Source organism: Pleurodeles waltl, chromosome 4_1 (assembly GCF_031143425.1).
Source record: "Pleurodeles waltl isolate 20211129_DDA chromosome 4_1, aPleWal1.hap1.20221129, whole genome shotgun sequence".
Classification (NCBI taxonomy): Eukaryota; Metazoa; Chordata; class Amphibia; order Caudata; family Salamandridae; genus Pleurodeles; species Pleurodeles waltl.
Window position 1 is genome coordinate 313158802 of NC_090442.1, and position 72089 is coordinate 313230890.

Consider the following 72089-nt stretch of genomic DNA (forward strand, 5'->3'; position numbering starts at 1 on the left):
TTTCAGGATAACTGGTCTCTATGTAGAGTATTTCTATTTAATTTAATTATAAGTGAATGTAACTTATGTGGTTGCGATGACAAACTGACAATGAGCTGGTCCTAGGGAACCTATGTTGGACCCGCCCCACTGCTCTATGAGGGGAACACTGATAGTGTTTGGAGAATTAATTGAAATTACTGTAAAGTACCTGTCGAAGTGTACCTGTTGCAGAGAGCATATCTCACAAGTCAGTCAATGCAAACACAGTTAATGTTCTCATCTTGGCCCTAGTTGCACGAATCCACTTAATGATAAATCTCCTATCACTTCATCCTGTACGGCTTCCAATACCTTGGGTTATTTCTTTTGGAGTTGCTGCCAACTTTTAAAACAACTGGGTTGTTTTGGGCTTTGCATCAAAGGCATCAGTTTATTTTCCATAGAAATTTAGTTTTCATGGAGCAAAAATTTGCAAACACGCGTTGGCAAATCCAATAGTTCTGGTTTTAATGGGTTCATGTGTTCAAACTGCATTGTGCACAATTGTGTCTCCATGCATTACCACATTAAAGCCAGGCCTATTTGCCAACATTTGTTTTGCTCTAAGATGCTAGTCTGGACTCCCCTATTCTTGTGTGAACAGATAGGTGTACATATATATGTAACTCACTTAAGATTCCTGGCTGAAACAGTAGAACAGCCAGAGTGAAAAGGATTGTTTTCTACATACAATACACTAATGAGATAAATAATTTAATGTGTGATGATTTACCGCACGTCTGAGATGTAAAATAGTCATTGATGCATTGCAATGTTAGCAATCCATAGGAGGCGATTGATACATCAAAGGAGGTGAATAATTGGCCCAGAACAGGCTGAATTCATGGGTGATCTGCCTATTCCTCCCCCTCCACCCACACAGGGCTAAGAGACCATCTCTTCTATCAAAAGAACCATAAGGCTTTTCATCCATGCATATAATCTGACAAAAAAATCTTGTTGAGACTACAAAATGGTGGTATGCAGCACCTTACAAACCACAAGCTAAAACAAGCATTTGCAATGCAACGGGTCTCGCGTTTGCTCGTGTTAGAGCTGATAGCGTTGTAAACTCCTAACCCGACTTTTCACTGGTAATGAAACCTATCGGCAAAATTGCATTTATGTACTAACCGGAAAAAGTGCAATTAACTGTGAAACAGGGTCGATATTATGTAAAGCGCTTGACTTCTGCCAAGCAAGATCGCGCTGGGAAAAGAAAGAAAAAGTAGTCCACGAGCTGGACAGAAAACAGCGAGCCTCGCATGTTTTCTGTACTTGGTCGATGCGCTCGAGGAGGGCTAGCCACCGGAAAAGGCATGACGTATGCATGCCTTCCATTAATGAAATCAAGCAGATTCTAACAGGCAAGCCCGCCAGCCAAACACAAACACTGACGTGACGGGGACAGGGCTCCGAGCCCTTTTTAATTACAAAAGCGTCTCGCTTAGTAGGCTCGACCCTAAAAATAGAGGGAGCACAAGTCAGTGGGGGAGAACGAGGTGGTTCAACCCTACCTACCACTGGTGCTTTACAGCATCTACAGCTGACGTGTCCTGAACGTGCATGAGCTGACTTGGGGCCAAGAACGGGCCCATCTGTGCCTGTCAGAGCCCCAAAGAGGCTGGGCTGGACCACCAATTTGACTTAGGTACAGCTAATTCTTTTTATATATGAACACGCCCTCTCATCACTTGTTTTAGCCTTTTATTGATTTTATAGCAACTTGGAATATTATGTTCTTGATTGTTATCAAATAACTCCAAATATATTGACAACTGGGGGAGAAAAAAGCTTAGACATTGGCTTAAGAGGCTGTACTTAAAACAAACCTACATCTGATGATGTTCAACTAAGCAGAGAGACCTCATTATTTGAGGAGGTTGATTCTCTCCTCGAGCCTACTACTCGTGGTGATTCATCAAACAGCCAATAGCATAAGATGAGAGGCAAAGCCCACTCTACAAATATGTAAAATAATTGGCAACGTGCAGCCAGCAGAGCTGTCAAGCCAGCCCTAAAAAGCAAAGTACTGCTTCACCCTGGGGATATTTCCTCATACAGGGAGATACAGAATTCCACCCATCGAAACTGACAAACCTTAAAACTCAAAAGCAATAGGCCATCTTTAAATATTTAACTACGACCTGAGATGCTTCATCATAGAGAAATAGGAGGATATTCAAAATTGTGGCTCATGTAGTGATGCCAACCGCTTTCAGCTCTCTTGTGATAGGTTAGTAATTGAGTGCTCAGCTTTTTTTTATCAAAAGAAGAAGGCAATGGAACTTTTTCCCAAGCATAAGCCTCCTTGTTGCGGCCAACTATCATCGAGTACCTATAATACTTCTGGACACTGTATTATGTACATCTTCTATTGTGGAACTGAATCAACATAAGTGGCAACTTAATTTTATTTTCCCAGACAGTAATCTATAACTCCTGAACTATCAAGCACCATCCGTGCATATATTAGCCACCTAGCCTTAGTATTCTATTTCTATGATTATACAGAAAGAGGGAGATGGCCCAGGTCCGGAACACCTGGACATTTCGGGACCTGGAATGCTGTTAATTAGAAGCTGTAAAAGGTACCTGCCTGCTTCTGTACACACTATCTAATTCTTTGCGCTTATATCTCCTTCTATTTTCCCTCTTCAAGCAAGCAGCACATGCTGCCATCGAAATCACCAATAAATAAATAATTACAAGCGGTCCCGATAGTCTCTCAAAGGGGAGACTTGCAGGATCCTTGGATCGTACGCCCTTCGCCTACAAAGGCTCCATCCCATGTTTGCAAGTCCACCAAGGACCTTTTTAGGTGATTGTAGAGGCAACAGTATGTGGAAAAGACTTCATTTGCAAGCAGCGCCTCTTGATGCAAATTAGGTCTTGCAAATTGTATTTTTATATTTATTACTTTTGGTTGGTATCTATTTTCACCCAAATATGTATTGCTTTAGAACCATTAAAGTTCTACGGCCAAAACAAATTGATACCCATTTGCATCCTAGGCATATGGAAATGTCTATGCTCAAATTTCCACCAGTTTCCTGTTACCTTCTCAATATTGTTTGCATTTTGCATAGTGTCATGGTTTAAGTGCAGTTCCTACAGCTTGGTGATGTTCATTTGAGAATATATCATAGTTTTCTGGGGTCCTATTAGTCCCAATAATGGGTCGCAGCAGCAACCAAGAGAAGACCAACGAAAGGCAGGTCTTGCCTGTTACACTGCCTACCCTACTTACTCTGGACGTTGAATCCATGTGATGATTATATTGCTGGAGATGGAGTGGAGACCACATTTGCATGAGGCATCCTTCATGCAAATGATGTCCAAGGGTATCAGAAATTAGCTGGAAACTGTCAGGAGACAGGGAATGCTGACCTCCTCCGCCACCCATTCCTTATTTGGCAATCAGCATCCTACAGATAAATGAATGCTAATTAGGTAATGAGGCGCACCGAGCTTGGTATATTCAGATCTTCAACAATGAATTTGCTTTTTGCTGCTGACTGCATATCCTTTTGTCTATCTCCCTGGCTTGCTTTTGGAATTGCTACCCCAAAGCATCATGTTTTGCACACCTTGATACGTGTTGCATTCACTACCTTGGGCATCCTAACGACACCTGTCTGCCTTTTTAGTCCATTCTCAGGTTTGCATTTCATACTCTCAAATGTCTTCCTTTTCCGATTACTTACCTCTACTTAAGGGGCTTCATTCTAATTTACAATTCTAATCTACCATTCTCAGCATTCTGTTTTTTTGTTCACTCAACCATCTTCCTCTCTGTAAGCTAGCTTCTTGCTATCACTTTCTTCGGAACATAACGTGTTTGCCCACAGCTCCTTCCTACTCCCTTATGCTCCTTCTCAGCTTTGGTGTTGTTCATTAATGCTCCTGAGCTGTGTAGGCCACTCCAGTGTCATCCTTCTTTAACAGTATTCAGATTACTCCAAGGGGCTCATGGGCCAGGCCTGGAAGTTCCATACTGAGTATTTATAATATGGCAGTTTTATTAGATCCTGCAGGCGCCATTCATAAAGCGACTGGCTTAGTGGTGTCAATTCAACAAGTATAATTTAGGTGCGTGATTTAGCATAGTTTATGGCTTTTTGGGTATTTTTACACAATTTCTTGTTAATGGATGGCTTATTCCTCCATCCCTAACCATACTTGATTTAATGCATGCACTGCAAGTATTGTGAAGAAGTTTAATTAGCCTGGTTAAATTGCTTTGCCAGTAATATTTTACATAAAGTAGTCAGGTTCAGCAGCATAATACTTCAATCTATAATGTATTTGTAGCACACTTACATTTTAAATGAGTTACAAGTAAGGGTGCCTTATTTTACACATTATCAAAAGAAACATTCATGTGAAACTCATTTTTATCAATTTGTTATATTGTAGCAGAAATATCTTACTACTGGTTCAATCCCACAGTTCTTAAATAAAGATGAAAATCATCTGTTATAGATATCTGAAGTTGGTCCACTCGATCCAGTACCAGAACATGTGTAACAACAGAAATTTATGAATGCAGGAAAAAACATAAAATGGAGAAGGAAACAGTGAAAAAAATGTGCTCCTCAAGAGAAAAAGAGACACCACGATGAAGGGCAATAAAAGAATCGCTAATAGTTCTGTGATTCTAAATGCGTCTCAGCATGGACAGCCTCTTATAAAATTGTAAAATACATCTGTCAATACAAAGATTTATTAATCATGATACAGCACAACAAAGGAGGTCAGATAATCTGGACTTTCAATGACGTTTCAACCCTTGCACAGGATACCAGGGCCTCATCAGGACAAAAATGACTTGGGGAATGGTAGTTGCTACAAAGTAGATGATTACAGGACCTCAATTTGGTGAAGGTTAAGGGTATCCTGTTCCAGCCCAGTACGGTGCAAAATGTCACCTTCATGTATAGCCAGGGCAGACTGGGAGCACTTCCCCCGGTAATTCACTTCGTCCAACGCTCATTATTATTTGTATTTTCTTCTCTGAAGAAGTTCTTGTTCCTTAGGTCAAATTAAGAAAGCTATGCATGTGATTCCTCTGAAATACAGGTGCTAGATTGTTTTGACAGTGTGGGAGGTCAGCCACAGCTCATTTCAAGACTGAGGCCTAATCCACTTAGAGTCTAAAAATACTGTACCCCTGTAGCAAACAAATGCTTAAATCAGGTTGGGAGGAGGTGCACATCATATTGTCTTCAGCCTTTGAATTTATGCTACAATATACTAGACTCATCAACATGTACTCTACATAAATAAATTAAATTTTTGACACATTTATTCCGGTTTATATTGGTGAGAGTCCCTTAAAGGATCCTGCAGTGAGGCACAATCCACCAGTCCAAGGATGGGGTCGGTAGATCTGTGGGGAAAGGTCACCTGCCATCGGGCACCTGGTGTCAAGAGAAAGGAAGCACTGAATAGTATTTAGATGAGGTTCTCTGACAAATTTAATGGAAACTGAAATGGGGCCATGAACTCTATTCTTGAGGTCTGAACAGAGGCCCTCATTCTGACCTTGGCGGGCGGCGGAGGCCGCCCGCCAAAGTCCCGCCGTCAGATTACCGTTCCGCGGTCGAAAGACCGCGGCGGTAATTCTGACTTTCCCGCTGGGCTGGCGGGCGGTCGCCTTCAGACCGCCCGCCAGCCCAGCGGGAAAGAGGCTTCCACGATGAAGCCGGCTCGGAATCGAGCCGGCGGAGTGGAAGCTGTGCGACGGGTGCAGTTGCACCCGTCGCGTATTTCACTGTCTGCACAGCAGACAGTGAAATACATGTAGGGGCCCTCTTACGGGGGCCCCTGCAATGCCCATGCCAGTGGCATGGGCACTGCAGGGGCCCCCAGGGGCCCCGCGACCCCCCCTACCGCAGCAAGCTGCGCCGCCGTGGAGGATTCAATGGGGCGGCGGTACACTGGCGGGAGCCCGCCAGTGGTGCCGGTCCGACCGCGGCTTTACCGCCGCGGTCGGAATCCCCATTGGAGCACCGCCGGCCTGTCGGCGGTGCTCCCGCGGTCCTCCGCCCTGGCGGTCAAAGACCGCCAGGGTCAGAATGACCGCCAGAGTCTCATCGAATACCCCAAATCTAGTAAAAGAGATGTATACCAACTTTTAGATTAGAAGTGGGCTGAAAAAAAGAATTTTTCGGAATAAAGTTACCTTTTCATGCCGCAAAGCTTAACCAATATTGGCAGAGAAAAGGAGGAAGCTCATAGGTGATTCAAGAATCTACATGGTAGCTAAAAAATGGAAGTAATTGATCGATGCACTATTTGCCTGTAAAATAAATCCTGGATATGGCCAAAGTTCAAGCAAAATTGTGCAATTACAACAACACATATTTACTTCAATACTCCAGCTGAACACTTTGGAGATAATAGTAAATCTGGCAAGATTCATGAGCCTGAGGGCCTGATTCTAACTTTGGAGGATGGTGTTAAACCGTCCCAAAAGTGGCGGATATACCACCTACCGTATTACGAGTCCATTATATCCTATGGAACTCGTAATACGGTAGGTGGTATATCCGCCACTTTTGGGACGGTTTAACACCGTCCTCCAGAGTTAGAATCAGGCCCTGAGTGTCAAGTCAGAAATACAACAAGTGAATATACTGAAAACTGCCGTAGATGATTTTTTAAAATTGAGGCAGCAAACTCCAAAAACAAGAGGTCCTATGCATTTGTAAAACTTAATATTTATCTACCAAGTAGGTGGAAGGTTTGGGAACTGTGCAAAAGGTCTTAGGGGAAGTGGCCACTGCAGATATGACAAAGTTAGAAAGTGTCTCTCAATACTTTAGCAAACAGACTTTAAAGGGATGTAGGGCCAGATGTATAGAAGCATTTAGCGGTCATAAAGCCAGCAATTCACTAAATCACAGGTTTGTGGCTGGTAAATGGCTTTTTAGTATTAACTAAACCCATTTTGCCATTTGGTACGCTATTATCGAATCACAAAATAATTTAGAAACGCACAGCCAAAAGCAAATTAGAAGGTGCATTCCCAGGGCGGTCCCTTCCAAATTATGATTCAGAATGCTATATATCAATGGTTGGCAATTGCATTTTCGTTCACAAACCATTAGTGGGTTAACAAATCCTCAAGGGAGGTGGTAACCCATTCACAAAGGGGAAAGAGGTCCCACCAAAATCCCTTCCCCTCTTCCCCTTTGTGACAACAACAAAAAATGTTTGGGAGCGGGCAGTCGCCCAGAGGATAAACATTTAAAAAAAAGTATTTTTGAATGCAGCCACATTTCCTTTAAGGGAAATGGGCTGCATTTTAAATACACAGGGGCAGATTTATGGAAAGTGGTGCTGCGCCGAGTGCAGCCCCAGTTTCCCTGCACCCCTTAGTGCCCCCCTACTACTACCATGTGTGCGCCGTATTTAAAATACAGCGCACCATGATGCGGGGTAGGGGGCAATAGCGTCATTCTATGTGACACTAGTGAAGTACTCTGCAGGAGTAGCGCCAAAATGTTGGTGCAACTCCTGCAGAGTACATAGGGTCCCATTCTACATAATGAAAGCCCCCTTTTAACGCCTGCTCTGAGCAGGCATTAAAAGTGCCGAAAAAAATGGTGTAAGGAAATCTCATAGATTTGCTTGCGCCATTTTTTTTGCCTCTCCCCCCCCAACGGGGGAACGCCCCCTTTGCATACATTATGCCGGGCACAAGCATAATGGAGCACAAAGGGTTACAAAGTGGTGCAATGCATGCATTAGCTCACTCTGTAAATATGGTGCTGGGATTTGGGCCTCGTTGTGCCACACTGGCATAAAAAATAATGAAGTTAAAGTGGCGCAAAGTGGCACTAGGGGATCATAAATATGCCCTATATTATTTAAATGTAGTGACAGGCACGACCAATTTGAGTGATTCACAATTTGCGACCTACCTCATCAATAGTAGTGAGGTAGATTGAACGGTGACCCACCCTGAATGGTGATTTTGCAAACCAACCTAATAGTCCATAGGTGATTCACAAATACAGAATCAGTTTGCAAAAGTTGGTGCACAGTTTGCAACAATGTTTTACAGACTGAGGCCCTCAGTATGAGTTTGGCGGGTGGCTTCTGCCGCCCGCCAAACTCCTTTGCACAGAAGACCGCCATGCCGGTCTTCCACCCGCCAGCCCTATTAAGAGATCCCCGCTGGGATGGCAGGCAGAAACAGCGTTTCCACCCGCCAGCCCACGGGAACAGGGCCTTAACATTGATGCCGGCTCATAATTGAGCCAGCGGCAATGTGTCAGTGTGTCTGGTGCAACAGTGTCCGTCACGCTTTTCACTGCCCATAATTCAGGAAGTAAAAAGCGCAATTGGGCTGTCCATGGGGGCCCCTGTACCCCCTTTCCTCATCCTTTGTATGGCGGGCTGCCACTATTCAAAGGCTGGCAGAAAGGAGACTTGTAATCCCCAGGGCAGCGCTGCCCTGACCGATTGAGACAGCCGGCACAGCCAGGGTGTCGGCTGACGGCAACCAGGATTGCTGCCCACAGTAATCCAGTATGTGAAAGGGGGCTGGTTCTACACTGAGGTATGATCAGGATAACTCGACTGGAAGTGAGAACAAGACCTCATCCCCGTCCATTTCATCAACATGGCTTGTGTCTAAGAAACACGTTTGAAAATTATCCGTCACAAATGCAGGCAACCACATAGCTCTCTATGATGCTTGATGTTTGTGTACAAAAATATAATGTAAATATTTTGAGATAAATATGAGTCAGTGAAATGAGGAACTTCAATAATAATAGTGCAGCAGCTAAAGTCTATTCCTTTCTCACCGGGTGCCAATTACAGAGTCTGTAATTAAAATTACCTGACCGAGTTGCTTCTTGTTACATCTGTAGTTTCGACATGGATGACTCTACTGCAGCTCTATGGTCAAACCTATATAAAACACCAAGCACACTGCAAACCATCCAGTATACAGTGTTGCAGAAAGTACCTATATTTCATGATTCCCTGCCTGCAACACTGTACCACACCCAATGCAGGTCTTTGCCCTATCCAGACAGTACCACCCAGGTTTAAGACACAAGCTAACACTGTGAGTAATCAAGCTCTGTATCAGCAAGCAATAACATGTTTTAAACTCAAAGATTAGGATTCTTCGGATTTCTTAACCTTTCTCAATGAGACCAAATGGCACAACCTCTGATTCTATCTTAATTCTGTTTCTGAACTGCAGGAGTCGGCATTGCATGTATATTTTCTGTGTTTGGAATAAAAATCGAAACAGTTTTTGTTCGGTTTTCTATGACAGTTCTGCTTCTGCACGCCAGTAAGAGTTGACTATTCACTAATTTTACCATGTTTGCACTTTACTGATAATTTTGGAACTCTTAATATATTTTAAACCCTGAAATCGCGAAAATAGGAACGTTGCCTTTCACTCATAGTAGGAAGGAGAAGAGATTTGAAAACTAACACGTACACTTTATTCTTGAAAAAGGTAAGTAATGAGAGATTACAAACACAAAACACGAGTGTTGGAGGGCACAGCCTCATAATGACTAGGAAATTAGATCTAATTTGGCACCCGTTTTCAAATGCTATCACAGTATTAGGGCTATACGATGGATATGGATTCACCATAAAATCAGGGGTAGTGGAAGTGACATCATGCAGCTTTTGATGCTAGATGACATCACCAGGTTGGAATCTTGCCTCTCTCTTACTCCTTTACCTGCCTCCTATTGGCTGTTGAAGTGCTACGTAAACTAGAAGACATGCAAACTATGGAAGGTGTCCCTCTGTTCCTACCACTGCCTTCAGATCCTCTGAGATCAGAGGCAGGATAGACAGCGCCAGGAGGACAACGGACAAGCAGAGGAAAATAGCTACTACCCCGGCCCCCCTAATTGTCTTCTTTGGATCCAAGGCTACTTGGAAATGTCTTGGCATTGTTTCTAGAAAAGTACTGAATATCCTCAAAAATATTCAAAGTTTCTCTGACAAGTGCATGGTTTTCTTACCTCTACTTCACTGAGCATCAAAACCATACATACTTCTCAAAGACCTGCAAGAAAATAAGAGGATTTCGTGTTCTGAAAGGTTATGTTGGCAAAGCTCGTCCTTTAACAAATCCCACCTCTCCTGGAACATAACTTAAGAATCTGATTCTATAATATAACCTTTCATAATATTTTCTTCAGGACATATTACCAAATCATAGACAGGGCAAAAAGCAACATCACTTTTAAATAAAAAACAGAAAACTCCATAGCAATGAGCGGATTTTGTGCCAACCTTTTCAACCTAAAATGTAACATACAATAATTTTTAAAGGGGATATTTGAAATACTGCACCAGTCGAAATAAATTTTCTTCTTAGTTTAAATGGTTTTACTACATTAAATTTAGCAATAAGAACAGCGCATTAGAAGTTACCACTTTGTGCCTGCTTATTTACTTTCAGAGAGGTGTTAAAATGTCTCCAGAACCACAAAAGCTCAGTTAAGGTCAAAATAAACATGAGTACGCTTCATGTATTTCAATAATACACAAAGGACATGTGTTTCATTTTTCACAGTAATGAGTTTTCTTGGTGGTATTATAGTTGTGTTACTTGTTGGTAAGCCATGAAGGACTTATTTAGTTACAAATAATGATATTTTGTTCGTTGTTTGCTGTTTTGCTTTGTTTGTTCCTCAGCGCCCCATGTAAAGGAAGGTAGGTGAGTGAGTGGGGATGATCAAGTCAATGTCTGTCAGCTTCAGGGAGCAAAGGACCTCAGTAAGTCAGGACGTAAGCCCAGCATTTGTGGATCTTATTTTTTGTTTACAAATTATTTAGATGGCTGCTGGGGTTCTCATGCACAGAAATAGCAACTTGTCAGTTTGAATATTTTGTGTACGAGTTTCCAGTGGGGAATTTTCTTTTTTGAAAGTTGTCTTTAGTTGGTTTATTGGGAATTCCATACCTGTCACAAGTAAGTTGAAATATGAGCCTCTAGTATGTCCTGGCTACTGTAGAAACCAGTAGAGAAGTTAAGCACTGAAATATGTAGATATAGTATATCTGCTGATATTGCTGATATGCCTTTCAATGCATAATTTCAGACTTGCTGCATAATTGGGTGCTGCAGAAAAGTCACTGCATTCTTCACAGTAATTTACGGCTACAAGTGTTCTCCTTCAGCATGAAGGATTTTTCAATAGTGGCCTAAAGTAGATAAGAGGTATCCAGAGAATATATAGACCTCTTGGAAAACAAATACTCAGAACACAACCAGATTAGGTCAGAGATTGAAGCCATCATCTCTCCCAAGGAAGAAGTCGGCGTGTCGCACACAGAGAACTGACTATCCGAGCAAAAGTGTTCTGTAATGTTAATGCTACATGAGAAATCGTGGTGCCTTATTGTTTACAAGCTTAACCATGACCAGCCAAACTCAGGATGGAGTGAATGCCTATACTTGGCTAAATAAAAATACACATACCTAGTAACTTAATAAAAGTATTTTAGCAAACTGTACAGACCCAAGTAAAAACCTGCATCGTGTACAGAGATGTTGCATAGTAAGTTTTCAAACCACCTTTCTGCCTCTTCGGAGGATCACGGAGGATCATCAGCCGATCATCTAAAAGTGCAATATATGGTTTTGCTATCTATGCTGAAGGAGCAGATGCTCTTCATAGTTGGTGCCTGGTGAGGATTCACAAAAACATATATCTTGGTGTCCTGAACAACCTTATGGCAAACCTTTTTGGGGTCAGAAGCATCACCTGCTTAATATACACCGTCCTAACACTGGAACACACATTTACACTGTCTAAATCCCATACCCCACTCTCAGGAATGTTCTTGCAAGACGACTAAAAGCAAAATCGTGCTTCTATTTTGTAGGATTTCAATCTCTCCGATTCCTCAGATAATCCCTGTTTTTACTGTCTCTCAGCAGTTGACAATTGAAAGAGCAACAACTTCCTGAAAATACAAGAGAAGTAATTCTTCTAGGGATGGCACCCGTTCTCTGGTCCTTTCACCGGTAACCAGCAGCACTGAGCCAATCCCCACCCAGTAAATGATGTTGGAAACCTGGGTGTCTGGTTGGATCAAAGCATTACCTTATCCACTCAAGTCAATAAACTTTCTGCCAGTTGTCACCAGCTTCGTTTGCTTAAAAAAACCATGTCCATTCCTACCTTTAACAGCCAAACGCTTCAATGTCCAATCCTGATTTTATCAAGTTTTGACTACTGAAACACACTTAACTGGGTCGCCCTCACAAATCATTGCCCTACATTCAACAAATTTAAAACTCTGCAATTCACCTCGTCAATCTACCTCATACATTTTTGCATTTCCACTTTCAGGATTTCTTTTCACTGGCTATCCATCCCAACCTGCATTCTTTTCAAAATCCTTTACATTGCGCATTGTCCAGTTCATGGACCTGTGATTTTCTATCTTCACAATAAGTTGACTCTCTATAGATCCCCGAGGCTTCCCACTCTTCAGCTCTAAGTTCCTTGGATACTCTGTCAAACTGTCACAATCTGTGTAACCTGATTTCATCAATATCAGCATGGTTTACCTAAAACAATATAAAGTGGTTTAAAAATAAAGAGCAATTGGCGTTGTGCCTTCTCCTAACACCCAAACACTAGAGTTCGGTACCTACATCTATTCGGTTAATCTCTCTCTCATGAAAAGCCATCAAGACCTGGCTTTTCTCACACGATCTCTAATACCCCATCTTCTCTTCTTCTGCATACAACTTAAGCATCTCTTTAGCAGAAGGGCACCATTAAAGGTACCCACTCGCACTCTATAAATGCCTTTAGATTAGATTAGGTTTTTTTCACACAAGCCCTTTTTGTATCCTGTCACTCATAGTTAGCTATGAAGGTAAACATATATTTGTTCAGCTCATACTTTTTCTTTTGAATTCTTGCATTTAGCGTTCCTTGTTTCTGTGCTGTTTGGGCTGCAAGAGACTTTTGATACATAAATAAGTAGGTGCACGCAGACCTAAATTGTCTGCAGGCTCAGTTGGTGAGTGCATCTACTCATGGGATCCGTGTCTAACCCCATTGTCAAATGTTCAAATCCGAGTAGAGGCACTCAGCAGTTCACCCTTCCTAGGTCGACAAAATGTGTAACATTGAGTTAGATGATAATAAATATCTGTTATTTCAGCACCAAGAGGCCCTTTAGCACCAAGAGACCCTTCAGAGTGAACGTGCGTGTCACAAATACACTTGTTATGTTTATGTTATAATGTTAAATTTCAATGAGGTTGAGAGGATACACATTTTGTTTTTGGCTATACCTCAAACAAATTCTGCCTCATGCATTAGGGATATGAATGTAATATTACTGTGTCTCCTGGAACATATACTGTTCACATCAATGTTGCTGAAAATAAATATGCCTTGATAAATTATCTTGTTGATGTAATATATTCTACTACATCTGATGAGTTCCGTATTTTATCATTTAGCCAATAAAGCATAACATGTTTCTACCAAAAGACAATATAACATTACATTTATATCGTAGATGTGGGAGTGGAGGCACAGATTCAATGTCACAACAGTCATGATCCATGGATCTCTCCTTGACATTGAAACAGAAGTGATTTTGCAGTGTCCAGTAGTACGTACATATATTACATTTAAATACATGTAAATACATTAATGTGCATGTGTGTGCACTTATATGCACATGAATGCACACACTTGCACAACAGAGCAATACATGGCAATGGTAATAAACTATTGCACGTTTAAATGTGTGAGATGCTTTCGGAATATGACAGGGGCCACGTCACTACACCACCCTTAGCAGGCAGCAATATAGCGTCAAGTTGTGTTCCTTAGGTTACAAAAAGTAGCAATATAGCATTCATTTGTGTACCTTACATTACACAAGCAGCAATATAGTACATAAGTCGTCAATCTACTATAAATACTTCAATTCCAATATACATATATCTACAATAGTATAAATACTTTACCTGGGAGATTATTCACATGTGCAAAATAAAATATACATAATGCAGCATTGTGCGCTACTCATTTTCATATTCTTGGCAGGAAGTGAGTTACTGTCATGGCCGGGGAGATCTTGATTCCTTTTTTCACTCTGCCATATTTGCTCAATCCTACATAGGCTCCTCGGTATGTGGTGGATTCATATGCATTATAGTTGTTTGACAGTAAAATCTCGTTAAATTTGCATTCATCTTGAAAATATTCCTGAAAAAGAAATAGATTGATTTTTATGCTGGAAAAAGGGGTAGAAATGAATAACCATAAAATGTCTGTTTTTGCACCAAAAAGAGAGACATGATAAACAGAAGGTCAAATCTATGAGGATAGTGGGTCACAATCGGATTCTAATTCTACTGTGAATTAATTCATGAATCCACATACTGCAGCCTGCACTTTTGACAAATTACTCATCATGCAAAACTAGTGCAAATATCCCTTTGAACAAACCCACCACACTCAATTTGTCTTCTTTTTTTGTCAAATTTCTTTACCTCAGTTATGGAATCTCTCCTCTTTAGAATAGATGTCCAGGTGTCCAGAGTTTTATGTAGCAGATCCGTAGGTAAGTAATGTTCTAATGTCTCTGGTGGCAGAGGTGACAGTCCACCTTTAAAGTATTAGCATGCCACTAGTTTCCTTCGCAAGACTGTAGTCATGTAAATTCCCTTGATTGTTATGTGGGACCAGAGCTGTCTTTGGATGGTGGAGATTGTGTATGAGCAGGACAGGGATAGAATATGAAGTAAAAGAAAATTTAATGTGTCCTTGTTCGGCCTTTGTTGGGCCAGACTTCCACTTCTCTCTCCCATCCTAGATTCAAGGCTGATTTAGATTCTTGTAGGATTGAGTTTGAGTGTGTCGCTTCTTGGGCACTGCTGCCAGAAGCCATTCTAATCTCTAGTTTCCTGGTTTCCTTTTGCATTGAGGGTACACATTTTGGAGGGTTCTGATTTAGACGAGTACTTGCTGGGCAACCTTACACAAAATAAGTCCAACACCTAAACTTCCACAGGTTGGGTAAGATATATGTCTTATAAATGCTTCTATGAGCTTATAGAATGGATTAACCACAACTTGGTAATTCCCTAAAAGATGTCGGCCATCTTATAACTATTTCAGAATTATTTACCATAGCTCAAGCTGACTTGTACCAGATCTGTGCCAGTGAGTTGTGCAGAAACTATCCAGTATTTTCACAGACCGTCTTTCTTGAAATCTGAATACTAATGAAGATATGATCACAGATCTTGGAAGCAGACACAGAGTTGTGGTAGAATCAAACTTTCGAAGAGGGATGGACGTTCTTATCATTTTCCTGAGTAGTAGGACATCTCCAGGTTCCTCATTTCTTCCCTTTCAAAGTATCTACTAGCATAAAAATCAATATAAAATTCTGTCGTTCGTTTGCTTAAGACACTTCTAATACCAGGTTTTGCATAAGCTAAAACTATTTAGGCTATAGACAATATGGCCCATATTTATACTTTTTGACGCAAAACTGCGCCAACGCAGTTTTGCGTCAAAAAAATTAGCGCCGGCTAACGCCATTCTGAAGCGCCATGCGGGCGCCGTATTTATTGAATGACGTTAGCCGGCGTTAGCCGCCGGCGCTGTCTGGTGTGCGTTAAAAAAAACGACGTACACCAGGCAGCGCCAGCGTAGGGGGAAAATGGCATATGGGCGTCCACAAATGGTGCAAGTCAGGCTGAGGCAAAAAAATCGCCACAACCCGATTTGCGCCATTTTTTTACGACGCCCATCCCCCATTGAAATGACTCCTGTCTTAGCAAAGACAGGAGTCATGCCCCCTTGCCCAATGGCCATGCCCAGGGGACTTCTGTCCCCTGGGCATGGTCATTGAGCATAGTGGCATGTAGGGGGGCACAAATCAGGCCCCCCTATGCCACAAAAAAAAATAAAAAAAATACTTACCTGGACTTACCTTAATGTCCCTGGGGTGGGTCCCTCCATCCTTGGGTGTCCTCCTGGGGTGGGCAAGGGTGGCAGGGGGTGTCCCTGGGGGCAGGGGAGGGCACCTCTGGGCTCATTCTGAGCCCACAGGTCCCTTAACGCCTGCCCTGACCCAGGCGCTAAAATCCGGCGCAAATGCGGGTTTTTTAGTACCGCCCAATCCCGGGCGTCATTTTTGCCCGGGAGTATAAATACGACGCATATGCATCGCAGTCATTTTTTAAGACGGGAACGCCTACCTTGCATATCATTAACGCAAGGAAGGTGTTCAAGCAAAAAATTGACGCTAACTCCATGAACTTTGGCGCTAGACGCGTCTAACGCCAAAGTATAAATATGGAGTTAGTTTTGCGTCGAATTTGCGTCGAAAAAATCGACGCAAATTCGGCGCAAACGGAGTATAAATATGCCCCTATATACCTCATAGTCTAAACTAACGCTTTACATTTCTCCGAACAAAGATGGAGAATACAGGGACCCTGGACCTTGCACCAGTCATATAAAACAAAGATCAACCCTACACATTTATTCTCACTTAAATCTTGCTTTCCATAAAAATAAACTACATTGACATTCACAATTTTTCTCATAAAATTACATTCATCGATATTTAAAGTTTCAATTCATTCCATTCACACATCATCCTTACCCTATGCTCCCTAATTGTTTAACATCTATCATAATACTGTTTGTTCAATCCAGTTAATGGTGCACTTGTGAGGTGTTGTTTAAAAACATCAGCACTGCGTTTCAGTGGATTCATATTGTTTACATCCACATTTAATTAGCACACACAAAATGTACTCTTCTCCTTACGGTTATGATAAAATGAATATACTGGGGAGGGGAGAGCCAATGCATTTAGAGTCTCGAGGTACACGTTTTAATTTTATTGTTATAATCTTTTTTTTAGTAATCATTTTTTTGCTTCCTCTACCGATTCATATATTCATACTTACCACATTCACTTTCACTATTTAAAATGTTTCATACAAAAGTAGAGCACATCACTTCTAACTATATGTAATTAGATTTACTGTTGACTCTTATAATCCTGTCAAAATCCATCTGAGAGGACCGGGGGGAAAGCAGGAGTTGCAGAGCCCTTTTGTAGAGATAAAGGCCTTTCCTCCTGATGCCCCAGAGCCCAAATGAGTGTAGATAGGCCTGGCCAAAATTAAAATTATGGCTGCACAATTCACATAGTTTTGGGTATTTCCATTTATACTGGTTGCATGAAATTCCTGAAATTTTGCCAATACACCACTTTGCACAATTATGTGCCATTCATTGTTACAATTGACAGCGCATGGCACCATACCACAGGAGAACAGCAGAGCCCATGTCGTTTGTGATGCTTTCAGTTAAATGTTTCCTTGTACAGAGATACATTTCTGGCATTATTGCCATACGTCTGCTGCTGAAATGGCTTTATGTCTGGATTAATCCAGACTTGGAATTTAACAGGTTATTTTTGAGAGATTGCCTATGACTGTATTACTTAACAAGGATCCTGTTATGTCGTGGAACTTGTGGGATCTGGTTTAGCAGAAAATATAAGATTTCAAGAGGGGGATTTGCAAGGGACCCCTCCCTTTTTCATGTTCCTGGTCTTTTCCTATCATGTGGGCAAAAGGAATTCAATAAAGAGACTTGGTGACATCCTGCAGAGAAAACGTGTACATCACCTGTGGGGGCGCGGGAATGCTGTTGAGCTGCAAAACAGCCGAATGACTCTAACTGGTCACATTCGCATTCAGTGTACACCTGTCAGCCGTTGATGCCCTTATGAGAGAGTTTGCGAAACTGTTAGAATGAATTGGATGTCTCAAGGGTCGCATGGTTCACCTTCATGTAGATGAATGTATTCAACCTGTCTCACTTTTTCATTGCCGAGTGGCATTCCACCTTCGCCTGAAGAAGAACTAGAAAACTATAGGCGGCAGACATCATCGAGAAGGTTGAGGGTCCAATTCCCTGGGTGTTGCCTCTAGTGCTTGAGAGGAAAGCCAAGCAGCCCGAGGAGGTTCGGATCTGTGTGGAGATGTGCCTCCCCAACATGGTGATATGGCGAGAAAGGCACCTAACACCCGCTGTTGACGACCTGGTGGTGGAAGTGAGCAGATACAGGTGGTTCTCAAAAGTGGACCTCTGAGCAGGGTACCACCAGCTAATGCTGGCACCAGAAACAAGGACAATCACAACATTCTACACTCATGTGGATTTAAGAAGATAAAAGCACCTTTGTTTTGGGGTGTACAGTGCTGCAGAAGTGTTCCAGGAGACCATTCAGGGGGGTCGCGGTGGGGCTTCCTTGCGTCATCACTGCCAGCAATGACATCCTTATGCGCGCCTCATCACTAGAAGAACATCTTGTAAGACTACGAGTGACATTTCAGCACCTTATGGACAGGGGACTTAAGCTCCACAAGGAAAAGTGTGCTTTTCTTCAAAAAGAGATCAGTTTTTCCTGATACCGCTTCTTGGAGAGTGGAGTCATGCCTGATCCAGCCAAAGTAAGAGACATCCAGTCAGCCCCCACTCCAGTCAATGTCACAGGCATCCGAAGTTTCTTGGGATGGTAACCTACTGTAGCTGTTTGATTTCAAACCTCATGGCCTTTACAGCCCCCCTTTGTGAACTGACAAAAGCCAAAACCTCGTGGAAGTGAGGACCATCTCAAGAAGACACCTTCTGAGCCACCAAACAGGCTCTCTCGGAGGACACCATGCTAGAATATTTTGACCCACAACATGAGTCTGAATTGTCAGTTGACACGAGTCCCACAGTCCTCGGAGCGGTGCTATCTCAGAGACAGGATAATGGAGAGGGGACTTCTATATCTTATGCTAGCCAGGTTCTGACCGAAACTGAACAGCAATACTCCCACATTGAGAAAGAGGCTTTCGCAATACATAGGGGATGTTGTCACTTCCTCCTGTATCTCTACAGTATAGACACCATTTCACAATTCACACTGACCATAAGCCACTTCCACTATTCACTGGTTCTTCCTCAAAGCTGCCACCAACAATCGATAAGTGGATTATTCAGTTGTAAGAATATGACTTCTCTGTGGTCTACCGCTCAGGAACCCAAAAACTGGGAGACTCTGTCCCGGCATGAAAGACCTCATATGGTCTGAGAAGAATCCAAAGCCTAAGAAGTGGAGGAGTATGTAAGACTAGTGGTCAAGATCGTAGCCACCACCCATCTCTCTGTCGGAGATTCTAAAAGCAACACAAGAGGATGAGTGTCTTCAGCTGGCCCTGTCTGAAGTAGAATCAGGTAACTGGGACAAGATGAGAAAGAACCTGTCTTTTCGCACCACTGAAGCCTAACAAATTTTGCTGTCTCTGCAACATGTTGACAATTAATTGGCTGCATCACCGGAAGTGTGTTTGTTGCAAAGGCCTTATCTAGTGATCCCCTGACAACTTCAGCAGCGTATGGTGGACCTGGCACACTCCTCTCACCAAGGCATTGTCAAGACAAAAGCCAGACTCCGCTGCAAAGTGTGGTTTCCCAATCTCAACAGCATGGTGAAGAGTACTGTTAGCCAATGGTCTACGTGTCAAGCAGCTGGCTCTGCTGAGTCACCAGCCCCCATCATTACTCCAGCCATCACTCCCATCACATGGCATTCAGCCAGCGCATATTTGGCAGCCTTCCTGATGACAGACATGTTGGTGGTGATTGATGACTTCTCCAAAAATACCCAGAGGTGGAGATTGTAGAATCCCTGACCACCACTAGATCATCCCTCGATTGGCCTCCTCTGGGAAATCTGGATGGACAACAGACTTAATTTCTCCAGTCAGGAGTTTGTCGAATACCTGAAATCCAGAGGCATCCACCACCGGAAGACCAGGTGGCCCCAAGCAAATACAGAGGTGCAACAACTATCAACAAGGTACTTCTCATTGCGCTGGTTGACGCTCAAAATTTAGACTGTGCTCTATATGTTTTCCTACGGGAGTACAGGCTCACTCCCCACACCACAGTAGTCACTCCCAACAAGAGGTACCTAAACCTCCAACTCATGGATACTATACCCCATTTGAACATGCCTTTTGCTATTCAGAAGGAAGTGTCTGACGCCCTGAGTCGATGAAATGAAACAAATGACCTGATGTCCACCAAGCAAAGAGTACACCTTGAAAAGCTGAGAATCGGGGATGTCGTTTCAACACCCAGGGAGCAAACTTTGCTTACCGTTTGAACCACATCCACTGAAGATCGCCAGGGTACGAGGGGCAATCATCACTGCCACCAGAGTTGAGGAGACAATTACCCAAAACATTGTTTACTTTAAGAATCACCAGCTCTCCATCTCCAGAGCAGGCGACCATTCGCCATCCCAATAGGAAAAGAATCCCAAGCAGGACATTGACTGCCCTGAGGAGTTGCCCCAGGCCTACGCCAATCTGCCTGGAAGTCTGCAAAGAGATCCCAATGTAGCTGAACAAGGAAAACCACCACAAACGTTGGGTGAACAAGACATCAACTCCAGTTCTGCAGAATGACAGCCCCAAAATTACACTCTCAGCCAATGCAAAGGAGACACCAGATACAATCTGAGGCCACACGCAGATATCCCCTAGAAACTGTAGGATTATTTTCTACACTAGACCAACACCATCAGTGGATATGCCTGAGTGCACTTGTGTGCTGATGTCACTTTGAGTTTTTGTCTTTGTCTATACTCTTCTTTGTCTCATTTGTGTTTTTCTTTTTCTTTTTGTTTCTTCCTTTTCATGTTATGTTCTTTTTGTCCCGCTGTCCTACGTCTTATTTCCTTCACTGTGACCATGGGGATTCTTATATTTTCCTTTTTCTATCCTGTGGGGAGGGATCTTATGTTGTGGGACTTGTGGGATCTGGTTTAGCCCACAGTATCAGATTTCATCTGATCATCATTATCCATCATTATCTTTTAATAATATTTAGGCTATGCCTGTTACATCACGTTTTGGCTGTTCCTAAAGTATGGTCCATGGTTATAGACCTTGATCCCTGCAAATCTGATATGTATTCAACCCAGGATAGTCTGCATTTAACTTTTGATTGTTGTTCTGATTTACATCGTAAACTTATTTAACCTCTCCTCAAGGACATTCATTTTACCCAGGCAAGACCTGCTCTTATCTTTTTACAAATATTTTCTTCTGAATGCTCAAGTTCTCATATTGAAGGTTTTCTAAAGGACTCATTAAAGAATAGATCAGGCTTGGGAGATTAAGGGTAAATTTACCGTTTTCTGTCAAGGTTGCACTACTTTTTGCACCTTATCCATGATGCAAATACTTACAAAGCCATGCAAGGTGCTATTCGTGCCGCCTTGCTTGGTTTTCTAAATAAAAATGTAATGCAAAGAAGCTGCCTGCACTGCATTGCATTACATTTCATTCTGAGAGGAATTCCATGGGTGGAACATGGACCTTCGATGCATCCACCACTGGATCTCACCCAATCCCAGATTTACAAAGGTTTATAAACCTGGGATTGCATGAAATTGCTATGCCTCCCAGAAGATGGATAAGGAGGAGCAAAATCCTTTTTTCTCCATGTCATTTCCTCTTTCTATGTGTGCTGCACTTTGCAGCACACATAGAAAGAGGAAAATACCTCAAGAGATTATGTGCAGGAAGGTATCCCTTCCTGCAAAAAAAACATTCTCCTTGGAATGCAGCCACCATTACACCATGATGCAAGAGTGCCAGCGTTGGTGCTAGGCTGCCTGAAGTGCACCAGCGATATGAGAGAGCAGAAGTATGCCATACCTTAGCAGATATGGTGCATTTCTGTTCTCTCCCTCTCACACAAAGAAGCACAGCAAGGCCCATATTTATACATTTTCATACCGGCAGCTAGCACCATTCCAAGACACCGGCCGGGTGTCTTATTTATGGAATGGCGCAATATGGGGCAAAGGGTAGGCTAACGTCATGGAAAATGATGTTAGCCAGGTGGGTGTGGCGGTATGGGAGAAGGGGGTTTTTCACCCAAAAAATTACGTTAGGCTAGTTAGGATAAAAAAGATGACTCTAACCAGCCAAGCGTCATTTCTTGATGCTAAACCTACTATACCACATGACTCTTGTCTTACAAAAGACAGGAGTCATGCCCACCACCACAATGGCCAGCACAGGGGACAAGGGTCCCCTGGGCATTGCCATTGTACCCTGTGCCATGTATATGGCACTTAAAAAAAAAACAAGAATACTTACCTCTACTTACCTCTACTTACCTCTACTTACCTGGGATGGGGTCCCCCATCCTCTGCTGTCTCTCTGGTGTGGGTGGGGGTATCCCTTGGGCCTGGGGAGGGCACCTGTGGACTCATTCCATGGTGTTCCACCATGGAAATGGGCCCACAGGTCCCATAACACCTGCCCTGACCCAGGTGTAAAATAATGGTGCTAAGCAATTATTTAGGCCCACCTCCCTCCCGTGCACCATGTTTGTATGCGAGGATAAATAAGGTGCTAGGGCCTTAGAGTCATTTTGTGCCCGGGAACGCCTACCTTCCATCTCATTGACGCAAGGTAGTTTCCCGCTAGCAAATAAATACTTTAACTCCAAAACTTTGGTGTTAGATGGGTCTAGCACCAAAGTATACATTTGGAGTTAGGTTTGTGCCGAATTTGCGTAAAAATAAATGATGCAAATCCGGCGCAAAGCAAGTATAAATCTGGGCTCAAGTTTTCTTGCTGCACTGCATTGTGCGAAAGGTTAGTAAATCTGGCTCTAATTGTTTTTAGTCATCCCTTTTATGTGAGGATTGACTGAGGCTTTAATTTTTTTTGTAGCTTTATGTAACTATGTTTTTGTTGTTTATTCTGTATTTGTTAGGGATGTATGTTTTCATATTGTATACTGTTTTATGAAACTTGTTTTCCACAATATACATATTTGACTGACTGATACGAGGTCGCAGTTCATTTTAATAAAGGATTTGCATTTTACATAATTATGTGGATTTTTGTGTAGTTTTACTGATATTTTGCATAATTACGAGTAAGTAAATTACACAAATTTCAATGAGCTAAATATTTTCAGCACTTCATTCTCACTGGTAGCACAGAACAAGCAGTCCATGAGGAGGCAAGCACAAGGCGTGCATAAGTTCATAACTCAAAATACTCACAGTGACTCCAATGAGTTGATTTTCCAGTCCAGAAGTTCGCATAATTAAGTGCAAATACATGCAAACTCAAGACACTAAGGGGGTCATTCTGACCTTGGCGGTCCATGACCGCCATGGCGGAGTGCGGCGGAAGCACCGCCAACAGGCTGGCGGTGCTTCCTGGGCGATTCTGACCGCAGCGGTAAAGCCGCGGTCGGAAAAAGGGAGCCGGCGGTTTACCGCCGGTTTCCCACTGGCCCAGGGAACCCGCCATGGCGGCGCTGCTTGCAGCACCGCCATGGGGATTCCGACCACCTTCCCGCCAGCCTTTTTCTGGCGGTGTCCACAGCCAGAACCAGGATGGCGGGAACGGGTGCCGTGGGGCCCCTGGGGGCCCCTGCACTGCCCATGCCCCTGGCATGGGCAGTGCAGGGGCCCCCTAACAGGGCCCCACAAAGATTTTCACTGTCTGCTTAGCAGACAGTGAAAATCGCGACGGGTGCCACTGCACCCGTCGCACCCCTTCAACTCCGCCGGCTCCATTCCGAGCCGGCTTCATTGTTGAAGGGGCTGTCCCGCTGGGCCGGTCGGCGGTCTTCTGGCGGTCGCCCGCCGGCCCAGCGGGAAAGCCGGGAATGGCCGCCGCGGTCTTTGGACCGCGGTGCGGTCTTTCGGTGGGAATCGCTTGGCGGGCGGCGACCGCCGACCGCCGCGGTCAGAATGACCGCCTAAATCACAAGACTAGTGCCATAGATTGAAACAGGACTGTGTTTCCTTCCAGGTCCTCTGTCCCCTCTCTTTCTGCCCACGCTAAACTCTGCATCCCTGGCGGATTTCAGGATGTGACCCCAAGTGCACTCCACACTAGTGGTGTGCATTAAAGTCTAGCTTTGGCCAACTCATACAAGTTTCCTAAGGGCCTGCTGCCATGCTCTAGTCTTACCCAACTGCAACCTTCAGACGTATCTGGTAGTTGGGGGAGTCTACCTGATGCTCAACAACAATCAGCTCGGACAGAACAGAAACACACTGAGGCAGTCTCACAAGGCGACTGCTTCCCGGTGCACTGGCTGTTTCACAGCAAAGAAAAAAGGCCCTCAGGCAAAAAATGTGGAAAAATGAAAATAAACACTTGCAGGCAGCCCAATGGTCTGCCAAGTCAAAAAATGCTGTAGCCTCCTCACTCCCAGTGAAGACCACCTCCCAAATTTAGAGATGCCCACTAGGCAGACAGGGATTTCCCATTGTTCAGTGGAAGTGCTGATGTTCTGGACTGAACTAAGCAGCTGCTATTCTTGCTGTGCCCACTTAGCAAAATGTTTTGTTTTTAAGAAACAAATTCCCTAAGTGAGCCTTTCTTGTGAAAAGAAAAAAAAACAAAGGCCTTGACAAGAGGGTAGTAGTTTAGTCCATGTATTCTAGTGCCATGGTTTAATTTACTTGACTTTGACTTACATGCAGCACATGGAAGACCCAGACTATTCACCATGATCCGGCAACCTAGTGGCAGATGGACCACCAGGTCAGCGATTAAAGCTGTCAGAGCTGTCTGAGGCTCCATCTATGCAAACCTGATGCTTCCACCACTTCCTAAGGGGCAAGGATACTGTGTTTGGTGAAATGCCAACATATTTATGGGAATGTACATTTCTGCCAAACTCTAAGTAATCCACTAAGTCCTTAACACACAACAAACTTGACTGACAGGGATATGACATCCAACCCCGGTAAAATGAACCTTCAGAATTACATCCTGGGAAGGAACCAGTCAGGAGGAATCACTGTTTGTTTGCCTGAAACAGGAATGTGCAGGAAATAATGTTCTTCTGGAACTACTTTTGCTGACACTATCATCAACCAGTGTTTGACTTCACACTTGTTACATTGTGCTTCACCCTGGAGCTCTTAGCTCTCACTTTTCGATTAGCAATTTCCACAGACAAAATACTTTCCAGAACATGGTTACTGGTTAAAAGGCAATATAGCATGCTAGCATAGTGTTCAGGGCCGAATTACCATTGAGGGTTTAATCCCAGTAACATATATGCTGACCAACAAGTACAATCCATCAAGGTTTTCCAGCTGACCAACAAGCACACTAGTAAGGTATAGTGAAATCATTTTTATGTAAATGTGTTCCATGACTATTCATTGCACATATCATAAAAACCTGAATTAATGTTACCAATTGTTGGGCAGACAGGGCCACTCATATTTACAGACAGAGGAACTTTACCTGTTCCCCTATCTGCCAGTCATTTTAAGTATCCTTTAGAGTGCTTGTGTTGTATTGTCTGGTAGAATATTTTCACTGTAGAGGTGCGTTATTGTATGTTAGAATATTTTCACTGTACTGCTTTTTAACCCATTTTCATATTTTTAGGTCTTGTCTACAAACAGCATTAGCTGTATGTTGGCCAGACCTATTGTTTCCAGTACACTACACGTACTTAGAGTGAACTTTTGCCCAATCGCTTGTTCTTGACTTGATGATAAAGATGCCTGTGTCATTTCCCTGCTGCTGAGTCAATGACTCTCCTCACTAATATTGTGTTTTCTGCACTCTGAAGCATTTAAGTCCCACAGTGTTCTGACTGGAGGAGGTGTCAGATGTCAGACTTTGCTTTGCAGTACATTGGGTGTGCAATTTGTTGTCCCTCTCTGTACCATAAATGAATGACAGTTTGGCTATCTGGCCCTTCTTTCCTGCAAAGAACAACATTCCTAGGCTGAAGCAGCATACTCTCTTTCCTAATTAGCTGTACCTGTTCCCTACTTCTGCAGCTTGTTTTTCAGCTCCTTGCAGAAGCAGAATGTGGAGAAGCATTTAATTCCACCCTGCATGTAACCAAAACACTACAAAGCTGGAAACTGTTTTGTTTGTAGACAGCCATATGGGATAGCAGGCCCTATTCTCAAGGTGCACTTTGTAGTAAATTTTATAGCATTAATATATTACTACAAATTTACTACAAATTGCTATTCACAAACTACAATCTAAGGCTTAAGCCTGCGTCTGCCTATGTTTTTATGTGTGGAGATCTCCACCCTAACTATGTGTACTATAACACCATGCATGGCAACTCACAAATGCTGCAACACCCTCCCATAGAGTATAATTAGGAAGGGACTTAAAATAAAACCTGACAGAAAATAATGTTAGGTTAAATTAAATTAAATTAAATTAAATTGTTAAAAATATAAATGATTATAATTGAATGTCACCAAAATCTAAACATAATTTTTTTAAATTTAATTTTCACATTTGTAATGACCTTTTTAAAAATTTAAAAATGAATGTTACATAATTGTTATTAACATTAATTAGATTGTTTAGTTAATTCTATACATCACTTTTAGTGATCATTGATACATAACAACGTTTTTTTTATTTAGGTGGGAATTGTTTTAATTTAAACTTTAGAAAAATTACTGCAATTAAATATATCCAAATTAATTACATTTTAAATGCAAAATACCAATGTGTAGCATTTTTTCATTTGTTCTACATTTCAAATAAAATCATAAAATCATTAGTTAAAATAAACATATACAAATAATTTACATGAATATTTAATAGAAACATATGTTTATTATTTTTTAAGCTCAATAAACATTTTTACTTTTTCCTATAGTTTGCAATGTGGAGACTCCTCAGTAGAGGTTGCGACAAACAGCCTGACATGCACACTTTGAACTTCTCTAACCCAGCTGTCATAAAACAGCTGGGTTAGAGAAAGCCCAGGCCTTCAGCACTCTTGTGAGCAGTGAAAGAGGCTGCTCCCTTCAGTCCTGAAGCTTCTCTCACGCTGTTTAACAGCATGAGAGCAGCACCAGGATTGGTTACTGCAGTTTCCACATTGGAGCTTTCAGGAGAGACGGACGACAAGAGGAGAGGAGAGTAAGACGCCTTTAGGTAAGTTTAGGTAAGCCCCTGCTGTATAAGTAAGCCTCCACTACTTTCAGATAGCAACCCTTTGGAATGCTCCTTCTTTAAACTTAAGCCACACCAACCTGTCACGTTTTGGAAAACTCCTCAAGACATTGTTGTTTACATCAAAGGTGAGTCATGTTTTTAGTGCACTCTTTCAGTGCCAGGACTTCTTCAGGTAATTGCATACTCTAGAAATACTTAAAATAAAATACAACAAATACCTATGCCTTAAATGCTGAATGTATTAGCGCATTTGTTTGTATGACAATTGTTCTTATTTTTTATTGGTGATTTGAGCTCTGTATTCCTACTTTTGTTGTTTCATGGTGTGAAAATGGAACATCCTAGACACCTTACTTAAGAACTCACATTGCCTGTCAATTTGTGGTGCAACGTGTGGAATTGTCCTGCTGTGGGTATGCCCAGATTATAGGTACTAAGACAAGCACATGTTCACAGATGTCAAAGTTGTCATCTCTCTATATATATGCACAGTCTTACTTTCTTTTACTTTGGCACTCACAGTAAAGACTGATCTAGAAGTTGAAAACATGATGTGGCCGCTAACTGCAACTTACACAGACATCTTACAATCAATATTTACAACAACCAAACACTTATGGTCCAGGCTAATAGCAACAATCTTGTGCTATTTCTGATTACTTCTACAAGCGGCTCAGGGTGAAAAACAAAATCATGTCCTCACTATCCCCAGATCCTAACAACTTCACCACTGAGAACCACCATGCAAAAAAACACACTGTGGGTGACTGGTGTCTTAAATAGTAGAAGAAATCGACCAGCTTGATTGCACTACCTTAGACAGTGGTAAATGGCTGGCTGTCCCAGGACATTTATAGGCACATGTGGTTTTTGGCTCAAAATATAGTTTCATTTGTGAAATTATTGTTATACCTGCTTTAAGTGCTACCAACGCCTTTGCATTATTGAACATTAACATACACTTTAAACATCCTGCCATTTTGTATTCCATTGCTCTACACTCTGCTGATAGAGTAAGCATAGCGTCGCTTTGAAGTAGGCATAGATATGGGAGTACTAATAATTTATTGAACTCAGATTTCTACCATACAATATTGTATCAATCTTCAAGGTGTTGTCACATTCATCCCATAAGAAGACCTAGGCACCTGGCTGTTAGTTGCTATCACAACCTCCGCTTGCTGCATTGTAGAAAATGTGAAATGGAAATGTGGAATTGAAGTGAATTTAGCATTCTATAGTCCAACAGCTCAGACAGCAAAGCAATATTTTTGCTTCTTCCTAGATCTGTTTACCATTAAACATATATCAGAGTTCCCTGTGCCTCTCAATGTGTTCTTTTCGTCCCACACATTTATTGACATAGTTAAAGTAAACAACTAACCATGACAGACTAAAATATACAAAGCAACATAACACAAATAAAACACAACAGGGCACATCACAGCAAAACATTCCAAACAGAATGTAACACAACAAACACAGTATAACACAACAAAATTACATTGCAGTACTGCAGCACAAAAAAACAAAAAAACACATTGCCAAAACAAATACCACAAAGCAGGTGTGCACAAATCTTCTGTCACACTTCCTGAATCCTGTTTTTAAAATGTGGTGTTTAAAGGTGTTTAAACCGAAGACATAAAATAGTGCCAGTCAAAAATGTTTTGTGACTCAACCCGTAAGGTCCTCCTTCTCCACAGCAGAGACTCAATTATCTATTTGTTGTTCTGCCGCGGTGCAACTTTAAACAGTTTCTGCTCTTCCACTGCAGCTAAACCATAAACATAATCAGGAACTGTCAACTAAATGATCCAGTTTACCACAAAGAGATTAATTATAATCTCTTTGTTCACCTACATTATTCACACCTCAAACTCTAGATCTTGGCAAGATTGCAAGACAACAAGAATGGAACATCCCTAACCTCCTCTTTAGACTGTATTGAAGTTGATTCCGACTCTTAAACCCTTCCCTAAAGGAGTGACCCATCCTTACGTTTCTCACCTCCAAAATACCCCAATAACACTAAATAAAATGCCCAATCCAATCTCAACTCTGGATGCTCACATGATGTCACTCATAGGCTTGAGTATTCCAAGCCCTATTATGGCTTGTCTTATGCAGCACAGCTTTCCTCAGAGACATGCATGTGTTCCATGTGCAACAACACCAAGTCAACAATACCATGAACAATTTACAATTGCCAAATCAAGTTAGATGGAAGAGTAACAAGCATTGGTAAATCCATTAGGTTTCGCCTATGTGATTAATAATAAGCTGTTTTTTGTTGTAAGTTGTAGCTTGGTGAGCAGTTAAAACAATTTGTTAGGAAATAGTGAAAAAAAGCAGCTGCTGTATGTGTGAATTTGCTGCATTAAAAACGAAGGGCTGAACAAACAGGAAGTACTGTACAGCCGAAGTGCACACTGTAGAACTAGAAAGCTAACCTTTGTGGGCATCATGGCTATGGTGTTAAGACCAGGCAAAGTAGTACAAATTACAGTGGAAAGAGAGAAGGCGGGTAGAATTAGGCAAGTTAACAAGTGTGATGTTTCAACTGGAAGAATCACTAGGCAGGAACGTAGCTTCCATTGGTGCACCAGGTGCATATAAAACCAGAGATAAATCTTGCCATTGTTTCTGTGCCTTTCAACAGTGTACGGAATCCACATTTTCTCAAAAGAAGCAGGACATTATTCATTTCGGTGACTGTGAAAAGAAGATCCGCTCTTTGACATGGGACACTTCCTGACACACAGAATGTTTTCCCTTTCATGAACTAAGAAGCTGAAACACATAAAGGTTCGCCATTCCTCATGAGTCAAAGTGGATGGTACAAACCCAATGCATTTCAGAAGAAAATACCCTTCGTCAGAGTTAACTGTGATGCAAGAAAAACCAACAGTAACCAACAAATAATCATACCTTCTATTGTGCAAATTATTATTATCAATCCATGACAAATCACTGTTCATTGTTATAAGATGAACCCTCTGACATGCACATCCAGAGGATGATGTCATAACAAGTAGAACAACTGCGTGTATGAAACAAATACAAAAATTTCAAACAAGTGGCATGGAAAATTTAACTGAATAACTTATCGTCAATTAACTATGACAAAAAAAATATTAATTAACAAATAGATGACATACTCTCGTGTTTATCCATATGCTAAAAACGTACTCTGTGCCACAAACTCCAAAACAGAATGATGCCCAAGATGTGCCTGCTCTAAACACCAGTGTACCGAACAAAAACTAAAAACATTTAAACTGGTATACAAAAAATGCATCATTAACTACAAACTTAACTTACCTGAAATGGTCAGTAAAGCAGAGACGAGTCAATCCATTAGTGAGTACACTGTTAGCGAAAACAAGTGTAGCAGGTGCTTTAAAATGGTAACGAATGATTAATGCGTTTCCCATAACAGTAGGTGAGCTAAGTGGAATAGAAATAAACAAGCTACTCTGATCGTGCCATTCATACGATAAAAATAAATGTGGATAAACAGTGCTTAGTAAAAACACAAAGGTTTTGATTAAATAAACGTTTTGCATGTGGATAAACAGTGCCTAGAAAAAACACAAAAGTTTTGATTAAATAAACCTTTAGCGTAACCAGCAATTATTATGGTATCATAGCTGAAATGATAAAAATGCAACAGGCAATGTGTAAATGGAGAAATTAATTATAAATGCATACGCATGTGTTTACTACATAATTAGCACAGCTTTACAGATGTTCCCATACTTTTAGCTGGTACGTTTAAGTAGCGAAAGTAATGTCCGCTGGAATTCTTAATACATCCACCCATGACCACAAGGAATCTCCAGTGCTCTTAACATAGACTGATTAAATCTGCTGTTTTGAGAAGGGTGCAAAGTACAGAGGACAGACATTTTCATAATGAATATTCTCTTCCCTGAACACATGTCCCATGGACCACAAATAGTCCATCTGCCGCCACGTCCCTTCCGTTGTCTTCGCTTTAATCATGCGTAATGCTCTGTCAAAATCTGCAATTGCTTCCACATTTAAGGAAGAATTTTTATTCATAAATTATAATGACTGAGTAAGAAAGAAATGCCAGCATAGCAGGAAGATTGCAGTGAGGTGAATCCAGCCCCCTCTAACGTGATTTACGTCTGTTGAACAATGAAGCAAATTTGCATTTATGTAATGGCTTGTACCTAACAGGGTCGCTGAAAGCACCGAAATGATATCATAAACGTAAATATGCCTGGAGCCAACAGAAGACATGGGAAGGAGAGTCTGAGGGAAAATGGAAAACTTCATTAAAAACAGAGGGCTGAACATACAGAAAGTGCAGTGCAGCCAAGTTGCACACTGGAGAGCAAGACCTTTGTGAATATCAAAAGAGCAGCCTCACAAAGAGGTTGGACTAATGAAAAAGAGTACTTGGGCCTTGGTACACTGATAAGAGCAAACATGCGCAACAACAGCAAACATTGTGTGACAGGCAATAGAAACAGAGAAAAAGTAAGTGGCAAGCACACAAACCAATAAAAATGAAGGACGGGGTGTAAGCCCCTTTTAAGATTTATATTAAACACAATAGATTTCACAAACACAGCACAAGTGCTATGAAGGCGAAACCTAAAAATGAGTACAAAGACTAAAAAGAAAATATTGAATGAAGTGATAAGGAGTTATGCCAAAAACTAAACCGGTTCCTTTCCAGCCCAATCATGATGGACCAATGCATCATGATGAGTGCTAATGCAGGCACCCTTGCACAGTGGTGCAAGGGTGCCTGCATTGCATGCAGGGTTGTTTTGTGCACGAAGGGGCACCTTCCTTCACAAAAACAATCCAGAGAGGATTTTCCCCTTTCTATGTGTGCTGCAAAATGCAGCACACATAGATAAAGGAAAAACGAGGATAAATAAAGATATTTCTCCTCATTACGCCTCACGTGGGAAGGCGTAGGATTTTGGCACATTCCCAGGTTTGCCAGGGTTGGTAAATCTGGAAATGCATCAAAAACCATGGGAGTCGCGTGGGAATACCCATGCAATGCCCATGGAACGCCTACCTGGAGTAGAGTAAGGCAACGCAGCGATTTCCATTGCATTGTCTTACTCCATGTTTTTGAAGCCATTCAAAGCCACGCAAAGTGGCTTTGCGTGGCTTCAAAAATATCAGTTAATGGTTTGCACCACACATGTACCATGTTGCGCAGTGCAAGCATGTTGCAAACCCCTCATATATAATCCCCCTTAGTCTTTTAGGTCTATAGTTGCTGTGCTCCGTTAGCGTTCTGTAGGGCGGCAGTCAGCCCAGTGAAAACAGGTGGTCCTTGAACTTCAAAGAAGCTGCACCAAGGAATGAGGTTTAGTGCTGGCCACAGACACCAAGGCACCACCTGCCACTCAAGGAATTATTTTTCGTATCTGGTTAAAATCATTTGTTTTTTCAGAGTGTCCTTGGAATTTGTGAATGAAACCTTGCTGCACTTTACTTAATTTGGTAGACATGTCACCAAAAGAAGACTGGCTACATTATGTTCCATTGCATCCATGCTGAGCAGTTGATCTATTTTGTGTATTCTGTTTTGAGCACATATCACATTCGTTTAAAATAACGGATTCCCCTATATTCTCTAAGCAAGAAAGACTTTTTCTGCATCAGGCTATATATGAAGCCATCACTTGGGTAAAACCATAACTCTATGATTGTAGCACTTCTATTTGACACTGCAGTGGAAATAAATACTTTAGTTATGTGATAATTCGGTTCATCCAGTTCTTCTGCAATATCTTCCTTTCAACCTTCAGCATTTTGCACCTTCTTCTCTAAATACTATGTACACCCCTTGGTGTAAAGGGAGCATCTACGCAAGGTAAATAAATGCACATAATGTTGACTTAACTTGATGTTTTCAGGCTTTTCCTGGAAAACACACGGATTTATCAATCTGATTTTAACAAAAATAATGCTTTTACAGGAAGGATGATAGAATGTGCCTTGAAAACAAGACTGTCTAACAGTGTAACCACACACACACACACACACACACATGCACAACAGGTTCAAATTAAAATACCAAAAAATCCAAATCTGTCAGATGATTAAATAGCATTAATAGAGTGCCAAATGAAGATAACATAAAAAATGTATACAGTTAACAGTGCTGAAAAAAGTTAATTTGTGGATGATATAATTGCTATTTCGGAAATAATAGTCCATCGAATATATGGCCTGATTTAGAGTTTGACAGATGGGTTACTCCATCACAAATGCGATGGATATCCCATCCGCCATAGTACGATCGCCATAGGCTATAATGGAATCGTAACACGGCAGGAGTAACTCCCTCCACCAAACTCTAAATCAAGCTCCAAGTCTCAATCGCAGAATATAGTTTGACATCACGGCAAAAAAATCATGATTGTGTCACAATGGAACCATACAAAGCTTTTCACTGCACAGAGCACTAATGAGGTGAAGACATGCTTTTGGATCAATGACACTGAAAAAAGACCTAAGATGACTGACATTGTTTAACTGCTAGGAAAATATTATTTTTGTTATTTCCCCCCATTTTGGGGGATCAAGCAGATGTTTTTTAGGTTGAGCATAGCAGTGTACATGGGCAGCTCTCTCGACATGCTGTAATCTACCGTGTGGGCTTTAACCATGCCCAACTCATGCCCATCACTTTCATTCATTCCTTGTCTGACTTCTACATTGGCTAGAGGTTTAATTAAGCCTCAGCCACATGTGCGCTGTTCAAAAGCAGAAACAATTTTACGCTACATTGCCATAACTGTCGCTATAGTCAACCAGCTCTCTATGCAAAGAGTTTCAGAATAGTTACACAGACCTCAGACATGGAATGCAGGAATAAAGGAAATACATTTGCCAGAGGTACTTTAAAATGTAACATGTGTTTTTAAAAAAGCATGTTCTCTGTGGAGATTCTGCATCCCATTTTACTAACATGAAACTGGATTAAACGCTTAGGGACTGATTTAAGAAAAGTGGGGCTGAACCCAGTGCAGCACCAATTTTTTTCTCCCTTAGCACCCCCCTACCGCCACCATGTGTGAGCCATATTTAAAATACAGTGCACCATGGCGCAGGGTAGGGGGCAATAGTAACATTTCTTTGATGCTATTAATGTACTCTGCAGGAGTAGTGCCATCTTGGCACTACTCCTGCAGCGTTCAGAGGGGCCCATTGTATTCAATGGCATACCCCCTTCTAACGCCTGCTCTGACTTCAGGCGCTGAAAGTGCCGATAAAAGTGGAGCAAGGAAATTTCTTAGATCTCCTTGCGCCATTTTGTCACCCCCCCCTAATGGGGGAAAGGCCCCCTTTGCATACATCATGCCTAGCACAGGCATAATGTAGCGCACAGTGGTATAAAGTGGCGCAATGCATGCACTGTGCCACTTTGTAAATACGGTGCAGCATTTTTGGCCATCTAGCACCACATTAGCATGAAAAAAATGATGCTAATGTGCTGTTAGGATGGCTCTGGGGGCTCTTAAATTAGCCCCTCACTTTGGTAATTTTTAACTAGAACATTCTTTAAAAAATAAATTTAAAGCACATGCTTAATCTGGTCTAAAATTATCATTGGTAAGGTCTGGTTTGTATTGCCCATAGTTCAACTATTATGGGAATACTAATTAGTAATGTCCCTAAATACAACTAAGAGCTTAACAACAGACATTCACATCTCAGGCTTAAATTGCTATCACTTGCAACCAGCTTTGCACACCACTTCAGCTTACATTAGCCCGCTGATAGTACAAAGGTAAGGTACACTAAGACAGGACAGGAATGGAAAATTATCTCAAGTCCTTCACGTTCATGGCTGTCTTTGATTAGCTTTTTCAGCACCCTTCCCCTTTAAGGTTGTAGGGCAGGGACATACCATAGCACAGGAGACCTAGAGTGGATGGGGAGTAAAGGGTGGAGATTTCCCTCAAAGCTAAGTGGGAGTGTTCTCTAGGCTAGGGTGGAGTTAGAGTAGTAGGGAAAATCTATACAAAGAATCCACAATATTAGTTGTTGTGTGAAAGATACCGTGGGCTAGCTTTTTGCGTGAATTTTGGCTTTTGGCTTATTAGTGCCAAATCAGCGAGTTGGGAGGCCGGGAACTTCTACAGCGCCAAAATGGCATCAGTGCAAGGGAAAAGGACAGGACTGTGCCATATTGAATAAATATGGCACATTCCTGCCCTTTCCCTGTGATGCAAGGCAGTGCAGCAAGGTAACAATGTCCATAAATCTGGGCCCAGGGGCTTGTTACAGAGTTGGGTGACAATGAAGAGCCTTTAAACTGGAAATGCTAAGTACTGAGGATATTCTATCATTCGCCAGGAAATTATCTTTACAATTAAGAAAATAAGGATTGGAAATTCTGCCTGTGGATTCTTCTTTAGAATAATTTCCTCCAGAAATGGCAGGATGTTCCCTTACCACCTGATTCTAGGTCAGCCCCATGCAGCTTATATGGTTTTATTTTGACCGTTGAAAAGGTCCCGTTTTAGATGTTAAGAAACAATGGTCTTGATTATTAGGTGGAAAAGTTACTCCATCACAAATGCAACAGATATCATGTTTGTGACAGAGTAATCCACCCGTCAAACTCTAAATTGGGGCCCATGTATTGTACATCTCGAGGAACCCCCTTAAAATGTTAGGATCGTGATATAGCCCATCTTGTGGCCTTGATCCAGGGAGACATGTGTGATAGAATACTCTGACAATCTCAGTATAAGGTAGAGTGCCTCTATTCAAATTATTGTGCTACCTAGATTACTCTATATGCTACAAAACTATGCATTTGAGATTCCACCAAGCTTTTTTGAGGGACTGCATGATCAAATATGTCGTTTTCTGTGGGCCAGCAGGCAGACCACAGTATCATTTACAAAATGTGTGTAGTCAATATCTGATGATGAGCTGTGAGTGAGAAGTTCAGCTTTATTACTGGATAGCACAGCTGCAGCCTATCAGGGACTCGCTTTTTGGGGACAGGGAAGACCAGGCCTACCGACTGGAAGTTGAGCTGTTTAAAAATGTCACCCAAGACTCCTGGCATAAAGCGTTAAAGTGGATTGAGTGGTATGTTTGGCTTACAGCAGGAACTCACTATGCCAGGGAACAGTAGTCACTCACATGTTGGGTTACAGCAGAGGGACCGGATTGGGATCTCCAAGATTGGAGACACATAGAACAGGAGTCACCTGAAATCTTTCAAGGAATTAAAGGACAAGCTCACAGTTCTGCCATTATCTGCAAATGCAACATGGACCAGAGATTTATAAATTGTGCCCCAACTCCTATCTGACTTCAGTCCAATAGAAGCTACACTGACTGCAGACTCAATTGGGTGGAAAAGGAGTCTTATGAAATTACAAATTATTAGCCGCAGTTCAGCAATAGGTGGCAAGCTTAAACACTCAATCCAGCAAGGACTCCAACAAAGCCACTGTAGTCCACTGATAAATGGTAAGCTGGTTCTTCTACATAGGAGCCCCTTTCATCAGCAGCTACTATTCCAGAGACTACAGATGACCAGCGAAACTGACCGTTGGATGCACTCACAAAGCACAGGAGAAGGCTTCCCTCAGTCTTTCTCCAGGCAGGTCAAACGTTGACAAGCAAACATTATTTATTGGTCTCTCCCAAGTTCAGTTTTCCTTTGCTCAGATGGCAGTGGGAAGCTTTTTGTATAGGGCAGACTATCTACTTATTGCCAAGAAAATATTCATGCACAATGAGCCAGGATTTTCAGCAGTTCCAGTTTGTTTCCGGTAAACTATCCCATAAAACCTTGCTCTAAAGGCCTTCCAGTATGTCAGGATGAATATGTCAATGTGAAGACAGCTAAATATCCACCCAGAAGAGGAAAACTCCACATAAAATCCAACCCTGGCTTGTTCTGCCTTGATGTCTCCTTCTGCTGGCAACATAGATAGACTAGCTATGTACGGACCAGCCACCAAGGCACCAAGACAACATCAGCACTGGTTAGCTGCTTTGACCATGTATTGTCAATACCAGGGGTGACTGGTGTTCATGGGCAGAAGGGGTGTTGATCCAGCCACCCCCCTGGGAAGGGGCAAGAACACAGAAATAAACACAGAGCAGGTGGTCATAAACCACTGCTCTGAGACAGTGTGCTGAATCTATTGGGTGAAGTCTAGTTAGTTTTGCAGATGTCCTACTGCACAAGTGCCAACCGGGCGGTGTTTTCTTCGACCTGCAGGCAAAAGCTACAGCAGTGACATCATCAGAGAGGGAGTGCTGAATCAGAAAGCAAGTTATCCTTTTGGGGCACATAAGTAATGACCCTGGGAGGAGTTACAAAACTCCATCTACTTCAATGGCTTGAGGTGCGGCAGGCCGATGAGACATGGAAGGAGTGGGTGGCAACAATTTGTTGGCCATCACAGAGGGGCAGGCTGTAGGAGGGGTGCAGCCGGCTGCTCTCCTTGCAGGAAAGCATGTTTAGTACTGAATTTGGTTTCACTTTGACAAAGTGTGCTGTATCTCGACCATAGAAGCCCAAGAGAAGGTAGGAACCAGCTGCAGACAACATTTGCACTAGTAGACTAAGAGGTAAGTGTGCGGTTGTGTTTCTGCCTGTGGCATTGTCAAACCCCTCCCCCCCCCCCCCCCCCAACACACATTTAGTAGATACAGTGATGGTGGGGTTCTTGATAGGCCTCTTTTGCCTGCAGCTCAGCAGAAAGGCTCATAATTAACTTGGGTGTGTGAGTAAGTGAAAGGATGAATGGATGGATGGATGGATGGATGAAATGGTGGATGGATAGATGCCTGAATGAATGAGTGAAAGGATGGATGTAAGAATGGAAGAGTGAAAGGGAGGGTGTATGAGTGAAAGGGAGAATGGATGGATGGAGTGAAAGGAGAGGTTGAGGATTGATGAGAGAGAGAATGTGTGGGTGGTAGAATGAGTGACAGGATGGTCAGATGAGTGGAAGGGTAGCTGGATGGATGGATGGTGTAAAAGTATGGATGGATGAGCGAAGGATGGATGAGTAAAAGGATGCATGTATGGATAGATGAGTAAAACAATGGATGAGTGAAAGGCAGAGTAGATGGCTGTCTGTATTAAAGGATGGATGATGGATGAATGGGTGGATGGATGAGTGAAAGTGTGAATTGATGGGTGGATGAATAAATGGATTGATTGATGGGTGTGTGATAGGATGGATGGATGAGTCAAAGGGTAAATGGAGAGATGTATTGGATGAAGGGTGTAAGGATGGGTGGTTGAGTGAAAAGGTGGATAGATGGATGAGTGAAGGGAGGATGATGGATGTATGGCGTGAAAGGTTGGATAGATGGAGTCAAAGGGTGGATGGATGAGCGAAAGAATGGATGGATGATTGAATGGATTTATGAATGAATGGATGAACGGGGGATGGATAAGTGGAAGGGTGGATTATTGAGTGAATGGATTAGTTGAATAGATAGGTGTCCCTGGACCAGTGGTGGCTCTCCTTTATGGGCTCCACAGTTGCACTACACTCTCCTTGTTTTGGGGTCCATTTGTATTGTATTAAGAGTGAATAATAAAAATAAAATACAGACCTGCTTCCAGTCCAGAAACAAACTGAGGAAGCTAGTTGCATTGTTTGATTGCTGACCCGGGTGCATGAAGGTGTCTGTGCCATTCCAGTACTGTGAGCATGTCTGTGTGAATATATGTGTGAGTTAATATGTGTGTAAGAGAGTCAGTGAGGGAATGAGTTAGTGAGTGAGAGTGCGCGAGAATGAGTGACAGTAAGGCCCAGCATGTATGAGAATGAATACGAGTAAGGGAAAATGACAATGAATGTAGCTGAGTGTTACTGTTTGTGAGACTGAGTCACAGTAAGACTGAGTAATTCAGCATGAGTGAGAATGAGTGGGACTAAGTGAGACTGAGTGGGCCAGAGTAGAATGAGGGAGACTGTGTAAATTAGTGAGTCCAAGTGAGACTGAGTGAGTCAGAGTGAGACAGTAAACTTAGTGCAAGAAAGGTTGAGAGAACCCTTAAAAAAAACTCTTTGGCACTTGAGCCAAGGATTATGTCCCACCACTTTTAAAGGTCACTAGCCACCACTGGTCGATACAACTCTATTCTGAGTCTATGGGGGGATGAAGTTTTTGTGGCAGTCTCAGCTTCTGAAGTTTGAGGTGGAACAATATTCAAAGACAAAATAAGTGTCTTTTTACAAAACAAATTGCCTTGAAGAAGTAGTTTTGTTGGACACTGGAAACACTTGTTGACTGTTTTTATTAGATATTGATATTGGAGAATTTATTGGATTACTTATTGGTTATGTAAAGTTTATGTACACTTCAATCAGTCAAAATGGAAGTTTATTAAGACCTTAGTCTATAAACTTTACATAAATACGATCACAATTTACACATTGGTAAAACAGATAAAACCCAAATCAGCAGTATAAATACAAAGACATAAAAAGGAGACTGCCATACATAGATAAAAGATAGTTAGAAACCATGTTCAGCAATAGATACATAGTGGGTAAAAGGGCAAGAAGCGACTATCCACCTATCAATCTTCGCACAGACTATACGTACGGCTTTGCAATGATTCCTGTATTGCCATTAAAAATCTTGCTTCCAATAAGTTCAGGGCTTGGACCCCAATTAGAAATTCCATAAATAATAAAAATTGGCTTTAAAAATATTTTTCGTTCACCTAAAAACCATAATCAGTCAAATAGATTATGTACCATATTACATTTTACCTTCAACCCACATGTGCACTTGCCCTGCTCATCTCTGATTACTGTTTTTCTCTTCTTATCTGCAAGCCAAGGGTTGAGGCCAATCTGAAATTTTAATACTGCATACCTCAGCTTGGGGCTAGGCAGAGTCTCAATATAAGGAAATCGATTCTCGTTGCTCCACACTTTAACCAGACACTGAATGGATGGTTTACAGTTTACCCTCAAGTAGAGGAGGATCTCCTCTCTAGCACTTTTTTTAATGTAATGTTGCATAACTCCTGTTTAGCAATCTGTGGCTCTTTCCTCCACCATTTCTGACATTAACAATAGTTTATCACTGAGCTTACCCAACATATGTCTTACTTGAGAGTCCTGGTTTAACTCACTGTTCTCTATCTCCGCTTTGCAGAGGTGCGATAATTTAGAGGTTTCCGCTATACTAAGTTTATGCCAGAATTTAAGTTTTGCTTGTGCCCCCAAAGAGCTCCAGGCTGTGAGGTGGCATTCTTACCTTATTGACTGGATAATGGATCAGGGTACCAATGCTAAGAGTCTTTTTATACATTTTCTCTCTTCAAGATTCCAATCTAATTTGCCACATAGGGATAGCACTTCTACCTCGTACTGAAACTGCTGACGGATTATTGCATTAAACGCTGACAGAATAGGGTATAAAGAGGGTCCTCCATACTTCCTGTTAAACTGTTTAAAGCCCCATACCTTTGATAAAGCAGCGATTTTTAGTGATTCAATATGATCCCTCCAATTTAACTTGGCAGCAAACCACATATATTTGTATTTATCCACTACCTCAACTTTGTTCTTGCCCAAATACCAGTTAAAACTACCCTTTTTTCCATAACACCATTATCTTCGATTATCTAGATACTATTGTATGTGTATTTTTAGTAAAATGTGTTACCCTTGAAACTATAAAACCAATACAAGTGTGTGCTATTTGTGTAGACATTTTCAGGGTACTTACTAATAGTCTATGTCCAACTCTGAATAGGATTTTTGACTTGAAAAGCATTTCACTTTTATTCACAAGCAGACTTTTACCACAGGAAAATTGTGTTCATCTTTTCAGTGGAGAGGACTTTTGTGTCATGTCACTGTAAAGATATGCCTGATTAAATATTAGGCACTTTTGATTCTGACTCACCGCTCAGGCAAGACCCGATTATTTAAATTTTATGCTCCTAAATTTCACACGATTATTTTAGCCTAATTTATTTTACCTGTAGCCACCTGTTCAGGGGAACCTGAGCACTGGTGGTTGGGGTTGCTGGACCCCAGTTTGGCTCTTACTTTGCCCAACTATTTTCAAAGCGCTGACTCGTGCTTTAACCACACACCCCAGATACGCCCCCATGCCCGCCTCTTTAACCGGATGCATAGCGCATCTGCACAGCTTTTCTGCAGGTGAGGAATCTGCTTTGTTTTCCTTGTAGAACACACTTTTGTTTATTTTAGGAGGTGCCAGGCACCTGATACTGACTCACCGCTCGTGCAAGACCCGATTATTTTAATTTTATGCCACTCCCCATCTTTACTGGATGCACAGCGTGTCCATGCAGCAGGCGTGTCGTTGCCTGCCTAAGGCAAGCCCGTCCATGACCGGACGGTGACCGGCGCCGGAAACTCTGCCTAAATTTTTAAATACACCAAGATGGAACTTCAACAATTTTCAAATAAAGGTAAGCCGTACCTGTCCTGTCCTAAATTTAATCTTAGTCAGGAGGACCGTAGCCTGAGGTGTACTAACTGTCAGTTCTCTGGTAAGACCATGATTGTACCATCATTGAGCAGATCTAGGCAGGCCTTAAGTGTATGCTGTTGATTACTAGATCTGCTTTAAAGCACAAAACTGAACTATTTATTAATCTGGACTTGCTTTCCTTACAGAAACATGGGCGGAGTGTTAATCTAACCCTGATTTTATTACACTCCTACCCGCTGGCTACAACATCTCTAGACTCGATTGAGAGGGAAAGCGGGGAAGGCAGTTAGCACTCATTTATTGCGACCAGGTCTCTCTCACATGCGAGCCAGCTAATATTGAAGGCTGTGAGGCATTTTCATTAAATTGTAAAGTAAATAGCAATTCTATGTTCTATGTATCTAAAACCAGATTTTTTGAATCACATAACGAATTCCTCGAGGGCAGTATTCAATTTGCTAAGTGTACTATGCTAGGGGATTTTAACTTCCATTTGGAAGATTTACATATTAGTGACATACAAGCTCTAATAGATAACCTAGCTGGGCTTAATCTGTTTCAAATAGTCAAAGTGACCCCTCAAACGCAGGGCACATATTGGATGGGATTTTTACTAACCACTCTAATTTGTTGTTGAAGGAAATTCTCCCTTTGATATGGACAGATCACCTTATTGGCGGTTTTACCCTTAGTCTGAAATCAGATGATTCTATTTCCAGAAAATCTGCCCAGACCAAATTGGTGAGGGCTTGGAACAAGCTAGATTTGAAGATTTTCAAATCCACTCTGGACTCAACTTTACCTTCCTTGACTAATGATTCCCATAGGGATGCAAAATATTATAATGACTGGCTTAATAACGCTGCCAGCAAAATGACGAGAACCATCAGATCTTTTAGAAAGAAGATCACTGCCCCCTGGATCTTGCCTAAGCTTAGAGAGATGAAACAGAACTGTAGAAGGCAGGAAGGCTAAATACAGAGGTCTGATTCAAGAGTACAAAATCCTGATTGTAAATGAAAAAAATAATTATTATACAGATAGAATCCACAAAGTGCAGAACTCCTTACGAGAGCAGGTCTAAACAGTAAATGAGCTCACCTGTCTCCCCTCAGGCAATAAGATCACACCTAACCAAGACTTCTGTAATTACCTAGCAGAATTTCTTAACGCTAAGGTTGAGTCTGTCTATAACACTTTTAACACTCTCCATACACCTCATATTGATGTTGTTAGTTCCTTAACTGGACCTCCCTAAACTTACAAGCTTTTCTTTCTTCACAAAAAGTATTCGACTAGATCAAATTAACCAAATCACGTTCCCCCTCAGACCCATGTTCACCTAAAATATGCCACGTCTTAGCTGATACGCTAGCTCCCTCTATTACATCACTCTTTAATTTGGTGATCCAGACCAGGACCTTTCCTGGTGACTGGAAAAGGGCACACATTCTGCCATTAATGAAAAAAAGCCACCCTTGATCTAAAGGAAGAAAAGAAATGTTGTCCGGTTGCTCGACTTCCTTTCACTGCTAAAATTCTTGAAAAACAAATAAACACGGTGATCGTGAAATATCTCAATCACACAGACATTTTGGATAGTGCTCAATTTGGCTTTAGAAAATGCTAAAGCACTGAGTCGGTTCCCTTAGTTGTAGCACAGGAAATCAGGGGCATCATGGACAGGGGTGAAAAGGCTGCGGTGATCCTACTGGACTTATCTGCAGCCTTTGACACCATTAGCCATGTTGTCCTGAAGGAGCGTCTGGTCCACATTGGAATAGGAGGACCCGCCTGTGACCTCCTTTGCTCATTCCTTGAAGACAGAGAGCAAGTGGAAGCTCTGAGAGATTTTTCTTTCAATTCCTTCCCTTTACCATGCAGTGTTCTGCAGGGATCTTCACTCAGCCCTATCTTGTTTAATAATTATGTTGCCTTCTCGGCAAAACGTGTAAGTTCATTTGGCTTGGCCACAGTCTCCTATGAGGATCGCACACAAATTGTGGTATATCTTAATTGTAACACAGCAAAAGCAACAAAAAGGGTTAACAACTGTATGCAAGTGGTGGCTACCTGGATGGGAAACCACTGTCTTAAATTAAACTCCGATAAAACAGAAGTGCTGTTCTTTGGAAGAGATAAATCCTTATGGAATGCCACGTGGTGGCCGCAGTATCTTGGCCCGCTTCCCATGCCAGTCACAAAAGTAAGAAACCTTGGAGTAATTTTCGACACTAAGCTCACCTTTCTAGACCAAATTAATAACCTTATCTCAATTTGATTCTTCCAGTTAAAGATGCTAAAGAAAATTCTGCCTTTTCTTCCCATAGACTTCAAGAAATCAGTGGTGATTTCTTTAGTACTGTTGAGGCTTGACCACTGCAATGCACTGTATCTGAGCTTACAACAGACTTCGCTAAAAAAACGGCAGGCAGTCCAAAATGTAGCTGCCCAACTAGTCAAACTGCTAAAAACGTCTCACAAGTCCAGGAGGACCTTCACTGGCTCCCCATAAAAAAGACAGTGGCCTTTAAGGCATTATGTCTGACACACAAAGAACTCTATGGAACAGGGCCGAAGTATCTCAGAAAGAAACTCTCCTGTTATGTCCTAGTAGGAGTCTTCGATCAGCCACTCTAAACTTAGTTAAGACATCCAATCTTCAAACTAGTTTGTGAAGCAACAAAAGCTTTATTCATTCAGCTAGCAAGTTATGGAACCATTCCAGCCAAGAAATGAATCAAATCTACGTTTTATTTTTCAAAAAATCACTTAAAACCTGATTGTTCCAGCTTAATCTGTAGCCTTTATAGGTCCTTACCTTGACTGGTTCCTCTCACCTCGAGTCACCAGTGCCAAGACGCTCTTGGGCATTCACCGTGCTCTAGAAATTTCTTAACAGAACATTAAGCACCCAGACCTGCTGGGCTCCGAGGTAGAACTTGAAATTACTTAGCTAATGTCAAAAGTAGTTTTTTACACATGCAAAAAAGATTCAGTTGACATGAGTCTGAGGTGGGCTTTGTTCACAGTAGGTCAGTGCTATTATTCCTGAAGTTATACTTTTACAGGTGCACGTTTGGGAGGTGAAAATGTACCCTGCACCCACATGTGACATTTAGAGCCACATTAGCATAATTTTCTTACGCTAATGTGGCCCAACGAGGCCAAAATTACTGCGCCAGATTTACAAAGTGGCGCAATGCATGCATTGTGCCACGTTTCAACCCCTTGAGCCACATTATGCCTGCGACAGGCATAATGTATACAAGGCGGCGTTCCCCCATTAGAGGGGCCGAAAAAATGGTGCAAAGAAGTCTGAAAGCATTAAAAGGGGGCACAGCATTGCTTACAATGGGCCCCTATGTACTGTTCAGGGTTAGTGCCAAAATGCCTGGTACATCAATAGCGTCAAAAATTCTGATGCTATTGCCCCCTACCCTGTGACATGTTGCGCTGTATTTTAAATACAGAGCACACATGGTGGCAGTGGGGGGCGCTAATGGGGTGCAAGAAAAGTGGACTAGTTACAAATGCTAATTAGGGCTAGGCAACTTTACACCTTACTTACGGGCCATGGGTCATGTACTGGGAGGCTGGGTAACAATCTCCCAGTGCTCATACTCAAAATTGCCAGAACAACTAGTCCAAAAAATCAAAACATCTGGTTAGCTCACATGACATGGTGAATTAGATTTTTTCAATTTACCACAGTTCTTTAAGTATTGTGAGGCATTCTTGATACGAATTGCCCACTTTTTCTTTCTTCTGAGTTAGTTTCTGAGAAGTTTAAAATTCACCCACAAAGTTGGGCAAAGTTAGAAAACTTTACCCTTCACAAAGGAGGGTGAAGTTTTCCAGATTCTTCCAAGGTGAAATTTAGCATATCTGGGCCACCAACAGTGACAATTTCTTGCTTCAGGAAGTCCCGCCCCCAAAGGCAAGATGCCCTGTGGCAAGGAATCAGTTTGTTCTGTGGTTAGATCTAATATAAATGTTACTGCAAGGCAGTGGGCTCTGAGCACCGCACATCTGCTAAACAGCAGAAACCTTCTTATAACAAGCACCTGCAATGCAATAGATCTCACATTTGCTTGAGTTAGAGCTATTAGCATTGTAAATTCATAATTGGACTTTTCTTGCCACATAAATTGGTCAACCCTGCCTCACAATTTCATCTTTTCCTGCCATATAATTCCAGTAGTCCTGCATATTGTTAAAGCACTTCTATTTACCCTTTTCCTCTATCTGCAGCAAAAAATGAAAATGTTGCAATTTAGCATCTTAAATTTAAATCTGCCATGCTAATTCCAATAGAATACCACTTTCACCACACCACCATCAGAGTTGCTGGCTGGCTATCACAAAAGACACAAGACAACCACATAGGAAACATAAACTAGAAGGGTTACCCAAACATATTGAGCATTCAAACAGTCATGGTGTAATAAGGATGTTAGGTTGGCCTGAATTACGGTTATAATTGTAATAAGGAGAGATTATTAAAACATATACAGTTATCATATAGACCTTTATCTGAAATAAACTTTTGGCATTAGATTGTAATGCTCAGAACAGCCCCTAAAGGGCACCATACCAAAATTGGCATTTGTAAGAAACATGGTAATGTAACCATATTGTTAGCCCCTAGAGAGAATAACCCCATGAAAAAACAGGAGAAAGCAATGTAATCTAACCATATTCTTAGCCCCTAGAGAGCATTTTTAAGGCTATCTGGTCTATTGTAATGATTTTACAAACAAGATCTTTTAAACAAAACTTCTCTCAGCTGCAAAACAAAAGCTGTAGCCATGAGAAAAGACACTGACTGGTGGGAGGAGTTATTATTTTGGGGTTCTCACTAACCTAGTGTGGGGACCCAGAGATTATGTTGATAGAAAGAGTGTTTTGAAGGTGGTCCCATTGTTCTAGGATCACCACAGTGTTATGAGCAAAAATGTTTTGTAAAAGTAATGCCCTGCAAAGCATTATGGGTCAAGCTTTTGTGACACAAATATTATAGTATGTGGACTTCAATGCCAGAACAGCCCCTAGAGAACACCACAATAAAAACAGCATTTGGAAGAAACATGGTCATGTTACCATAAAGTCAGCCCTTAGAGAGCATAACCACATGAAAAAAGAATGGGAGAAAGAAATGTAGTGTAACCATTATTTAGCCCCTAGCGGACATGGTGCATACACATTTTTAAGGCTAGCAGGACTATTACAATGATATTAAAAACAAAGCACATAAAACAATACCTTCTCTCAGCTGTGAACATACCGTGGGGACCCAGAGATGATGTAGACAGAAAGAGAACATTGTGGTCAATGTTATGAATGTTATGAAGGTGGTCCCATAGCCCTAGGACCACCATAGACTGAGTTATAAGGAAAAATGTTTTGTAAAAGTAATGTCCTGCAAAACTATATAGTTATTTCCTAAAGAACATAACCACACAAAAAGAAAATGGCAATAAATAATGCAGTGTAACCATATGCTTAGCCCCCAGTGTGCATACACATTGCATATATTCAGGAGTAGCAGGCCTATGACAATGATATTACAAACAAGGCCCTTAAACCACAAGCAGCTCCCAGCTATAAAACAAAGGCCATGAAAGAGCTTAAATAGACACTGAATAATGGGAGGGGTTATTATTTTGGGATCCACACTAACCTAGTGTGGGGACCCAAAGATGATGTAGACAGAAAGAGTACATAGTCGTGGATGTTTTGATGGTGGTCACATTGTCTTTGGACCACCACAGGCTGAGTTATGAGCAAAATGTTTAGTAAAAGTAATGCCCTGTAAAGCATTATGGGACGAGTTTTCCGAGTACAGTGAATATTGTAGTATTGGGCCTTCGGCTGTGCTAGGAGAGCTGCTTTCATTTTGAGGATTTCTGTTTTATGCAAAGCATTCACAAATTTCAAGTGTTTTAAGGAGAGAGCCACAAGAAATGACTGATTAGGTAACTGTGAACAATGTGACTAGCGCTCCCATACTGCTGATCGAATTCTGGCTGGTGTGCCTGTTCGCGCTGTGAGCGCCATGCCCACCATGCAGCACGAATGGGAGAGACAAAAGTAATAGTTTGCCCACGGCGAAGTCTATCAGCAATCATGCAATTATCCATGTAACAGGAGCAGTCTGGCCTGACAAAAACAGCCTCAAGGCGGGACAAACGTAAAGCATTTACCAATGACATAAAGTGATTTTCAAAAGGCAAGCCCACGAATGAGTGAAAGTGGTGGCAGTGACATGGGCGTGGTTAAAAGCCCACAATACTTACAACAGGTCAAAGCTCTTGCATGCTCAACCTAAAAATGGTTGCTAAAGCTGCTGCCTTTTTTTCTTTTTTAAAACTTGCAAGCTCAATCTTACGATCGAGGTCACTTTGCAAATTCCCACACACCATGTTACATTGCATTGGTGGATAGATGCTCTGCTAGCTAATTCAGCCTGGCCTCTGAAACGCACAGAAATACATGCATTTCATCAGATCACAGATGTCTCGGAGCTTTTGCTTAGAAAAATGTTAAGTTAGAAATCAAGGACCTTGTTGCTGTCAATGCTTTTGATCTTTTTAGCCCTTCCTTACGATATGGCACAAAACGAACCCTTTCTTTAGAGAGGCCTTGAAATACCAGCATCATCAGTACAAAGCATCTAAATAGATTCATGAATTTAGAAATGTACCTCCGAAAAGATACTATTCAAGGCCAATTAATTCTACTGCACGAGGTACCGTTTATGATTTAGGTCTGCCCTTTGATAAAGCTTTAGCTGTGTCACTAGAGTCTTGTTTTTGTCAACAGGCTTCACCTATTGGTCCATTAAACTGGTATTCACATTTTCTTCTACAGTATGGGGAAGGGGTCAGCACACTTTATCCACTGTTACTCTTCACTTTAAGTGATTGCACAAAGCATGTGCACCTTGTTCACACCTACCAGAAAATAACACTTTTTCTTTAGTGATAAACTGGTCCCAAGTGTGTTTTCATTTTAGTTATGTTTTTATATTAATGTTAAAGAGCACCTTTTGCTTTGCCTGCTCTTTGGCTGCCAGTCAAATAATGATTCAATTACTTGCTCCTTTTTGAATTTATGAAATGTTTAGGCGGCATTGTGACATTGTAGCTGCCTGTATTGTGAGTGCTTGGTTAGCTTGGTATTTTTTCATGTTTCCTTCCCAATTAATATTAAGAATAATAAAATGCATGGCACAACGCAAAGGCCGACATAAAACATATCTCTACTAAAACAGCCAGGTTAGTGAATGTGTTTTAAATTTTAAAAAATGTAATACAACCATATGGTGCCTTGCTTAGGTTTCTTCTTTTGTGGCACATTCTTGAATTGTAATAAAAAAATAAGAAATACATTATCTATCACATCAGCCTTCTTGGTCAGACCTTCTTGATGAAATGGAAAGCGATGTCCTTTGCCTCATTCTGAATATAATTCCTGACGTGGCTGGTCAAGCTGCTGACCTCATCACGACTCTTTCTTGTAACAGTTTGAGGGATCTCATCTTGGGGGAGCTGTAATCTATGATCTCAGGTGCTGGCTTCGCATGCACCATGAAGGCACATGGGCCTGGAGAGGATGTAGTGTAACTGGATCAAGATGGAGCCGCGCGAGAGCGCGTGACCTACAAGGTCGATGCGTGATGTCTTTCCATCGCCAGAATTGGGAAGCAGTGTCTACACATACTTTTAGTAGCCCAGACTGGACAATGCCTGCAGGTCCAGTCTTAGAACCACCATAGTTCAGATTCCAAATTAATTCCTTTTTGTTTCTCAAGAGCTGAAACTCTGTGTCTTTCAGTAAGTTTTAGGGCTGTCTCAGGAAATGGTCAATGTGATGTCCTTTTCACAGCTACTGTGACAATACGTATGCTTGTCGATAAAGGTTAATGTTAATGTATATGAGAAATCTTTATTGCTTAAACTGGCGCAGTGCTTAATCTGTGCTTGTTGTTTCCGGTGCGGGGCACCTGCATTTATTTTGGGGGGCCGGCACTTATTTTTCTCCCTCAAGCATTTACTGCGAGCAAAAGAAACGTGTGGGAAAGATGGAGGAAAAGACAAATGAAAAAGCGTCACAATGGAGAGAAAAGAGAAAGCTGCAAGAGTGAGCTGGAGGGGCAGGTGGTGGCTATAAATCGATTAAGAGGCCCGAGATGGCTTCCGGATTACGCTGCCTCAGTATTGCGTGCTCGTACATTTAATTGCAGCAGCCGCGTGTTCCAGAGAAGAGCTTTGGGCACCGGCACGTCTTTATTTACAAATTAAGCACTGACTGGCGTGTACCAAAATAACTCTAGCAAGATGAATGTGGGTTTTGATTAGAAGTCTGAAGGTTAGAATGGCTGTATAAATTAAGACGGCGTGGAGTTTAATAACAGACTTAATTAGTGCTCTCGGCTCTAGCTGGTGCTCTCTCGACTGTAGAATATCTATGTCTTTTGGTGAAGGGAATCTGGCTTCTATATTTTGCGCAACATGTTCATCATCTAAACAAAGTTGAAAGATTGGCTGTTGGTGCTGCTGTGGTAGAGCTGCTTTGCCACTTCCAGTATTGCGGCGCCACTCTATTTCTCCAGTGCTGCGTAAATCATTGGTGCAGTGGATGTGGCTGTGGCAACAGTCCCCACCACTATGACACCACCACCTTGGAAGCACCCCTCAGCTCTGCAGCATTGCCCTCCTGGCAGAGAGTCACACTCAGCAATCCCGCAGCCCCCACACTATTTCAATACTAATCTAGCGCTGCAACACCACCAGAAACATGACAGGCATTCAACACTTACTGACTCTGCAACTAATTTTGTTGCCACTAACCAAAATCATAGGTACAACATATATTGACAATTTTAACAGACACATAAATTACAAACAGAAATAAGACATTTATATTTCAAATACTCTCAAACATGTATATCACACAGCAAATAGACACACACATCACAATCACACACAGCAATACAAAAACCAACACACTAAGAAATCGAGAACAATTATTTTGTTAATGTTAGTTTTAATCTAGCCTCCGTACCATTCTAAAATATAATCCAAGTACTTCATTTCTAGTCCAACCATGCCATACAAGTGGAGATCTACAAGGGTGGGCAGATGGTTTGTGGGAAACAGTCAGAATTTACTTTATAAGACAGGGCAGTGTTGGGGTAGACCAGACCCAAATAATTTAGAAAGAGAAGATCATTTCAGTTATCCATTTCTAGTCTGATATTAATTGTCGTAAGAGTAGAGCATTTTGGAATGTAATTTGTTCTAATTTTAAGAGCTATCATCAAAATGGTCCTGTTGACCGTATTCACTTGAACTGCTTTTAAAGTGAATGTCAGATTTGGAAGACAACTTCCTGCTTTCTGTGAACCAGCATTTTAAAACCCATTTCCTTCTTGCAGGTGACCATAAGGCTCTGCGGCCTGTGACTAGCTCATACTAAACAATCTGTTCACTCTCATGATAAGACAGAAACACATATTATAAACTGTGGCCGTGGTTACGGCCATATTGAAGCTGGACCTGGCTGTCTCTAAATCTGGGCAGGTCCAGACCATCTGGCACCACAAACATCTAAACAAAATGGTTTCTGCGTAAGACAGATGGGGGAACATCGGGTGTGATGCTGTCTACCAGTCAAAGCTGTGCTTTCAGATCCATCCCTACACCTCATCTTGCCACATGTAATGAAGTTTAACTAAGTTGTGTAGAAAGCTATGTGAGGAATAGCTATTCTCGCTAACTCAAGGATCCTTCGTAGGACAGAGTGTAATCCCTTGCAAACGTTAGTTTGAAGGGTGTGAAGGCCACAAGCAAGAACCGACTTGGTACAGTGTGGGAGGTATCAGAAGTGGAACTCCATAAACAAGCCTAGTCTCCAAAGAGATGTCCCCCATGCAAGCGAGGGAAGCATCGGTTACCATCACAGAACGTTTGCATCTGCAGGGTCTCCGTTTTGCATCAGCCCCAGGGCTATGGGAACATTAGGAGCAGGTCAGGAGGGTAGACCTCAGCTGAAGCCTTGCTACCTGTCTGGGAGGGTACTTTAAAACTTCCTGCTTCCAGGGACCTGCAAGTCTTCAGGGGGGCGTCTGCTCTACGTGGCTGCACCTCTGCTCCTGTCGGACTTTAGTTTGACAGCAGCCTGGTCCCTGATAGATCCAAAGAGAGAGCTGGAAATACAGTAAAGGCGGGAGGTGGGCAGGTCTTCTGCACATGGGAGCACATTGATGTAGTGTTAAAATGCTCACGTGTGGACTCAGTATTGGCAGGCACTACATTGCGTGGCACGCTTCATCAGTCAGTGCAAAGCACAACAGGGGTTTGCATCGGGCAACTATCCGGAGGTGCAACATTATATAATACTGCTCTTCTTGTGACATTTTCAAACAGCAACTCTGAACAGAAAGAGAAATGACACACTCTCGAAGCCTGCCATATCAGAGGCATGTTACATGAGTGATTTTGTGAGCGCACACAAATGCAGGCGCGTGCACACACAGAAGAAAGACTCTATTATGCAGTCTGACTTTGAACTCTACGTCCTTTGCGTCACAGCTGAAGGCTGTACTCACATTCTCATATTATCTGCTGCAGAAGACACACATAGAAGAAAAATAAATAAAGATTAACAGACATTTGACTGAAATATCGTTGGGGGCTAAAGTGCAACCATCGTGAATGACAAGTATAAAACCACTTCTTTTGCGCCACGCTTCAATTTCATATCTTCCTGTTTGAACATCCCAATGCAAGTGGCCATCATAACTAAGAACCCCCCTACCTCTGAACCTTTAGCTGTACAAAAAGTAATGTAAAACTGTAAATGACAGAATATATAAAATCCACTAATTTCACAAAAAAATAAAAACTTCAGCTAGCACTATCCGGCAATCAAACACTAATATATAAGCCAAATAAAATGAATTATACTTGCACTCCATGAAAAAAAACTTTGTCCCCCCTAGACATGATTGTTTTAGTTTAAGGAAGCAGCAATGCATGTTTATTTTTGACCAGATTCCTTTAATTTATTGACTGCAATTTCGAGTGCTATATTCCTTGCCAGTTGGAAACGTGTAACTATGTCTACTTAAATATTGTAGTGAGAGTAATGCAGTTATATGCTGTTTTTTCAAAATGCCTTGACGAAACATTTTCCGAAACCCTACCTGTTTTTACTGCTTGTGTATTAATGACGAGGCTTACACCATTTAGAATATCCCTATGTGTCTGAGAATGTAAATGGTCACACTTGATTTATTTTAAAAGTATTGTATTTATTTGTTTTCAATGATATCATTGATGATAGGAAAAGAGAGACAGACTGAAAAAGACAAGCAGGTCAGCAGCTCTAGTCCCGAGCCCTCAACCACTCCAGAAATCAGGACACCTATTAGATTTGAAATATTCCCTGGCATCTCAACCCTGGGGCTTTAGGCGTCTACCAGGGAGAGGCTCTGTCCTACAATTTGCCCTGAGGAATGTTGTAAAACCAGCCCACTGTGCACCCAACAAGTGGACAGAATCCGACCTTCTGTAGGGATGTTTGGAGGATGAGAGAACTGTAGTTACACCCACAAAACCATTATGATTTTTTTTTTTTTGCAAACTGCGTTTTTACTGCAGGATGTTCGACCTTACACAAAGCATCATTCCTCGTAACAACAAAACCAACCAACGGAGTACAAGCCCAAAACGAAATCTGCCGCCGTCCCTGTGCCAGGGTCCAGTTTTAGCATTTGGGTCTATGAGGCTTGAGTCAATGAGGTATGGCAAGTCTGCTGCTGCCTTATATAAACAGACTGGGGCCACTGATATGTGGTGGTCTCAGTGGGATGTGAAGTTGTAGGGGGTAAATTGTGCAGTGCTTGAGGTACCACCCTGTAGCGTGTTTACATTGTTTGGCAGTGCTATATTTAGAGTAACAAAATCAAATACCACCAACTCAAAACTGTTTACATGATCCAACCACTACCACCAAATAATTCAAATGCTACTGCATACAAATAATCAGACTCCTATGTACTCTGTAGGCTGCAACCTGCAGTTCAACATGCGGCCACTGCAGGCTGCAAAGCAAGAGAAGGACACATGCATGCCGCACTGGAGAGCATCTGCAGTACTCTGAAAGCTGTTACCCACATTTATCAAACAGCACAAGCTAAGCCCCCAACTCTTTATAGCTTCCAATTGCACCAAATTTTTCTGTAGTACATGAAGTACTAAGATATTTGTTTACTAATCCAGCAGTTTATAATAAGGACTTTCTACACACTAAAATCACAAGCATGTTAAGCATTTTAATGGCGAGAAATGCACAGGGAAATAACATTTCATGTATACACTGGAAACGAGGAATTGTATACTTACTGCGGCATATAATCTCCCTTTGTTGTTCATTGCTACAAAACGTTCACTTTTCACACCAAACAAACTAACAACACCTCGTTCTACGGTTGATATTTCTAACAGACCTAAGTGAAGAAAAGGTACATTTAGTGTCATGCATTGCACCTTCACAGGATGGCATATGCACTGATCATAGTTTTCAATGTGCCTACAGCAGGTCATTCCAGTCAGCTCATGCAAAAACCTAAACTGACTGCAGTGTGTGGTCATCTTTGCAAAACTGAGGCTATCAAAGGCTTGTTAATCCAACCATCAACTATTAGAGCCAAATATGAAGCAGAATCCCCAGTAAGGCTCGTGCTTTAGACGTGATACATGAATGAGTTCCACACAAAACAACTTCTTAAATTGCATAGTGAACTATTTTGGGCCGGGTGACAGCGGCAATGGGTCATTCAAAAAGAAAAGCTCCGGGGATGTGAAAATCTGTGCTACAGAGAAACAGCAAACTGCTCCTAGGTTCTACCACTGTAAAGGGCAGCCGAGTAAAAATAAGTTGGCATCTAAATTTGTCCGAGCATTCATGACATGCCTCGGCCTGGATATTTCCAGTGCGCACTGAACTGAGAGCTTTTCAGAAAACAAACAGATCTAGTGTCACTAAATGCCAAGAAGCTACGACATTTGTACCATCCATGCATTAAAGATCACAGTTTTACTACTATGCGACGTCGATGCTACGGTATTTCAGGATGGTACTCACTGTATTGGTTTTCACTATGGACACCATTTATCCTTCCATCTGGGAGGATCTGAAGGTGAAACCCGATGCCCACGTTGCAGTAAAGCCTCCGCATTCGCTTGATTCCCAACAAATATTCCGTCTCCCAGTTCACAGATGACTTCTCCGCTGCCATCTCGGCAAGGGACCTGGAAAACAGAGACCCCCACCCTTGATCCAGAAAGGTCCCATTAGTTCGACTCGGAAGCGGGTAGGTCGACACAATCCCGGCCAGAAAGCAGAGGAGAACACAAGTGGGCAACGTCCAGTGAATGCTGGCTCCGCGGGGCATAGTGATGAGTAGCCTTTGTGCGATGGCCATCCGGTTCACCTTCTGGGCACGTGGTCAGAATTAATGACCCTAAAAATACCGCCCTTCTTGTTTTCCTCCCTTCTGCATGGCGGCCTAGGCTTATTTTTGGAAGGCAGATAGGGATTGCGGACATGAAACTGAAACCTGGAAGCAGTTTTGTGGAGAAGACAAAGAGACCAGCAAAGCTCCAAGTGCTGGGGACCATGGTTTGTAGCTCCTGCTCGCTCGTGGGCAGCCGGGATATATTTGTGTGATCTATCTATACAGCTCAAAGGCCGTCCCACCCCTTAGCATCATCCTGACATCAGGAACTTGCCTGAGGTACTTCAGCTGTGCAGCAAGAGCTGTAACACTAACCTGCTGTCTGTGTCAAGTTTGCTGCGAGACTCGAGGAGCGAAGTTTCATTGGACAGCGTGCAGTGACTACTGACTGTGGAGGGGCCTCCCAAGGTCCAAACTGGTTGGACGGTCATATACCCCGCAAGCAGCTTCCTTATTTAGGGAAGGAGGTGTAAAAAAAGTTCTGGGCCTCACCAGTGAGCAATGATAATCCTGCTGGCCCTTCCTATGCAGCCCGCTCAGAGGGTTTACATTAGCTAGCAGGGGCGGCACTGTCAAGGTTTCGGGAAACAATTTGGAGCACTGCAGTTTGACTATTTGTCAGACTTCGGAATTCTTTAAAATATTATTCACTGCTGTTCAGATTCCTGTCTAGAAAGACTCTATATTAGCAACGCAACATCGACAGTAGTGTCGCCCTAAAAACACAAAACAGGACTCCAGGTATTACTTTCAAGTATGTAATTTTTTATACTTTTAACCAATTTGAATCACATTGTACAACTTTTCCATGCATCTACAGGCGCAATGTGTCTTTGGAAAAATAATGCACGTTTTCAGAAACATATCTATGCATTAAATTTTTATCACCCTTAGAATTCCTGACTGGCTTTATGTATTCAACTGGAATTCTCCAAAAATGTCCATGTAATCGTGCTGTAGTGTTTATAACTACAAACCTGCAGTTTGCTACGTGGGCGGAGATTGCTGCAACAACACAGGCTGGCTAGAAGCTACCAGATTGAAAAAGCTTTTATTCAGCTTCAGATAGCATGCATTTTGAAATTCCCAAACTTAAGGGGGCTTTAAGCAGCCCCTTGAAGCCACCTATTCAAAACAGAATAAAAACCCTTTGTAACGGCCACACAGAACTAGTCTATTACGCATTACTGTGTATTTTTCTACAGCATGTCATTCATATTGCACAATTTAGGTATTAAAATCTGATTCCGTTTAAGGTTCCATATCTCCAGCGTTCAAGACCCACCACTTCTTCAGTTGAGACCGATGTGTCGAAAAATATTCCTTCAGGCTTCCGTTAGGCCATACTAAAGGTAGAGTTTGGTACTAAATACACAGTTTATCCCGAAGTTTTCAAATCCCTTAACAGCCAATGACTTTTAGAAAGGTTTTGATATTTCATTTTTGTATAATGTCAGCTGTAATTTCAGCTTCTTGTTTGTTGCTTTCTCTGTATTGGCTTCTGGAAAAAGGATTTCTGAAATGATCCTTGAATTGCATGTTATGTTTGGCAAACAACTGAAGAGAAACCTACCGTTACGTTGTTAGAAATGGGTCTTTGGTTGACAGTCAGGTTACCCCCTGTTCAAGCAAGGACCCTCACTCTAGTCAGGGTGAAAGAGAATCACCCTCAGCTAACCCCTGCTTACACCCTTGGTAGCTTGGCAGAGCAGTAGGCTTAACTTCAGAGTGCTAGGTGTAAAGTATTTGTACCAACACACACAGTAACTTAATGAAAACACTCCAAAATGACACAACACAGGTTTAGAAAAATAGGAAATATTTATCTAAACAAATCAAGACTAAAATAACAAAAATCCACAATACACAAGTCAAGTTATCAATTAAAAAGCAAAAAGAGTCTTTATGTAGTTTAAAACACACACTAACACTGTTAGCGTGAAAATGTACCTTGGGTGTGTCAAAAACAACCCGCACTCGTGAGTGTGCATCAAAAAGGGCTTGCGATGCGTTGGTTTCACTCAGGAGCGAGACCTTACTTTGTTTTTCCTTTCGTCGGGTCGGGGCGCATTGTTTCTTCTCTCTGCCGGAAAGCAATGTGTTGATCTGGTCAGCACTCTCGGGTCCGGGCAGACCTTGCGTTGTTTTTACACGCCCAGAGGTGTTTGCGTTGGAAATCCAGCTGCATGATGATCTGAAAATCACGCAGCGTGGGTTGCGATCTCCCAACCTCCGTCAGTGATGCTGCGCATCGTTTCTCCAGCTTTGTGCATTGATTGTTCGGTCGCATTTCCAGCGAGCGTTGATTTTCAGCCACTGGGCCGGCAGCGTGTCGTTTCTTCAGCCACAAATTGGAGTCGCGTAAATCTTTTCCCCGCACGGCGCTCTGTGCGTGGATTTCCTCCTCTTAGGCTGCCAGCTTCTCCTTTCAGGGTCCCAGGAACTCGATGGGCACCACAGGGTAGAGTAGGAGTCTCTCCAGAGACTCCAGGTGCTGGCAGAGGGAAGGCTTTGCTGTCCCTGAGACTTCAAACAACAGGAGGTAAGCTCTAAATCAAGCCCTTGGAGATCTTCACAAGATGGAAGGCACACAAAGTCCAGTCTTTGCCCTCTCACTCTGGCAGAAGCAGTAACTGCAGGATAGCTCCACAAAGCACAGTCACAGGCAGGGCAGCTCTTCTTCCTCAGCTCTTCAGCTCTTCTCCAGGCAGAGGGTCCTCTTGATTTCCAGAAGTGTTCTAAAGTCTGTGGTTTTGGATGCCCTTCTTATACCCATTTTCTCCTTTGAAGTAGGCCTGCTTCAAACTAAAGTCTCTTTTGAATGTGAAATCCTGCCTTGCCCAGGCCAGGCCCCAGACACTCACCAGGGGGTTGGAGACTGCATTGTGTGAGGGCAGGCACAGTCCTTTCAGGTGTGAGTGACCACTCCTTCCCTCCCTCCTAGAACAGATGGCTCATCAGGAAATGCAGACTACACCCCAGCTCCCTTTGTGTCACTGTCTAGTGTGAAGTGCAACCAGCCCAACTGTCAAACTGACCCAGACAGGGAATACACAAACAGGCAGAGTCACAGAAATGGAAGAAAATGCTCACTTTCTAAAAGTGGCATTTTGAAACAACAATCTCAAAATCAACTTTACTAAAAAATGTATTTTTAAATTGTGAGCTCATAGAACCCAAACTCCACATGTCCATCCGCTCCCAAAGGGAATCTACATTTTAATCAGATTTAAAGGTAGCCCCCATGTTAACCTATGAGAGGGACAGGCCTTGCAACAGTGAAAAACGAATTTAGCAATATTTCACTGTCAGGACATGTAAAACACATTACTATATGTCCTACCTTAACCATACACTGCACCCTGCCCTTGGGGCTACCGAGGGCCTACCTTAGGGGTGTCTGACATGTAAGAAAAGGGAAGGTTTAGGCCTGGCAAGTGGATACACTTGCCAAGTCGAATTTACAGTTAAAACTTCACACACAGACACTGCAGTGGCAGGTCTGAGACATGATTACAGAGCTACTTCTGTGGGTGGCACAACCAGTGCTGCAGGCCCACTAGTAGCATTTGATTTACAGGCCCTGGCACATCTAGTGCACTCTACTAGGGACTTACTAGTAAATCAAAATGCCAATCATGGATAAGCCAATTACATACACATTTTGTAAAAGAGCACTTGCACTTCAGTACTGGTTAGCAGTGGTAAAGTGCACAGAGTAACAAAAACAGCAAAATCAGATTCCATCCCACATCAACAACCTGGGTCACAGAGGCAAAGAGTAAAGGAGACCACACTAAGGATGAAAAGTCTAACATATGTCATCACCAAAACCTATGCCACTGAACAAAGGCACTTCACCCAAAAACAAGACCTGCCAGGGTATCTAAACTTTTGGCAAACGTTGAAGCATAACATCACAAGCACTTTATCAAATCCATCCAAGCCCTAAATAAGTTCCACACTGGGCCAGAGCCTTTACCCTTTTGTCCCTGAATGACAACAGCATAGCACAGGCAGAAAACATTGTAACCACATTTGTCAAAGTAGGGCTTCCATGATTTGTGTCCTTGAAAACCTAACGCCATACCCCTAATATATGAATACCCTTTATGAAGGGTTCCCTAAATATTATATTGACCTCCTTAACAGGTGCAAATCATACATGTCAAACCCATTCTAGGTGAAATAAACTGCATTTCTGACATTTTAAAAATCTCCACTGGCGACCAGTTGGATTCATGCTCTAACTCAAGGTCTTGGGCCCTACGCACATTTCAAACAAACATGCTGAGCTCATGTGGATGAAAGAGCTTGCACAGTCCATCAGACCTGCAAGTTAAAAACACCTGCATCAGAGCACACCAGCATAGGAGACAGAACTCCATCCTCTAGAATAAATTAACCTTATGTTTGTGGTTTTTATATGATAAAACTCAGAGTGCTGAGATATTAGGGCATTAGATAGCAGACTTTCCTATTATTTTCTGATTTGATTTCTATTCGCCAGCTCAGAGTCGAATACGCAACCTCACAATTTTCTGTGAAAATGTGGGAATATGAGATTTTTCTAACAAGAATGTGTGATCTCCAATTCTGCCTTATCGTTGTTATTAGTAACTTGATTGGCAATCACCCAGTCCTAAAGGTCCCTGTACAATCAATTCCTTTATCTTTAGCTTATCTGTACCCCTAGAAAAAGGGACCAACTATATGCAAATCAGTCTTGGACCCACATACTTCAGCGCAGAAAGCTAGACTACATCCTCTCTGAATGGGAGTATTAGCAACATAAGGTTTTTGCAGTCAAGTGTCGCCAACCTAGTGGTGGAATCCTCCAATGTGCTGTCTCAGTTTGCAATGAAGGTGTTTGGTAAAACTGCTTAATAAAATCAGGAATAGGAGAGGTCTTAGAAGTTCTCCAAAGGTGAGTTCAGTTCCATTTCTGAAATATCGCAATTTTTCAAAATTGGAGAATACAAAATCTAAATTGGCAAGAGAACTGCATCCTGTTATCTTTGCCCTGAACCTTCGGAGACTGGGCTTAGAAACGCAAAAGCTAAAGAAGTTATTTTTCCTGATGTAGGTGAAATCAATTGAAGACCCAAAGTGAGGATAGCAGTAGACCTAAGCGGAGAAGTTTCTTTGTTGAAGGTAGGGAAGACTGGAGCTGGGAGGCAGTTGCACTCACTCCAGTGAAGCATATATTTACCCCACCTCCTTGAAAGTCTTCTGCCCTCTAGAGTAATTGTTAAACATAATTCCATCATTTTAGCTTGGAATGTAGCTGGTTTACAGAAAATCATTGCAGACCCCAAAGATTATCACTGCACAGTCAAATATGATGTGCTTTACTTTTAAGAGACATTGCGGCCGATGGATACCAAATACAAGGTTGTTGGGAATGTTTCTCACCAGGTAAACATGTTGTAGGGAATCCTAGTTTGCTTTAATGGGATTACAGGAGTTAGTTTAGCCTTTGGCTTGCAGACTCGTGCCCCCATAACCTAGTGACTTTTAACCTACTTAGATTGCTCTGTCTTAGCTCATTTAATTATTTAATTCACCTAAGATGGCTGCCTTGTTTATAGTTAGGCCACTTGCATTGCTTTGCATTATCAGTGCACCGTGCTAAGGCGTCAAGATCAAGCGACAAAAACAAACAAACAGCAGGTGTTCACACTTAGGGATTTTCCCTCTCTATACTTTCGAGGGATTTATTTATAATAATTGCCATCCCAAGCATGTCTGTTATCTATTGTTTGGGAACACACCTACGTCAGGGGTCCTTGTAGATCTGTATAAATACATCGCACTTTAGACAGATAATCAGAGAGATTCCGACCAGAGGGCATCGCCACCATCGCTGATATCGATGCTGCACGTCGTCTTGATGCTGACCCAGTCTTCGTGTCCCTGCGGAGTCTGAGATAGAGACCTCATTCCAAGGTAAAGAGGGTTGGGGGCTCCTCTCATGGTCATGGCATTGGCAGATTATGTTTAACAAACCCAGCTCTCCTTTAGGTAGGAGGTTCGGTGTATCATATTAAGGTATTAGGGCATATTACACCTCTTATGTCTTTTACATGCATTGCAAGATGGTGGGGGTCTTTGTAATAATGACTCTCGTCTTCACAATTCTGTTTCTTGTACTGTTCTTTATCGTAATCATTGCAGCCCATGCAACATATCGCAAATTGCAGTTGTGTTAAATAAAAACTATTGAAACTTTACTGTATCTTTGTCATTTCCTGTGTTGAATGAGACATAATGTATCTGTGAGAAAGGGGTAATCTCCGTTTAACCACGACTCTCCCTGAGATGTCTTGTTCTCGAGTCCATGCGTGAAGGCTGCCACAAATCACCTTTTACTATTGTGTTTCTGGTGAGGTGCTCCTAGTGAGCCGGTAAGTTTGGGACGACAGTTGCGACTTGTTGTAGGATAGGCATAGTCACCTACAAACAAAAGTACTGTCCTCCTTAAACCAGCAGTCTTGCCCAGCACAAGAGTCCAAACTACGACAATGTAAAGAAACATGGTTGGGCTTACAAGATGCAACTTGGTGATGAACAAGAATCAGTCAAGGAGACTCTCTTCACAAATGTACCCCTCCTATCTAGCTCTTCTGAAATATTACGATAGTACATTCATTCTGGGCAAAACCCAAGTTGACCTTTAAAAGGCATTAAAAGCATTGGATGGTTACAACCCTTGCAATAAATTAGTGGTGAATGTAGAAAAACAATATAATTTACTTTGGCCATTATAAAACTAAGGTAGGCACATTCGTGAGGTTTATAGAGTGGGTGTCAAGTTAAAAATAATGCTTGCATATGATTTCTCGAGCATGAGAGTTGTAAATGTCTTCTGTCAGCTCTGAAACCTAAGACAGCCTCACTGCCATGTGATTAGTCAGTGGCTTTCTGCAAGCAAAGTCAAACTACCTGTGTATATGGAACCAAAGCATTTTCAAAGAAACTTAGCTGGCTCAGTCTCGTATACTGTGCAGTACATCTAAAGCAGTTTGCCTTCTTAAGCTTTACTCCCAGTCACAAATAAGGCTGAAATGTAATCTTTTGAAGTAGGCGTTGGTGCTCAATTTGTTAAGACATACTTCACAAACTAACAGGACAATTTGGACAGTCTTTAGGAAGCATTAACGTTTGGTGATGCCACATTTTTAATTCCAATAGTACACTATCTTAAGGTAGCATTGTTAAAACTGCATGTATCATATAGTTCGGAAGATTTAATTGCCCAATCCTAGCACATCATATGTCAGGCATCTGCAACATCAGGAAAGATTCCCACTACCGTGCTGGGAAGGCATCAATCTTTGCTCTCCTGTATGACTTTGCAACAATTTACAATGTCCATGTTCTCAGTCTCTTAGTGTACCAGCTTTAAGGTTACTTTCTCAAGCTCTTCATGAATAAGACAATAACACATCTATTTCCAAGCTAATATTTTATGGGAACAACATCTGTAAAGAAATGACACATTAGCAAAAGAAAGCAGCTTTCTCATGTTCTGAAAGCCTGAGTTAGTATGGCTATCAAAAACAGAATAGAATTAAAATTGCACACTTTTTGTTTTTTTGTTAAGTAAAGCACATGTACACGTTATAATAACAATGCTATCATTTATAAACTTTGTCAATATTAATGTTACAGTAAATTGTAAAGTAAAATCACTTGTTAATACATTTCAGCAACAATGGAGAACTACAATTTTCAACATTAACATACACCATTTAAAACACTTTTATAGAGAAATTCATTATTGATTTAGTGGAAACTGTTCCTTCCCAGCACGAAGAAACCCATGGAATCAAATTAAATGATTATACCTGGATTTATAGGGCTATAACACATACATCAAATTATCAGTCTACATTGATTGCACTTCAATATAGGTTTTCAGTGCACCACTTCACAGTTACTGTGTTAGCATTTCAAACAATATAATGTAAATTAGTCACATATAGATCATCATTGGGACACAAAAGGTAACAGTCAAATTTCAAGTGCACCAGATCTGAAGTCCATTTGATTTGTATTGCCATGCCCTGGAAATACAACATAGACACTGGTTGAAACTCTGTCCTGATATGGAGGGCATTTGCTTTTTACTTGAGGCAACAACATTCTGAGTGCCGTTATCAATGGCCATAGGGGTTATGGGAACTGCTGAGATGTTAAATCTAGTAATCCATACCCAGGATGTATTATACAATACTCAACCTCTGTAGAATTCAGAAAATGTGTTGATTAAAGGTTCTGTCTTTTCCTACGTGTCAGATGTCAGCTAATTATACTTTTTCGTTTCCCTTGTTTAAGGGACTATTAGATGCTGTTTTAGCTGTTGCTTAAATGATGTACTAATAAATACCTGAATCTCTTGAAACAAAACACCACATGGTGTGTGTGTGTGTGTGAGTGCAATAGGAACATAATTACTCTATAAAATTGTAATTGAAACCATCCAGTTAGTCTGAGGGAAGCCTTTTCATTAATGAACTCTCCTCTGTGGACTGTTAGTTTGATCCAATTTAGAGACAACTAATGTTGCTTCGAGTAAAGACTTGAAAGAAGACCAAGTTACATAGAAACATTATCATTAATGAACACTAACTATGAGCCACAATCAACTATATCTGCTTCATGAAGAATTTGGAAACAGAACCTTTCTGGCTCTCCTAATACTAGTCTTGACTTACAAGAGGGGTGTGATGAAGATCAGCAGATTAGGGCCACCATCAATGATTGGACTTTAACTTCCCCTCTGATCTGTTTTTTGCTTTCTGAAGTAATGGAAAAACAACACACAGGGCTAGACGACAACACCTCATAATAACACTCACATGGGAATCAATGTGGCAGTGCTAACTGGAAGAGAAATGTGGTTGAACAAGATACTCCTTTCAGCAGGAATAAAACATTTGTTGTCATCTTAAGGAGTTTGGGGGCCCTGGGCAAGACATATTTTGGAGGCCCCTGTTTAGAACAATTGTGACTTTTATTGTCTGCCAATTCAAGACTAAATAGTGCTAAAATAGTGAATTACACTAACACTTTCAAAAACAGGGTTACACAAAACAGTTAAATATGTCTTACCTGAGGGTCAAAAATCCTTACAATTACACTGACTAGAAAGCGTGACAGAGTTCGTACATACATGCAGAAAAGAGCAAGAGGAGGAGAGGTTGAGGTACAAAAATGAAAAAGGTGAAACTAAGAGAAATGTCACTTTCTTATGGGGGCCTTGTAAGGTGATGCCCTTGACAATTGCCCACTTTCCTTATGCCATAAACATCTCTGAGAATATTGCGTTAAAGAAGCGACCACTTGCGGTCAATGAACCTGGCAGCCTTTATTATTGCCCCTTCTCTATGAAGTGCATTTAGGCCCTTATTGTTAGTGGTGCAGCTAATTCAGATGGGGTCGTTATCAACAGTTACTGGCCCCAACAGAATTGTAAAGGACACTACATGTTGGGGCTCTTTCACTCCCTAATGGCACTGCACTGGATTCAAAACCGAGGCAAAATGTGGACATCAGCACAGTAAGCCCAACTATAGCAATACAGTCCTCGGAATCTTTTAACACCTGTTATTCTCCACCCAGAATCACCAGAAACCCAATGTAGGAAGCTGGCCTGGTGTGTGGTGGGTACCTAAGATACTTATATCAGGTCCAGGTATCCCCTATTAGTGTAGTGTAGGCAGTGTCTAGAAGCCAGGCTCCCTAGAGGTAGCTGTGGATGAGCAGCCAAAGCTGATCTAAGAGACATACAAAGCTCATGCAATACCACTGTAGTCACACAACAATTAAACACCTGAAAGAAAATACTCAGTGTTACAAAAATAAAGATATTTTATTTTAGTGACACAATTACCAAAAAGAACTACAGAGGCAACCCTCCAATAGTTTGGACACTAGTAATCAGAAATAGGCAGGAATAGCAATAGAAAACAGTGCAATAGCAAATAGGCAATAGTGACCCTAGGGGGAGCCCAAACCATATACTAAAAAAATGGGATGAGAATGGGACCTCCACCTTGATATGTAGAATGTGTAGAAGGGAGCTGGGGGTACTAGGAAACCCCAAAGGTAAGTACTACAGTGCCCTCAGCGACCAGGAAGAAAGGAGTAAGTTGCTGGATTTTCCCCAAACCACCCAAACAGAAGAAAAAGAAGAAAATGCAACAACCAGACAAGACTGCAAGAAACCAGTGGTGGATTCCTGAAGAGGAAGACCTGTGGAAGAAGTGGACCAAGTCCAGAAGTCACAGAAGATTCCAGTGGGGGCAGGAGCCACTACTCACCCAACTGTGGTTGCAGGAGTTGTTCGACAGTTGGACAAAGGCGGTCAGGAATGCAGCCCTGGAGCAGGTGAAGTTTTCCTGGAGGATGCAGTCGATGTCCCACGCCGGATGCATGATTGCAGTCAGTCAGTGGCGTGGAAAAGCCACCAACAAGTCTTGGCAAAGGTAGAAGTTGAGGTGAAGCAAAAGTGGAGCTGCCGGGGACCAACAAGGTCCAAGAGGACTCAGTCCACAGGGGAAGTCCTAGGGGGACCCTCAGCAAGGCAGACAGTACACAGAAGAAGAGGCAACCTCCACAGGAGACCCACTAGAAGAGGAGCCAGGAGTATCAGAGGATACCATTCAGCACAACTGGAGAAGGGTCCGACGCCACAGGAGAAGCATGCAGAGGGCTTTGCATCACAGGAAGGAGTGCTGGGGACTGGGGCTATATGAAGCCTGAAGCTCCATTGGAGGAGGTGCCATCAAGCCTTGGTAGCTGCAAGAGATGCAGAGCATGGGGTACTGTCCTGTATGGGAAGGCAAGGGCTTACCTCTACCAAAGTTGGATTGCTGGCAGAGAGGACCAAGAGGACTACTCTGGACCACAACATGTGATGCAGGATCCATGCAGCTCATGATGAGAGGAGATCCACACAGCCGGTCATCAGTGCAGTTGGTGCCTGCGGATGTAGGGGGTGACTCCTTCACTCCAAGGGAGATTCCTTCTTCCTTCTCATGCAGGCTAAAGACTTGCTACCCTCAGAGGATGCACAGCCAGGGAAATGTTGCAGAAGCTGGCAGAAGCCGTGTAAACAATGTTGCATGCAGAATCTTACGTGGATGTAGATTGTCGGTTCCTGGAGGGTCCAGTTGTGGTTCCCGTGGCTAGAAGTAGAAGCAGTAGATGCAGAGGAGTCCTGCTGGAATCTTGCAAGTGGAATCCGAGGACCCATCCCAGAGGAAGACTCTAAATAGCCCTAAAAGGAGGACTTCTCACCTAGCCGGGTAACCACCCATCAGGAGGGGGGCTCTGATGTCACCTGCCTGACCTGGCCACTCAGATGCTTACAGAGGCCTCAGCCCACCTTGGATTCAAGATGGCAGAATCAAGGGACCTTCTGGAGGACCTCTGGGCACCACCTCTGAGGTGGTGATGGACAGGGGAGTGGTAAATCCCTGTTCCATCATCCATTTTCATGCCAGAGCAGGGACTGTGGGTCCCTGAATAGGTGTAGACTAGTTTATGCCTGGGGGCACCAAATGTGCCCATCAAAGCATACCAGTGGCTTGGGGAGGCTACCCCTCCCAAGCCATGTAACACCTATTTCCAGAGGGAGAGGGTGTTACCCCCTCTCCAAAAGGAAATCCTTTGTTCTGCCTTCCTGGGCTTGAGCTGGTCAAGCAGCAGGAGGGCAGAAACCTGTCTGAGGGGTAGCAGCAGCTTGGGCTGTCCAGGCAATCCCAGAAGGCTGGTAGGAGAAATGCTGGGGGTCCTCTAAGGAGCCCCCAGAGTGCATGGAATCATACTTCCAATACTGTAAATAGTTTTGGGGCATGATTCTGACTTGTTTGATACCAAACATGCCTAGGTTCGGAGTTACTATTATGTAGCTGGACATAGGTATAGACCTATGCCCAGTACATGCGTAAAATGGCATCCCTGCCCTCACAAAGTCCATGAAATTGGAGCTGGAGCTTGTGGGGGCACTTCTGCTCATGCAGGGGTGCCCACGCACACAGGTACTTGCACCCTGCCCTCTGGGCCAGGAGGGCCTACCATAGGGGTGACTTACAGTGACCTGGTGCAGTGACCTGTAGTCAAAAGGGTGCATACACCCTTTCACGCAAGTTATAAATACAGGCCTGCAGAAACACTTTGCATGTGCTCCCCATGGGTGGCACAATGCATGCTGCAGCCCATGGGGAATCCCTTGTGCGCCATTGCCCTGGGTACCTGGTAGCATATATTAGGGAGTTACAAGGGTCACCAGTATTCCAAATGCAGGGTGTGCATGGTCTAAGCAACCAAATTTAATAATGGGCGATAGCACAGTCACTGGGGTCCTGGTTAGCAGGATCCCAGTGAACACAGTCAAAAACACACTGACAACAGGCAAAAAGTGTGGCTAACTATGCAAAAAAGAGGCTACTTTCCTACAATCAATAATGGGAATTCCCAGGGATGGCATAATGTGATAGCAGGTATTTAATTCATGCTTGCAGTATACTGTATTTGTTTTTACTGTACTTTAATGTGGACACATTGTGACAGATATCTGCACTAGCACCTATAAAATGAGTAAGTTATTTTAGCCTCATTGGTGTACCACATTGCTCTACTTTTTGTCCGATTTTGGGTTAGTATTTCTCTTTACTCTAGCTTGTAACATAGTTCCACTTTCTCTCAAAAGTTGTGGGTTCAGAAAAGCCCAAGCAATAAATTAATGTTCCTTTAAATTCCACATTTATCTTGTCACATTTTCTGCACATCAAAGACAGAGGTCAAATGCCAGGCTATATCTTCAGATCAATTGCTGCTTATGTGGTTTTTAAACATGGGTGATTACAAGCTCCACTCACTTTGCAGTCAGAGAAAGAAAAGTAAAGTGAATTATGTGACAATTTTGCTGGGGTACAGACAGTGTGAAAGGAAAGGTTGTAGGATGTAATTTGTATGTAACACACAACAAAAGAACTGTGCACATAAAGCAGTTAGTAAAGCAACAATGAAGCACATTTTTTAGTAATTCTGAAGTCTGATGGAAACAAAGTTTTTAATGGGATCAGAACAAATCAAAACACTTTGTGATGCACAAATGACAAATATTCCATGAACCCGATTTTCACCCAATATCATTTGTGTGGTATATAGTTTTATCAGTAAAACTGTATACTCATCCAAATGTATTGGCAATTTTTTGTATTATTATTAAAGTTATTGTTGAATATTTTGCCCTACATTAGAAGGGTGATCACTGATTTGTCCACCATTCATTGCATTTCAGACAATTAAGACCTTCTTCAGGATGTATTTAATTTTTTATATACGATCGTTATGCCTCTGTTTGAATGGCTGATTGGACAGAATGACTCCGGTTCTGGACTCTCTGGCTAGGGATGGTGCTCTTGTGCTGCTCCCTAGCTGTCTCCCCAAAATCTAATAATACCAGTTATTTCCACTCTTCCTCCACTGGAATTACAGGTAACTCAGTAACAGTAATCTTGGGATAAATCCGGGGAGGGGGCCATAATGGGTATTATGCAAGCCCTCTCATCTTTATTTATGCATATTTATATTGTGCAGACATTACCCAAAGGTGCTTGAATGTTTTACAAGAAAAAAAGTACTGGAGGCCTTAAATAGATTGATTTAAGTTAATGATTTATTAAGGGTTTTCTTGAGGTTGCTAAAGCAGGTGTTTTAATAAAATATTAATGATTATTCATGTGTTCTGAATAATGAATTTGCATAGAAAATGGATTAATATAGAGAAAAATAATGCACACACTTGAAAATGTGTTCAAGTGAGTGGCCGCCAATGTTCACAAAGTATACTTATTAATGACTTATTAATATGAAACATGGAGCTTATGTTTGATTAATGTAGTAATACATTGAGGGTTATGCATTGTGTATTAGCTTTTCTAATTGTAGGCCTTAACTTAGTGGAGGTCTTGGACTAGTTGCACGGCCTCATGTCAAGCTGTATTTCTAAACTGATTAGTAAAACCTTTGCTTAGTATTAAATTGTGAATTTCCACTGTGCTGACCAAATGTGCTCGTAGCTAAAAGTCCTTCACATGAGAACTGCATGCTAGAAGATGTTGTTTTTGTAATATGTAACATTATAAGTGTAAAATGTGTGAGACTGACTTTCTCAGGAGGAGAACAATGAAGACACGGACTGGAGTACAAGCGGCAACCATATTGTTACCTGAAGAGCCGGATGATGAGGACATTACAAGAGGAGCCAATCAGCGACATGTGAAACGAGTACTAGTAGAAATTATAGATTTGATATTTTAGTTTTATTGGATAAAGTGTGAACATGTGATCCCTTGACCTATAGGGACTAGGAAAGTAGTTTTAGGAAATCTAACTTAGTCAGATTGCACTGAGGGAAGACAGCCCATTTTCTTCTTGCCGAAAGCCCATTACTTTCTTGTGTGTCATGACAAGAGACATGCTTAACTTTACCGCTTAAGGACTTTGCCTTTTCTGAACTTTGATGCTCAATCCTGATGCCTTGCTGACTAAACTGATGTCCTGATGACGAAAAAGATCTTAGCTTGCTGATCCATTTGAGGAGAGGTATAATATTACTGATGTGTTTCTTAAGACTATTTGCTTTTCCTTTCTAGGTACCAACTGCACTATTTGATAGAGCCATAGTTAGATGTTTCCCAAATTTGCGTTTACTAAATTATTTTGCATGATGCCCAACATGCTGATGCTAATCTGGTGTTAGATAAGGATCCTCACTAATGAATATAAATGTATGTGATATCATTTGCGCAATTGTTCTTGTTATTAATTTGCACTGTAACTTTAGAATGTGTAGTGGTTCATGCTTTGATTACACTACACTTCTTTCGCCGCTTTGGATAGCCAGTGGTGTTTCTGTATGTTTATCATTTGATTTTGAAATTATTTTTACGTGACATTAGCATTGTTAATATGGGGAAATAAATATTCTAACTTTGATTAAAAGGTGTGGTTATTCATGACTGAAAGGTCATGGTGTGTGACAATTACTGACTCCAATTAATTACTGGTGCTATTGATAATCAGTGAGTATTATTGTTACTGATCAGTTATTGATTATTGATCTAAATGTACTGGAGTTGTGGTGGGAACATCTTAAATGCGAGTCAAAAGATTAATTGACCTATTCACGTCCCCTTGTAAGTTTACCTATTAAGGTCTGACGTGCTAACCAGGTCAATTTTCATGCACCTGAAAAGGACTGTATATGCCACTGATGAAACATGTAAAAACTATTGACTAAAATAGCATAATGAAAAGGATGAAACACAATGGGCCCCAGAATGTGATGCGATTGCTGGTATTTCTTCTGTATTTTTAGCCTAGTGCAGAGAGGACACGTTGTGACAGATGTCTGGATTTGCCCTTATAAAATTAGACCACAGGAGTTTGCTTCCCGAGCTTCACACTATTAGCATATGCATGAAAGGATCACCCCTACCCATAAAATGTATTCTTAGAAGGTCATACAAATACCAATGTATCTCTAAACGTTAGTAAACAAGTCCCTGGTGGCATGTACTATGCCACTCTCCTATTTCAAGTAAGGTTACTCATATTGCGCCTCATCCATGCATCCTGTTACTAGTCTGTGATGAATATGTGACAGAACAACTAGGTCCTAAACAACTATAGCCTAAACCACTACTGCTAAACAACTAAAAAGTCTCTACAACTGAGTACTGAACAACTACTGTCTAAACAACTATTGTGCCTGAATAACAATTGCCTGAACAACTAATATATATATATATATATATATATTTAAATATATATATATATATATATATATATATATATTCTAAACAACTAATAAACCATAACAACCAAAAAGAAAACCTTACCTTAAAAGTAGTTGTTCAGGCAATTGTTATTCAGGCACAATTGTTGTTTAGACAGTAGTTGTTCAGTACTTAGTTGTAGAGACTTTTTAGTTGTTTAGCAGTAGTGGTTCAGGCAAGTAGTGGTTTAGACCTAGTTGTTCAGGATGTTTCCCGTCTTTGATCAGTATTTTCAAGCCCCATTTTTTTGCTTTTCCTCTTCAGGGTTTAAATATTTGGAACATGACTTGTTCAGCGGTGGGCAGTAATTTTAGGAGGCACGGGCGGGAAGCAGACTCACACTAATTCATTCACACATGCATGCACGCACATCCATTCACAACACTCATCAAATATTCAAGCATACACGCATGCACCAAATATTCATTTAAAAAACACACACACACAAACAAACACACTTAGCTTCAGCTCAGCGGTCCCAGGAGGGTTGGGACTGCTGCCTTTCCTCACTGGCTGTCCTTAGATCAGCCAGTGATGGAAGGCAGAAGTCCCAACTTCGTCACAGAGTGGGATGAGTCAGTGAGACTGCTGACCCCTCCCCACTCTGTGACGAGGTGTCACTGATTGACACTAGCCCTGGGCACTTCAGGGCTTAAACCTGAAGCACCCAGGTCGAAGTCAATCAGTGACGCTTCCCCTTGTCACTGAGGGGAAGGGCATTGAGGCACCTTTGCTGAGCCGAGGAGGTCACGACCATAGGAGCTGTGACCTCTTCAGCCCAGCAAAGTTCAGCTCAGGCAGTAAGGAGTCTGTGCAAATCACGCATGTCTCACTCCTGGCTGTCTGACCTGAACATGAAGAGTGTCTATCAGGCTGACCTTTGCTTAGCCTGACAGGCACTCTTCATGAGGGGCAAAAGGTGGGGGGGAGCGTGGCCCCTCTGCCCTTAAGGACGGCCCGCAGCTGGACCTGTTGCAAGCATGAGCTCACTCGCTCTGTGGCTGAATGACCAAGTACAAAGATTTGCATGGAGGAATTCATTCTTGCATTGCCTTAACAGCAGCAAAACCAGATATTTTACTTGTAGGGCAAGGATAACATCTACCCAGTAAGAGGC

The 72089-nt window shown here is 42.0% G+C and overlaps 1 protein-coding gene across 1 annotated transcript; it reads right to left on the minus strand.

Annotated features, from left to right (window-relative positions):
- Window positions 1–12881: 12881 nt before the first annotated feature.
- On the minus strand, window positions 12882–55290 carry FGF6 (fibroblast growth factor 6). The gene is made up of 3 exons (XM_069228410.1): window positions 54743–55290; window positions 54001–54104; window positions 12882–14267 (listed from the first exon to the last, which is right to left on the minus strand). The coding sequence occupies exons 1-3, from the start codon at window positions 55080–55082 to the stop codon at window positions 14091–14093; spliced, it is 621 nt and encodes a 206-aa protein (XP_069084511.1). The 5' UTR covers window positions 55083–55290; the 3' UTR covers window positions 12882–14090.
- Window positions 55291–72089: the final 16799 nt, after the last annotated feature.

Excerpts from the sequence above, each read along its gene's own strand:
- FGF6 (XM_069228410.1), bottom strand. The coding sequence starts at position 55,082 with ATGGCCATCGCACAAAGGCTACTCATCACTATGCCCCGCGGAGCCAGC. Across the intron at positions 54,105-54,742 it reads CCATAGTGAAAACCAATACA|GTCTGTTAGAAATATCAACC; the intron begins GTGAGTACCATC and ends TTCTTCACTTAG. Across the intron at positions 14,268-54,000 it reads AAGGGAGATTATATGCCGCA|GAATATTTTCAAGATGAATG; the intron begins GTAAGTATACAA and ends TTTCTTTTTCAG.